Source organism: Rutidosis leptorrhynchoides, chromosome 7 (genome assembly GCF_046630445.1).
Source record: "Rutidosis leptorrhynchoides isolate AG116_Rl617_1_P2 chromosome 7, CSIRO_AGI_Rlap_v1, whole genome shotgun sequence".
Taxonomy (NCBI): domain Eukaryota; kingdom Viridiplantae; phylum Streptophyta; class Magnoliopsida; order Asterales; family Asteraceae; genus Rutidosis; species Rutidosis leptorrhynchoides.
This window is the reverse complement of record NC_092339.1, coordinates 160,255,854-160,327,942: the sequence shown is the minus strand read 5'-3', so window position 1 is coordinate 160,327,942 and position 72,089 is coordinate 160,255,854. Positions and strand designations below refer to the sequence as shown.

Genomic DNA, 72,089 nt, shown 5'->3' with positions numbered 1-72,089 from the left:
CAATCAAAACAGTCTTATTATAACCTTGATAGATACGTTGCCCTTTCGCCAATGTTACCGGGGAATCGTTTATATTCACCACATTAGCAATAAACTTACCAACAACTTCACTGATCTTTGACTTTCAAAAAAAAAAATCATTATAATTATCGAAACCCTATCATATACTCATTCGTACCTTATAACAAGAATTGTCATACCAATTATTGAGAATCAGCAATCAGTATTTTGAAACCTCGCAGCATGTCTACATCAACAATTACATATACACACACAACGTCTACCTCCAAGACTTACATTCTTTGAATGAGAAATTTCTGAAAAACACCCTAAACTGCGAACCAGTTCTCGAAATTTTGAAAAATGCTGATGAAGCAGCAAAAACTGTAAACGACCTTAACAGTAAAAAGTTGGATGATAAAGGATAGTATATTGGCAAAGCTCAGAAAAAGAGAAGCTTTGGAACTGGAAAACGGATTGAGCAAAGTATGAAGGAGGCTGTGGACAAATCACAAAGGCTGAACCTGCCTTTAAAGAATCCAAATGATTCAGTACTTGCTGAAGTCATTAACGAATACCTTGCTCCTGACTCTAAACCCCTGCGGATAATATCCTTCATCATCCTCTGATATTAGACATTCTAAGATATCATCGTATATTTCATTATAAATATCATCCATACTTCTGAAGATATTTTTATAATTATTCTTATCTGAAATCATTTACCTCTTCGCGCTATCTGTATTCTATCATAAAAGAAGCTATTTTAGTTTCTAAATTCTGAAACATTCGAGTTTAAAATAGGAATATTCTTGAAGAAGTGTTGGGAGCTGAAGCATGAGTTAGTATAATATAATGACACTTGATCAACGTGATTATATTACAGTAATTCATGTTGAGTTTCTAAATGGAACATGATGATTCACATATCATAACGTCATCATGTGCTATGTTACACGACTCTTGTATTCTCTTTGATCTCTAAATATCAAGAAAATATTTCTTGATGATTCGGCCTTTTCCGAGGTATTCTGTTAATTTGACAAGTCAAGATCGTGTCATTACAATTTCCTTCCTAGAACATTAACAATGTTCATTCCGAAATTTATATCTGCAAATTCTGGACCATTACAAGCGGTGCTTAATCGCAAGAAGAAGAAACGAAAGGACAAAGCTCCGAACTAGAAATGGGAGTATAAATTATAGCAAATAAAAGAGAGCATTAACTGTGGATGACAATGATTATAGAAGAAGCAAGGACTTTGAAATATAAGGGAAGATATAAAACCCAACAACAACCCAGAAATCACAAACCGTATATATCAATGCATATAGCAATATAAAGACACGGGAGAACTAAAAACACTATAAAACCAATAGTATAGTAGAAGTAAATAGATTCTTCCGAAGGCAGATGAAAAAGAAGAGCGACGGATATGAAAGTGAGGAGTATATCAAGAATCAGCACTGGATGAAGCATATTGACAAATACTTTAAAATATGAGTTGAGAAGGTGTGAGTTGTAAGAAAACAAATGAGGTGTATTTATAGTGAAATATCTGACAGAGAAATCAAAATGGATTATCACATTAATTCGAAGAGGATCATAATTTCCTTAATCGCCGAATAATCAAATCCAATATAGATTACAAAGATTTTCTTTTCGGAGATCAATCGTGATGACGTCAAAAGATACGACGAATCACTATTATCTTATTTCATTCATTTACGATAACTTCACTCACACGCTTCGAGTAATCGAATTATTTTATCCATTCTTCTTGAACATGATAAAAATCTATAATCGTTATAATAACATTCTCATTGTTAGTCATGACGACCTCTATCAAATTTCGGGGACGAAATTTCTTTAACGGGTAGGTACTGTGACGACCCAGAAATTTCCGACCAAATTTAAACTTTAATCTTTATATTATTCCGACACGATAAGCAAAGTTTGTTAAGTTAAATCTCAAGAATTTTAAACTGTGTTCATACATTCATTATAACCTCGACCAAATTCCGACGATTCACGAACCGTTATATATAAATAGATATGTATATGTATATATATATTATAACTTGAGAATATTAATAAAGTATTAAACGTATAATACTTTACACGAACGTATTTGTTTCAATATGATTTTCGACGAAATAAAAAAAAATATATTAAATGATTGAATTATCAGAAACATTGAATTATGATTACAAGTCTCTGTTGAGAGGTCCACTATGATTTGAGAAAATCTATTCCTCTTAACGATATTCAGAATAATTTGTAAAGCTATTTATAAATAAAAACAAAAAGTGTCATTTACGAAAGTTAGACAAAAGTTAGTGGAGAATTGGTTTCCATAATATTCTATTAATCTATTTTCAAACGTACAAAGACGTTTTCAGTTTAAAAAGAACTTTATTATTAAAACATATATAACTTTTATAAATATCTAGAATCACTTTTGACAACTCATTACTTAACCAGTATAATAAATATAACGATATTTATATTTTATTTCATTAAATATATATAACGATTTAAATTAATAATATATATATTTATACGCGTATTATACATACATAGTTTTTATACTTTTACTATACTTTAACTTTACCTTTACTTTACTTTAACTTTAATAATTTACTTTAATAATTCATACTTTAATAATTCACTTTAATAATTCACTTTAATAATTCATACTTTAATAATTCACTTTAATAATTCATACTTTAATAATTCACTTTAATAATTCATACTTTAATAATTCACTTTAATAATTCAAAAATCTATTATAAATAGAATTCAATAGGTTTCATTATTTCATAGAAACTTGAAAATATATTTCTCTAAACTCTCTCAATCGATTTATATATATATATATATATATATATATATATATATATATATATATATATATATATATATATATATATATATATATATATTTGCTCTGTATTATTTCAAGATATTATTAGTATACATAAAATACTACGACAGAGTGCTGTCCGAGTGATTTCAAAATAGTTTTTTTGAATGAGTCGAAGCTAAGGAAATTATGGGTTATAGCTATGGAGGTGATGGGTATGGTTTATGGGTATGCTCGTGAGGTCAATCTAGTGTTTATCATCTCCGTTGCGTCTACGTACTTTCCTGCAATATTGAATCTCAATATTGATACGTTCGTGAATCCGAGGCCAACCTTGCACTTGTTAAATGACGTTATATGTATTTTTACTACGAAATACAGTATTGTGAGTTTCATTTGCTCCCTTTTATATATATTTTTGGGACTGAGAATACATGCGCTGTTTTTATAAATGTTTTACGAAATAGGCACAAGTACTAAAACTAATTCTACGTGGGTTTAAACCAGAAATATACCCTTAGCTTGGTAACATTAAACTACTTGTCTATGTACGGTAGGCGCGAATCCTAAATATAGATCTATTGGGCCTGACAAACCCCATCCTGACTATGGGATGCTTTAGTACTTCGAGGTTATTTTAAACACACCTGATCTGGTGTACTTCAGAGGGTAAAACATGAACGTTAAGGCTTGTTACCGGGTGCCTACAACTTATAGAATACTTTTATACACTTGCGAGTGTACATATATTTATAAACGGAAATCTTGTGGTCTATTAATATATTGAAATGATTGTTGTGAAAAACCTATGAACTCACCAATCTTTTGGTTGACACTTTAAAGCATGTTTATTCTCAGGAATTAAAGAAATCTTCCGCTGTGCATTAGCTCATTTTAAGGATATTACTTAGAGTCATTCATGGCATATTTTGAAAGACGTTGCATTCGAGTCATTGAGTTCATCAAGATTATTATTAAGCCAAATATAGTTGGATGTATTATGAAATGGTGTGCATGCCATCAACTTTCGTTGTAAATAAAGTTTGTCTTTTAAAAATGAATGCAATGTTTGTAAAATGTATCATATAGAGGTCAAATACCTCGCGATGTAATCAACTATTGTGAATCGTTTATAATGTATATGAACGGGTCCTTTCAGAAGTAAGAAAAGAAACAGAAAAAAATAAGGCAGTAGCAACCATCGTGTGGTGTTTAAACAGAAACATGAAATCGTAACAGGTGATGGTTTCTAATGATGGTGTGAGGGATATGATTGTTAATAGAATGGCAGTAGAGGGCGGTGGTAATAGTTACAGGTTTTCATGGGTTTATTACAATGATTGACGGTGGTGTTTGTCGAGCATGTATTTCACGATTTTGTTGATGATGATGATGGGTGCTTGTTTTAATCAAAAGAAAACAGAAATAAATACAAGCAGGTGGTGTTGGGATTGACTTTAAAGTCGATGATGATGGTGGTAGTTGTTATGGTTTGAAGTGGGTTATTTTATAACGGCTAAGGTGGAACTCAAACGAGGAGATGATGTGGTGGTTCTGGTGGCCGTTTTGTAGCAATAGACACCAGCAGATGGTGTTGGGTTAAATCAAAAAAAATGGTGGAGTGATGGATTGAGATGGTTTTCAAATATTGTTGGTTGTGGTGTTCTTTGTTCATACAGGAAAACAGGAATGAGGGAATGTACTGCAGTAGTTTTAATTAAATGATGATGGTGATTAAAGGTGATAGTTCATGGTGGTGTCACGGTGGTTGTAGCCGGTTATGGAGTGGTGACCTCCGGTGATGGCTTGTTGAAGATGAAGAAGAAGTAGGGAGATGAGTTAATATATGTATATCTAATAAATATAAATATATATGCAGTTCAGTATATAAATTAAATGACAATCAATCAATAATAGTGACCTATCAATTCTATATGCAAAATCACGGATATTTTCCAACAAAGGCGTAATATAATATTATTAATAATTAATAATAATAATAATAATTATAATATAATAATAATCAAAGAAATATAAACGTGTGAATTCTTAGCCGTCGTCTACTATTCCTTTCACGGACTGGATTTCATGTTTAATTAGTGGCAGATAAAAGTCTTCAGAAAAGTTTCATATTTTTAAATTAACTATATTTATTTATTTTGGTCATTATGGTATAAAATTCGATCATTAATTTATTTATTAAAAATTACATCAACTGTCCCCCTCATTTCTGGGTAAAATATAAAAAGTGTTAAAACTTAACAAATAGTTCCTATATACACTTTTTAATAAGCCTAAAATTTATAGAACTCATTTTCGTATCACCATTTATTTTAAAATTACATATGTTCCTTTATAACTTACTTAATATCGATTGACTGACAAACGAGTGCTATTATCGTTTACTAAATAAATTTGAAATCATGTAAATATACATTCAATATACCTTACATATATATATACATTTATTTACAAACAATTGTTCGTGAATCGTCGGGAATGGTCAAAAGTCAAATGTATGACAATAGTTCAAACTTTTTGGGACTCAACATAACAGGATTTGCTTATCGTATCGAAATCAAATAGAGATTAAGTTTAAATTTGGTCAGAAATTTCCGGGTCGTCACAGTACCTACCCGTTAAAGAAATTTCGTCCCGAAATTTGAGTGTGGTGGTCATGGTTAACAAATAGGAATGTTTTCATGACGAATATGAGTTGAGAAAATAGAGTTTTATTACCATAGAGTAATATGGATAAAACAATTCGATTTCGCGAAGAGTATAAGTGAAGCTATCACAAAAGAGTGAAATGAGTAAATGCAGATTCGTCTTAACCGGTGACGTAATCATGGTTGATTTTTGAAATTCAAGGAAATTAAAGAAGATCTTCAAAATCTAAATAAGATTTACTTCTTCGGTGATTAAGGAAATCATGATCTTCTTTGCTTAAATGCGTAATCTGTCTCGATTGCTATGTCTGTTATTTCGCTATAAATCAACCTCTTCCGTTTCATTATTTTCATCACTCCTACATCTTCTTCCCCATTTCTTACTTTCAAAAGATTTGTGAAAATGCTTCATCCAGTTCTGATCCTTGATCTCATTCTGACCATCAGCACAATCATCCTTCTATTCCAACTCCCACCGTAGGAATCTGTTTACTTCTACTTCGCTCTTGGGGTAGTGGTTTTCATAATTCTTCCTTTCATTTGTCTTTTCATAATTATTGACATCTACAGTTAATGATTCCTTCTATTTGCTGTGATTTATACTCCTATATTTCGAAGCTTTGTGCTATTGTTTTCTCTTCTCGACTTTGTGTGTGGCAAGTAATGGTCCAGAATTCGTAGGTATGAAGTTTTGAAATGAACATGACTAACGTTCTAAGAGCGAGTTTGTCTTGACTTTGTTAAATTACAAGAATTTTAAGAGGAAAGATAGCACTATCAAGAAAATATGCTCTTGATATGTTTATAGATTATATAGAATGTAAGAGTCGTGTAACATGGCACATGATGACGTTATGGTCTGTGAATCATCACGTTTCATTAGAAACTCAGCATGACTTACCGAAATATAATCACGTTGATCAAGTGTCATTATATTATACTAAGTCATGCTTCAGTTTCTTTACATTTCTCAAGAGTTCATTCATAAATTAAACTTAGATTTTACAGAAGTTTCCAATATAATGGAACACAGGAAGCACGAAGAGGTATATAATTTCGGACGAGAATATTTATGAAAATATCCTTAGAAATATCGAAGATATTTATGATGATATTTTGGAATTTCTAAGTTCGAAGGTTGATGAAGAAAAATTTTCCGCAAGATTTTAACACGACTTCGGAGCAAGATATTCTCTAATGATTTCAACGGATCCAGAATTACCTGGATTCTTTGAATATAGGGTATGGTCCTTGTATTTGTCCTAGGTCTCCTTCGGGGTTTGCTCAATCTATTTTTCAGTATCAAATTTTTTATCGAGCGTTCCTAACACTCCCTTCTTTATCATCAAACTTTTGGCAGTTTAGACCATCTACAATTTTTCTGTTTTCTCTACATTTAATGCTACAATATTTAAATCATTGGTTATCAATTAGGGGTGGTTTCAAGAGAATTGCGTTTTTAGATGATTAAACGCTGATGGTTGATGTGTGCGATCGAGACCTTTATTTATGAACGGATTTGAGTTGTTTTGTTACACGAATTGATTTATTGTATATGTGGTATTTTATAGATTTTAGGTTGATTTCACACATATATATAGGCAACTAGTCCTATCCGTGTAGTTTAGTTTGTTGGTAAATCCGATTCGTTCCACAGGGAGATGGAGTGTTTAATGGTTTTTTTTTATAGTCTTTGATGTCAAACTTAATTAAGTGAGGTTTTGGATTAGGCATTTATAGTAACAGTAAAAGAAAATAACTTAAACTAAATTACTAAATGAAATTACAAGATTACAAAAATTAACTTAAAAAGGGAATCTAATTGAAATTATACTTATTATGACGCGACAATTATATTACTAGATGGTAATTAGTAAAATAGTAATTTTTAATAAAACTATATGTTTAGAATTTTGTTTTAAGTAATTATTATATAAACTTATTTAAATTAACTAAATGACATTTTTAATAAAACTAATACAAATTAAAAGGAAACTAATTAATTAACTAATTATAAACTAGTTATAATTTATAAACTTATAATAATTAATACTAATTTTAAGAGTAAAACATTTATTAAGGTATTTTATAATAAGTAAAACTAATTAACTTAATTAAAATAACTAATAACCTAAATATATATAATTAAATAATTAAAACCCTAAATTTAACCCTAGCTGTACTGTAGTCGCGTCAGAACCTTACACGATTCGTGTGATGATACACGATTCGTGTAAGGCTAAAAATATGTGACAAATAACTGTTACGAAAAATAGATGTTTTTATGTATTTTTTTATATTTTAAATACTGTAATTCGTAAATAATTTTAATAATACTTTTATAAGGAATATAGATAAGATAAATGGGAGTGTTTACTTAATTGTGTCACCCCTAGGTCCATGGATTGTTTTAAGTTTTACGCCCTATTAAAATGTTCTAGTATCAAACTTTACATTTTTCTCTCGAATAAATATAAGGTTACAACTTAACTAAATAAAATCTAATTTTCATTGGATTCTTTTTAGAAAGCTACTATTCCCTAAGTATTTAAATTGAGACCTAGCCTAGTTTTGACCTTCGCTAATACCCAAATTATAACGGTTTCCCTTTTTATAATTTCACCTTCATATAATTTATTGATATCACCCAAACCACCGAAGTTTATTTCTAAATTGGTGTCAATAACTTATCCATAAATTCGTCTAGATCATTTTTAATGTTGAAGCTCAATTTATGTAAATAAAAACAACTTTCGTTATTTAAATTTAATAAATTAAGTGGCAAGGGTTAAATACCTAATTACATAAAAATGGTTCTTTTAACTAGGCTCAATATTAAAAATACTAAAGTTACATTTTAACTTTACTAATGGTAACAATCCATTTCACTAGGGGCTCTACATTTAAGCAAACACTAGGGAAATTTAGCTATCCATTACACTAAGGTAGACATAAAAATATAGATATGCAAACATAATAACAACGCTAATTTTAACAGAGTAAACTTACTAAAATATCTTCACTTGCATTAACTTCAAATGGTAGAAAAATTACAATAATAACACCCCTTTATCACGAACAATACACCCTTAATATTACAACTATTTTTAACCTTGAACTAATAGAGTAATAAAAATTACAGAATAATAACTTGCGTATAATAATTGTATCAAAATATGTGTGTAATATGTTCTCTGTGTCTCTGTCCTCTGCATGCTACTTCGTATTTAACATGTAGGATTAGTAGTAGGTAAGTGATAAAGAATGAATGGAGTCCTTGGTGTACCACAACTGATCAAAAGAATTGATTTTAAATATATAAAGTAGCCGCCCCATTTGCAAGTTGAAACTGAATCTCGGCTAAACATTACACGATTCGTGTAGTTGTACACGTTTCGTGTAAGTACAATTCTTTGAGGTTGTAGATTTTTGAGTTACGGACGTCTGGACACCTGATTCGCCTTTTTTCGAGTCCGTATGATTTAGTTATGATTTTTCTCGTGCAGGCGCGCTGATTTCGTGATTTCGATCATTTTGACTTGTAGTCTTGAGGCGCGATGTTGTAGTCTTTTGTTGCTCATTAGAAATCTTCATTTTATCTTCATTTTGATCTTTATATCATTGAAAATCCATAATAACATTTCATTCGACGCTTTGGACATTTTTACCAATTACAAACCGAAAACTACTCGAATACACATAAAAATCATAACATTTTGGATTGATATTGCGACGAAGTATATGTATATTTATAGCAATATCAAATTACCCCACACTTGAACGTTGCTTGTCCTCAAGCAATTACATCTTTTAACAGAGTTAGAACATTATATATCTTTCTTATCGAACATTTAGATCACACAACACACACTTCACGAAATGAAACACACGCTATATGAAATATATTACACAACACAGTATTTATTGGATCACACGCACACCACACGAAATGAAATTCTGACAACAGAAACAAACATAAAACTCGTGATTAGGGTTTAAAAATTTGGATCCTTAGGGAAAATTGGACCTTGTGAAAACGTTTTATGATTTTATAAAATGTCATGCTAGTTTTTACACTAGACACGTTTTCCGGTTTTAACCTCAAATTCCGGTTGAGGGTAACTGAAAACCGAAGTCTCAGTCGGCGATTAACAAGCTATTCGCCCCCATGATTGTAGTATCATGGAACTTGAAGCCAAATGTCCAAAAATAGTTTTACACAAATATAATTCATAAAATAGCATAAGTTTTAGAACAAAATTATATCGTGTCCAAATATCATCGGTGAACCATGAGTTTGCACACCTCAATTTGTTATGGCATATGTATGTTGACCGCGGTCAAACATAGATGCAGTTGATCTTTACGGAGATCATCCATCTGGGGATTAGATTCATTAGTCTTAAAAGCTAATTTGCATTGTGCCCCCCCATTGTACGAGACAGATCCATCTCATGGTTAGGATAAGTCTGACCACCAAAAACCCTGTTTGATGCTGAGGTTAGGTGGATTTCCAGCCGATTTTAGGGATGACTTTTCAAGATTTTTCGTCAACCTACAGCTGTTCTGGACTACATCTTCTAACATAAGTTAGCAAGTGTGTCAATTCGGAAGACTTTACTTCCTTACGAGATGGACTTGATTCATCCTCTATTACTCGTGTTTAATGGAATATTCAGGTTTATACGTTCCTTAGCAATGATATCTGCAATAAACTTCAAAGAAACATGTGATAAATGGTTCTCAATATAAGGATTTATAAATTCTTGTTATAAATGGTTTTTCTTTTATAAGTTTTAAACAAATAAACTTATATATTTTTAATGTATGGAGACAACAATTTCAGTTTTTACACCTGATCTTTAATTGCTCGTAGTTACCTTAAAAATTGATTAGATACATTTGTTTAAAAAATTTCAAATTTTTCATAAAAACCAATAACTTATAAGTTCTCGAGAATTTATATATCTCCACCCCACACTTAAGATTATGTAATGCCCTCATTACATAAAATCAGATAATAATGTATAAATTTGAGAGGACAAAAAATGTAGAGTAATTGGAACTTCCTTTGTTAACCGATTTGGATTTTCAAATTGTTTTACCTATGATCATATCCAATGTTTCTATCACAATGTAATTTGATGTTTCGTTTCGTCTAATTGCATTTTCGTCTGTACCTGTCAAAACCATGTTAAAAACACACAAAATATTGGGTTTTAATTCAATCGTACAACACATTTTTACCCCACACTATATTTTCTTGCTAATATATAAAAAAAATAAAAACATAATAAGTTTCAATACACACCAAAAAATTATGTTATTACAAACTAAATTTTTTTTTTTACTTTTTTCATTTTATATTTTTTTATATAACTTATAATCAATTAAATTTAAAATATCTTTTATAAATTTATATTTGTAACGGAAATTCGGTTGTTATACCTGATCTTAATCCGTTTATAAATTTTTAAATTCAATTTATAAAATTCAATTCATTAAAAGTTAAAGTTTTAATATTTTTCGAAAACAAATTTAAAATAAAATAAGAACACTCTATTTTTGTGTTAAAAAGATTAACATTTTTAAATTTTAAAACAAGTATATGAGAAATACAAATAAAAAGGAATTTAAAATAAAAACGAGACACACGAATGGGACTATTTACAATTTGTGAAGTTTATTAGCGAGTCGTTCACGCGACTCCACCCTAATTTTAACTAACGTCGGGGTGATAAACATCACCCTTCTTTACTCCAATAGAACCATTACTGCAACCATTCTTACCACTAATTTTTGATAATAACCAAGAGTCCGAAAATCTTGACTCTTCAACCAGTTTTTTCAACTTATATTTCTCAAGTTTTGATAGGTTTGAAATCAATCTCTCTCTCAAATGTTTATCTTTTTTCGACATAGCATTTCTAATCCTACCATATAACTTCTTCATGGTTTTCTCAACAACACTATCATTGGGCGGTTTACTATCTAGTTTCTCCTCATCACCCTCCCCACACTTAGCTTGTTGACTAATGGGTTTGACATTGTCAACAATATTCACTGAAACTATCGGTGTGGGTGGTGGGTTCATACTAAACTCAGTTTGATAGGTTGCACTCTTGCCTCTATCCTTCAAAACTAGTTTTCCTGTTTTCCAATCTGTTAAAGCACATGCAGTTGCTAAGAATGGTCTACCTAAAATAATAGGTACAAACTTATCTTCTTTCATGTCTACAACTACAAAGTCAGCTAGAAACTCAAGTTCACCTGTTTTTACTACTAAGTTTTCAGCAATCCCTATAGGTTTATTAACCGACTGATCAATGAATCTAATGCCTGAATTGGTGGGTTTAAGTTCACCTAAGTTCAAATGCGAGTAAATGGAATAAGGCATGAGATTTATACTTGCACCTGAGTCAGCTAATGATCTAAGAATTTCAGATTCATTAAGCTTACAAGGTACTATGAACGGTCCAGGATCACCTAACTTAGGTGGCAATTCATTCTTTTTCACAATAGCAGCACATTCTGCTTTAAGAAACGCAGATGATGCCTGCTCACACACTCCTTCTTTTGCCTTCAAATCATTCAAGAATTTCCCATAGTTTGGCATACCTGCAATAACATCAACCAAAGGTACATTTACACAAATATTATCCGTATTTAAAGGCTTACAATGAGTCTCCTTTGGTTTTTCGGATAAAAGTGCATGCGGGTATGGAATGGGTTCTTTATAGTCTTCCACTTTAGGTGCTTGCTTCACCGTATCTTTCACTTCTTCCTTGATCACCTTCAAATCATCATCAACCCTAAATTCAGAAGGCTTGGTGGTTTCTATTTTCTGCACTTCTGCATGATTTCCCGACATCAGCCTCATCAAATAATCAGCATACTCGGGAGTTATGTCACCAACTCTGATCTCTTCATTTTCACATGTTATAATTTTCATACTTTCAACTCGGGTACCATCAATCTCTTGATAAGGAGTGTAATCCGCCATATTTGATAAATCAGAAAATATAAACTCATCACACTCTTCATCATCATCTTCACACCCAAGAGTAAAAATAGGACTATGCTCCGGTGTCTTGAAACTTGCTTCATCCTCACAGAAACTATAAATAGCATTCACTTGTGAATATGCTGGAGCTTGAGGATCCTTCTTCTTTAGTATAACCGGAGGATTACTTGCACTTGGTGGTCTCTCTGCTAGTAACTGTGAGATTCTTCCAACATCTCTTTCTAAAATCTGAATCGTGGCTTGTTGATTTCGGATTTGCTGAGTTTGAAGTTCCGCATTTTGCTCGTGATTAACCATAAAATCTCTTAAGAGATCTTCTAAACCAGATTTCCTCTCGGGTTGAGGTTGCATAATTGCTAATGGTTGTGGTTGCATGAGTGCTAGTGGTTGTGGTTGATTGTGTTGGAAATTATTTTGATAATTTCGTTGAGGTTGATTTCGGTTATTATAACCTGGCGGCGGATTTCTTTGATTTTGATTTGGGAAATTCCGGTTGTTTTGGTAACCTGGATTTCCTCCTTGATAGTTATTGTTATTTTGATAGTTATTATTTGATCCTGAAGGTCCTCCTACTTGATAGCTATTAATAGGAGGATATTTTCGATTGTTTGCTTCTATAGCTGGAAAATCGCTAAAGTTCATTTCACCTTTTCGTAAGTAACCTAAGAAATTTGCTTGCTCTTCCATTGTACTTTGATCACAATCTCTAGTAAGATGGGGACCTTGGCATAGTTCACATCCTACTCTAATAGAATGCATTTCCTTGGTTACTTTCTCGATTTGCCTTGCTTGATTTGCTATTTGAACTTTTAAAGAAGCAATTTCATCATTACTTTTAATACTAGCAACATTTGATGATCTAGAAAATTCTATTTCTTGATGCCAGTTATGAGAATGGGACGCTAAATCAGTAATGATTGTATGAGCGTCTTCAGGTGTTTTCTTCATAACTGAACCTCCGGCTGCAACATCTATATCTTTTCTAGTTGCAACATTGACTCCTTTATAAAATACACAGACTTTTTGGAATGTACTCAACCCATGTTGAGGACATATTCGAAGCATTTTATTGAATCGAGTCCAAGCTTCATAAAGAGTTTCATTAGGTTTTTGTTTAAAGTGATTTATATCACTTTGTAATTTTGCTGCTTTTGAAGCAGGAAAGAATTCTGACAAAAATTTGTCCATCATATCATTCCAGTCTTCAATATAGCCTTCAGGTAATGAGTCTAGCCAATCTCTAGCTTCATCTTTTAATGACCATGGAAATATTTTTAAACATGCGACATCATCGGTGACATCCTTAATTTTGAATAGTTTGCAAATGCTTACAAACTTACGAAGATGCTCGTTAGCATCCTCGTTTAGAGCTCCACCGAATTGGCATGTATTAGTTACCATGTGTAAAAATTGACCTTTTATTTCAAAGCCATCAGTCATCGGGGGTTGTATGATTGCGTGGCCTTGACCTTTTCTTGTGGCCTTCATTAATGCTTCCATTGTTAGGTTTGTTTCAGTCATTTTATCTTCTTCTTTAATAATTGGCTCTATGATTGGTTGAATAATTGGTTCAAAGTTGGATTCTAATGAAAGTGACTCTAAATTTTTAGCAAGAGTATCTACGTCTTGAGCTCTTAAGCGTTCGTGAAGTTTTCTTTCGGGTTCAGGATGTGAAGGTGTTAATTCAGCGTTGGATGAACGTAAGTTCATACATTAATTTCTTTTATGAAATCACAACACTGAAGGTTTATCTAGGGTTACCTATTTGTTTCTTTTTGTTGTTTTTGTCCTTTATTAATTCTTTAAGATTCCGGATTAAGTTTAATGAGTTTAGGATTGAACGGATCATACAATTTGGGAAATTGTACAAAGAACTAAAGGATTTATTCAAAAACTTTGAACTTTCTTGGAAATGAATTTCCTCGAGAGGATCGAATAACATAAAAACAATGATAAAAACCTTTAAACAAACAGATTATCCTTCTGATTTTTGCCCACGTTTCGAATAGCCAAAAGATGCAGCAGAGGGGCAGGATCCTTCAAAGACCAATAAAATTGGTGATCCAACAACCCGGTCCACGTACAAATCCAACTATTACTACGAACCAGAAAAATTATCTATTTATTTAACTGCCAACTCCCCGGCAGCGGCGCCAAAAAGTTGATGTGTGCGATCGAGACCTTTATTTATGAACGGATTTGAGTTGTTTTGTTACACGAATTGATTTATTGTATATGTGGTATTTTATAGATTTTAGGTTGATTTCACACATATATATAGGCAACTAGTCCTATCCGTGTAGTTTAGTTTGTTGGTAAATCCGATTCGTTTCACAGGGAGATGGAGTGTTTAATGGTTTTTTTTTATAGTCTTTGATGTCAAACTTAATTAAGTGAGGTTTTGGATTAGGCATTTATAGTAACAGTAAAAGAAAATAACTTAAACTAAATTACTAAATGAAATTACAAGATTACAAAAATTAACTTAAAAAGGGAATCTAATTGAAATTATACTAATTATGACGCGACAATTATATTACTAGATGGTAATTAGTAAAATAGTAATTTTTAATAAAACTATATGTTTAGAATTTTGTTTTAAGTAATTATTATATAAACTTATTTAAATTAACTAAATGACATTTTTAATAAAACTAATACAAATTAAAAGGAAACTAATTAATTAACTAATTATAAACTAGTTATAATTTATAAACTTATAATAATTAATACTAATTTTAAGAGTAAAACATTTATTAAGGTATTTTATAATAAGTAAAACTAATTAACTTAATTAAAATAACTAATAACCTAAATATATATAATTAAATAATTAAAACCCTAAATTTAACCCTAGCTGTACTGTAGCCGCGTCAGAACCTTACACGATTCGTGTGATGATACACGATTCGTGTAAGGCTAAAAATATGTGACAAATAACTGTTACGAAAAATAGATGTTTTTATGTATTTTTTTATATTTTAAATACTGTAATTCGTAAATAATTTTAATAATACTTTTATAAGGAATATAGATAAGATAAATGGGAGTGTTTACTTAATTGTGTCACCCCTAGGTCCATGGATTGTTTTAAGTTTTACGCCTTATTAAAATGTTCTAGTATCAAACTTTACATTTTTCTCTCGAATAAATATAAGGTTACAACTTAACTAAATAAAATCTAATTTTCATTGGATTCTTTTTAGAAAGCTACTATTCCCTAAGTATTTAAATTGAGACCTAGCCTAGTTTTGACCTTCGCCAATACCCAAATTATAACGGTTTTCCTTTTTATAATTTCACCTTCATATAATTTATTGATATCACCCAAACCACCGAAGTTTATTTCTAAATTGGTGTCAATAACTTATCCATAAATTCGTCTAGATCATTTTTAATGTTGAAGCTCAATTTATGTAAATAAAAACAACTTTCGTTATTTAAATTTAATAAATTAAGTGGCAAGGGTTAAATACCTAATTACATAAAAATGGTTCTTTTAACTAGGCTCAATATTAAAAATACTAAAGTTACATTTTAACTTTACTAATGGTAACAATCCATTTCACTAGGGGCTCTACATTTAAGCAAACACTAGGGAAATTTAGCTATCCATTACACTAAGGTAGACATAAAAATATAGATATGCAAACATAATAACAACGCTAATTTTAATAGATTAAACTTACTAAAATATCTTCACTTGCATTAACTTCAAATGGTAGAAAAATTACAATAATAACACCCCTTTATCACGAACAATACACCCTTAATATTACAACTATTTTTAACCTTGAACTAATAGAGTAATAAAAGTTACAGAATAATAACTTGCGTATAATAATTGTATCAAAATATGTGTGTAATATGTTCTCTGTGTCTCTGTCCTCTGCATGCTACTTCGTATTTAACATGTAGGATTAGTAGTAGGTAAGTGATAAAGAATGAATGGAGTCCTTGGTGTACCACAACTGATCAAAAGAATTGATTTTAAATATATAAAGTAGCCGCCCCATTTGCAAGTTGAAACTGAATCTCGGCTAAACATTACACGATTCGTGTAGTTGTACACGTTTCGTGTAAGTACAATTCTTTGAGGTTGTAGATTTTTGAGTTACGGACGTCTGGACACCTGATTCGCCTTTTTTCGAGTCCGTATGATTTAGTTATGATTTTTCTCGTGCAGGCGCGCTGATTTCGTGATTTCGATCATTTTGACTTGTAGTCTTGAGGCGCGATGTTGTAGTCTTTTGTTGCTCATTAGAAATCTTCATTTTATCTTCATTTTAATCTTTATATCATTGAAAATCCATAATAACATTTCATTCGACGCTTTGGACATTTTTACCAATTACAAACCCAAAACTACTCGAATACACATAAAAATCATAACATTTTGGATTGATATTGCGACGAAGTATATGTATATTTATAGCAATATCAATGGTAATATGGTAGAATATGAAAGGTTCCCCGGTAACAATAAAAGAGCACACATATTTATCAAGGTTATAATAAAGTTGTTTCGAACGAAAAAATTGTAGTTTACTTGTTGGAGCTGTGACAACATTGGCTAATTTGGAAAGAGATTGCAAAGTTATTTTCGGTAATAATAACGCTAAAGGAATTAGCACAGCTACGTGTTAAACATTTACTCAGTTTACGAGAGTTTTCAGGTGCATAACTATACGCATCGATCTTTCCTTTCGTAGATAAAGTGTGGTTGGTTCATCCTCTCGATTGAGATGTTTTCAAGAATCATGAAAGGTTTGAACGTAGATTGTAATCGTCAAGATACAAATGAGGTTTAAGATGAGATCAAGTGGCAAACTTGAATAATTGTCTAGTTTCATATTTTATAATCAATATTTTAATTCATTTCAATTGTCCAATATTGACAGTCCATAGTTAGCAGTCCACCATTTGTAGTTCAACAATTCATATATAGTTTAATATATAATATTCGAATTAATTAATACGTGTCGTGACCCGCTATATACATGTCTCAGACTTGATCACAACTCAATGTATATATATTATTTGAGAATCAACCTCAACCCTGTATAGCAAACTCTATCATTACAGCATATAGAGTGTCTATGGTGATTTCAAATAATATATATAGATGTGTCGATATGATATGTCAAAACCTTGTATACGTGTCCCGATATTTAAAGTGCGTAAAATAAATAACAGAAATTAAATGACGATAATTAAAATTGCGAGAATATAAATTACGATAATTAAATTGTGATAAATAAAATGTAATCAGTTAGCTAGGAACAGTTAGCTAGGAATAGTTAGCGTGGATTCTTAACAAAATTCCTCATAGTTAATTTGTTTGTTTCTACCAAATTTTATTTTTGTCCAATGTTTTCTTCATTATGCCACTTGTTGGATTCTGATAAGTCAAAATCCAAATATGAAATTGAATGAAAATGGTTATTCTGTGGTGAACGGATTCGTATCTCTGTAGATGTAAGTAGGATAGTAAATGAATGTTTAATCAGATTTGAAGAATGTACAGTGTAACTTATTAATGTGAAATCTAAATATTTCTCGGGTATTACCTACCGTTAAAATGTTTTCACCATTAACAGTTTGTACAAAAGAATTTTCAATTACAGTCTTTATGAAAATATATATACATATATATTTTCTTCAGATGTAATTATGGATTAATGAGTCAATTTGATATTAAACTCATTTGATTTTTCGGTTTGAGCTAGAATAAATAATCTCTAAAACTTTTAGAAACCACATATTCTTCGCAGAATATTTCTTTAATGAAGTTATGGATTAATACTTCATCGTTCATTGTTGTTGGTACTCCTTGGTATCTATGGTGCGTATGACGTTGATGTTCGTGTGATAGATTGTGAAGTTGAGGTTTGCGATGCGGTTGTTGTTGGTGGTGGTAATGGTACTGTTGGCGTTGGTGATGGTGGTACTGGTTATGCTGCTGGTGCTGCTGCTGGTGTTTGTAACCTTTGCACCATATTCTCCAAAGCCACTACCCGAGCGCGAAGCTCGTTGACTTCTTCTATTACACCAGGGTGATTGTCGGTTCGGATGAGCGGATAAATATGATCTAGAATTTGGTATAGTATATAATCATGATGAGACACTCTAGAAATGAGAGAGAAAATGGTGTTTCAGATAGGTTCCCCGATAAGTGCTTCAGGTTCTTCGCCAAGAGGGCAATGTGGTGGATGAAAAGGATCACCTTCTTCTTGTCTCCAATGATTGAGGAGGCTACGAACCCAGCCCCAATTCATCTAGAATAGATGATGGCTAATCGGTTGATCCATTCCGGTTACACTGCTTTCGGAGCTCGAGTGAAAATCCATATCGGAATAGTTATCGGAATCCGACGAACTTGAACTGGTTGCGGAATTCATCTTGCACGGTTAGGTAAAGGATTTTATGAAATGATTTTCGGATATCAGATGATATTCTAATTACATAAAATATCTATGTATAGTACAGAAGATCCCGTAGATTACGGAGGAAATTAAGGAAACATGTCAGAGAAAGTCTACAGTAATAGATACACTAAGATATGGATTAGCAGACACGCTAAGATATGAATTTTGTCTATACACTATTCATGCAATCAATGCAATAAGAAGTGTCTAGACTAAGAATGATAAGTACGTAATTTCCTAAGGATGATAAGTAGATGATTTTTGATACGAAATGATAAGCAAAACTTTTGACATGCAGACACGGTCGAAGTCCAGACCCACTAATGCATCTAAACAACTATCAGTTAGGCACACTAATGCAAGACCTGGTTCGCTAAGACTACCGCTCTGATACCACATGAGACGACCTGTCCTAATCCATCTGGACGAATACATTACATTTGGTTACATCGCGAGGTACTTGACCTCTATATGATACATTTTACAAACATTGCATTCGTTTTTAAAAGACAAACATTCATTTCATCGACAGTTGACGGCATGCATACCATTTCTGAATATATTCGATCTATAATTGACTTAATAATAATCTTGTTGATCTCAATGACTCAAATGCAACGTCTTTTGAAATATGTCATGAATGACTCCAAGTAATATCTCTAATATGAGCAAATGTACAGCGGAAGATTTCTTTAATACCTGAGAATAAACATGCTTTCAAGTGTCAACCAAAAAGTTGGTGAGTTCATTAGTTTATCATAATCGATCATTTTCATCATTTTAATAGACCACAAGAATTTCATTTCCATTTCTCATAAATATACGTCCCATGCATAAAGACAAAAATCATTCATATGGATTGAACACCTGCTAACCGACATTAACAAGATGCATATAAGAATATCCCCTATCATTTCGGGACATCCATCGGACATGATAAAACAACATCGAAATACTAAAGCATCCGCAACCATGGATGGGGTTCGTTAGGCCCAATAGATCTATCTTTAGGATTCACGTCAATTAGTAGATCGGTTTACTAATTCTTAGGTTACCAAGCAAAAAGGGGCATATTCGGCTTCGATCATTCAACCATATAATGTAGTTTCAATTACTTGTGTCTATTTCATAAAACATTTATAAAAATTGCGCATGTATTCTCAGCCCAAAAATATAAAAGGTATAAAGGCAAATGAAACTCACAATACTGTATTTTGTAGTAAAAATACATATGACGGCAATTGAACAACTGAACAATGCAGGGTTGGCCTGGGATTCACGAACCTATATCAAGTATATATATTAACACATATATCTGTAATCGAATAACTTTATATATTATATCTTAAATTATATATCTTATATATATTTAATTTGTATATATATTTAAATTAATTAATATTTATATAGTGTTATATATATATATATATATATATATATATATATATATATATATATATATACACACACATATATATATATATATATATATATATATATATATATATATATATATATATATATATATATATATATATGTGTGTGTGTGTGTGTGTGTGTGTGTGTGTGTGATTAGTGTTATACTAAAAATCAATAATTTGTTATATGTAAATATTTATATAAATAATGTTCCCATGTTTAATATATAATTATAAGTATATTTTTATATACATAATATTTATTTGTTATGAAGATAATAATAATGATAGTGATAATAATATTAATAATTTTTAAAAATAATAATAGGTATTTGTCATAAACTTAATCATACTTTTTCTTAATAATCATAATCATATCATTAACTTATTTTAAATCATAAGCTTAATCCTAATTTTTATTTTTAAACCTAACCTTAACATTTTAATAACATTAATCATAATAATAATAATAATAATAATAATAATAATAATAATAATAATAATAATAATAATAATAATAATAATAATAATAATAATAATAATAATAATAATAATAATGAGTAATAAGTAAACTACCTCAAAGAAGTAGTCCTAAAAAAAATGCCCAAGTCCGGGTTTGAACCCGCGACATCTCTTTCAACACATAACACCCTTAACCATTCTGCCATTCATGTCTTTCTTTATAACCTTATATACCGTATTATTCTATTTCCATTTTTCCTTCTTCTTCTTCTTCTTCTTCTTCTTAAATTGATCAAAACCCAATCATCACTATCACTTAATTAACTTTCTAACCATCATTCTTAAATCCGTAATAAACACCATTAACTTTCTAACTGGATCTTGGCCACAACAACATAACAAGATATACGGCCCAACAAGAAACATTGCAGCCCAATCCACATCCCATTAAATTGTTTAAGTACAAGACCCAAAATTAATACTAGTAATTGGCCCACTACATAAACCCTTTTACGGCCCAACTGCAGTTTACAAGCCCAAATTGCAAACCCATATATTTGATCAATTGTTTTTAATAATTCCAATACTGTGTTAAATGGGTATTACGTAGTAGTTTGGCAAGAAACATAAACAATTTAAAAGCATCTTCTTCGATCATCGTTAGGGCAAGAAACTGGAACAAAGTACAAGCATAACAGTCGCTGTAGTAGTAAAACAAATACTATCATTATCGTTTCAACTACATCATCATCTTCAATCGTTACCCAGCTACTATTATCATGAAGTCATCATCAATCCAACTTCACTGTTATCAACTATGTATCACGTATCATTTATTGCTCATCACCATCATCTTTCATCTTAAAATCATAATCATTATCATCGTTCGTTTCTAATATCATCAACATATTCGCTTAACCCCCATCTTATTATTATCATGATTTGCAGTCCATTATAAACCCAATAACTACTTTCAAATTCGCAGCCCAAGTAATAAAATAACAGCCCAAGTTGTTGTGGTGAATGTCGAAAAAAAAATATAAATAGCAACGAGATAGAACTTGTTCGGTGATTGTGGGGTTGTTTTGTTTATGGATTGTCGGCCATCAAATAGACACATAATAGCTGTAAAAAAATGGGTTTGGAGATGTTTATTTGAAATAGAAACAGAAAATAATAAAAAGCAGCCGCAGTGATCAAAAGGGGTTCGGTTTCACCTTCAGGTTCATCGTATAACATTAATATGATCACCATCGTTTTGTCTATCATCTTTATGTTATCAATTACCGTCATTATTATTCTTTACCACTGTTTGTGGTAATAGAAGTAAGAAAAGAAACAGAAAAAAAAATAAGGCAGTAGCAACCATTGTGTGGTGTTTAAACAGAAACATGAAATCATAACAGGTGATGGTTTCTAATGATGGTGTGAGGGTTAAGATTGTTAACAAAATGGCAGTAGAGGGCGGTGGTAATAGTTACAGGTTTTCATGGGTTTATTATAATGATTGACGGTGGTGTTTGTCGAGCATGTATACCACGATTTTGATGATGATGATGATGATGATGGGTGCTTGTTTTAATCGAAAGAAAACAGAAATAAATACAAGCAGGTGGTGTTGGGATCGACTTTAAAGTCGATGATGATGGTGGTAGTTGTTATGGTTTGAAGTGGGTTGTTTTATGAGCTAAGGTGGAACTCAAACGAGGAGTTGATGTGGTGGTTCTGGTGGCCGTTTTGTAGCAATAGACACCAGCAGATGGTGTTGGGTTAAATCAAAAAAATGGTGGAGTGATGGATTGAGATGGTTTTCAAATATTGTTGGTTGTGGTGTTCTTTGTTCATACAGGAAAACAGGAACGAGGGAATGTACTGCAGTAGTTTTAATTAAATGATGATGGTGATTAAAGGTGATAGTTCATGGTGGTGTCACGGTGGTTGTAGCCGGTTATGGAGTGGTGACCTCCGGTGATGGCTTGTTGAAGATGAAGAAGAAGTAGGGAGATGAGTTAATATATGTATATCTAATAAATATAAATATATATGCAGTTCAGTATATAAATCAAATGACAATCAATCAATAATAGTGACCTATCAATTCAATATGCAAAATCACGGATATTTTCCAACAAAGGCGTAATATAATATTATTAATAATTAATAATAATAATAATAATAAATAATATAAAAATAATCAAAGAAATATATATGTGTGAATTCTTAGCCGTCGTCTACTATTCCTTTCACGGACTGGATTTCGTGTTTAATTAGTGACGGATAAAAGTCTTCAGAAAAATTCCATATTTTTAAATTAACTATATTTATTTATTTTGGTCATTATGGTATAAAATTAGATCATTAATTTATTAATTAAAAATTACATCAACTGTCCCTCTCATTTCTGGGTAAAATATAAAAAGTGTTAAAACTTAACAAATGGTTCCTAAATACACTTTTTAATAAGCCTAAAATTTATAGAACTCATTTTCGTATCACCGTTTATTTTAAAATTACATATGTTCCTTTATAACTTACTTAATATCGATTGACTGACAAACGAGTGCTATTATCGTTTACTAAATAAATTCGAAATCATGTAAATATACATTCAATATACCTTACATATATATATATATATATATATATATATATACACATTTATTTACAAACAATTGTTTGTGAATCGTCAGGAATGGTCAAAAGTCAAATGTATGACAATAGTTCAAACTTTTTGGGACTCAACATAACAGGCTTTGCTTATCGTATCGAAATCAAATAGAGATTAAGTTTAAATTTGGTCGAAAATTTTCGGGTCGTCACAATTTTTAAGTATAAATATAATTCAAAATAAAAAAGAAAAATTTTAAGACATTTTTGATGATGTCATTATTTTATATTAAATTTAATTAAAAAAATAATATGAAATCTTTTATAAAAGGAAATACTAATCTTTAACATAACACCAACGCATTTATAAATTTTAAAGTATATTGTACAACTTCTATATAATAGTTGTATTTTAATTTTCTATACAAATTTCAAAAAGCATTTATTATTAATAATAATTATGTATGCGAAAATACAGGTCTCTTAGTCGAACGGGTCATTAAAATAAATAACTTTATCATTTACATTCAATTAATACCTAAAACATGTCATTAAATTGTTTCGTTTAAACAACCCGTGATTTCACGGGTTATTTCACTAGTTTAAAAATATAAAAGTAACTGAATTCACAACTTTTTATAAAAACTACTTGTAAAATGTTAATATGTCATTAAAACGGCCTTTGAATTTATGCAACTATTTCACAATTCACAAGAACAGGTTAACATAATTTTCAAAATCTAATATATAAAGACACGAGTATATGTAAATATATATAAATATCAATTACGGAGTATATATATATATATTTTTTCTTTCTTTTATCTTTAGTCAACGGTCTTCCATGTCAGTTGACTTATAGCTGATCAACAATTGACACCTGTCCCAATTCAACCCAATAAATTGGACCTTTGGTTGCCTAACACTTTATCAAATTCCATACAAAATTTCCACCTTCAAATCTACTTCATCTTGACTCTTTTGTGAAAACACTTCACCTGCACATACCATAACTTGCTCCTCTAATAAATCACACCTTTAAATCTAACAAAAAATCCAAGTAACCATTTCATTACATAATCATGAAGATATCAAAATCATCTTTCTTCAAAAAACAATTCAATTCTAGACTCATAAACATCTTTTTAATTTCATCATCTCTTTGTTTAATTATTTATCTTTTATTTTCTTCGTTTTCTCTTACAGCGAATACCAAAATTTTGTTACTAGGAGCTGATCTTTTTTCTGCTCCTACTTCTATTGATCACATCGTGTTTGGAATCGCGTCTAACGCTAAATCTTGGCCCGAAAGGAAAGAATATGTTAAGATGTGGTGGAAACCTGACAAAATGAGAGGTGCTGTTTTTCTTGATGTTCCGTTAGATGATAAAACTGTTCCGTCTGACGTGTCACTTCTGCCACCTGTTTATATATCGGATGATACTTCACGGTTTCGTTACACGTGGCGTGGTGGTCTTCGGTCAGCCATCCGTGTTGCTCGAGTCGTGTCAGAAACGGTTGCATTAAATCATTCGAACGTCAGGTAAAGTAAAAAAAATATAAACTTAAAATAAATGTTCACATTACTATTTTTTTTCTTATTTTATTATAGTATTTATTATTATTATTTATTATAATTAAATAGTTTGAAGTTTGAAGTTTGATTACTCCGTATAATAATAACAATGAAAAAATCACCACAAGGCTCGGGAGAAGAGCGATTGTGAAGATGTGTGAAGAAAACTTAGTTGCCCGCATATTAAAAAGACGTAAATACCCTTAGTCAATAAAATATTGATATGAATAGTAATCCATTGGTTTCAATTGATATTTGATATATATAGAATAAGTGCACTTTCAAAAGGTAAAAGGGTAAAACTGATATTTATTTATTAAAATTTGCATTGGTCTTAAATACATTATGTGTTTATTAATTGTTGATAGTAATAGTGAAACGGATTTTAATCTTAATAACACATTACTACTCAGATGGTTTGTGTTTGGGGACGATGATACCGTGTTCTTTACTGAGAATCTTGTGAAGACGTTATCGAAATATGATCATAATTTGATGTATTTCATCGGGTCGAACTCTGAGAGCTTTGTACAGAACAGATTCTTCTCATTTGGAATGGCTTTTGGTGGAGCTGGATTCGCAATCAGTTATCCATTAGCAAAATCATTAGCGAAAGTATTGGATTCGTGTTTAGAACGATACCATCATTTGTATGGAAGTGATGGAAGGATTTCGTCGTGTTTGGCTGAACTTGGAGTTGGAATTACCAAAGAATCTGGTTTTCATCAGGTAATCTTTTCATTACAAAATATTAACATGTATTTGTTGTTTTTTATGTCAACTTTCATTCATCATATAATTTCATATCTACCTCTTCTAAATCATCAAAAGATCATGTTTAGTGATCGAGTCAAATAAGTATAATTACATACTACTCGTAATATTTATTTTTCTGCTAAATTTAGGGGGTGTTTGTCTCATTCTGTCTGTTTTTATAGAGTTTATTACAAAATCAATAATATTTATTAACATTAAATAGGTTTAGAAATTTTACATGTACTTTAAATTATTCTACCTTGTCCAATATAAAAGTTGGGAAATGATAACTACTCCGTATAACCCTTAAGGTAATGGTTAACCCTTTCAAATTTAAAAATATCTTCAATATGAAGTTTAATATTTTCATAATAACTTAGCCCTCTAAATTTAAGTATATAAAATATAAAATATGTTATGATATGAAAAATTCATATATTACAATTAATGCTTCACCATTGTCAGAGCTATGGTTAATATTGCCTATGAAAATTTAAGTTACAAGGCAAACATTGTAAACTTCTCTGTTGTGATTTTATAATTATTATTAGAGCATGTTAATTAGCATTCCCTTTTCCTTCTATTTGTCCTTATTTTTGGGACATAATCTTCCATTTCACACACATTGCATTAATTAACATCAACATACATTCTTTTGTGATGTTTAATAATTTCCAGATGTGATTAAGCTTATAATAACCTTCTTTATGATGTTTATATCATGATAACATGATTAGATGGATATGACCGGTGATCCGTTTGGAGTATTAGCGGCACATCCGATGGCACCATTAGTAACACTTCACCATGCCGATCTCTTAGATCCACACACATTGCATTAATTAACATCAACATACATTCTTTTGTGATGTTTAATAATTTCCAGATGTGATTAAGCTTATAATAACCTTCTTTATGATGGTTATATCATGATAACATGATTAGATGGATATGACCGGTGATCCGTTTGGAGTATTAGCGGCACATCCGATGGCACCATTAGTAACACTTCACCATGCCGATCTCTTAGATCCACACACATTGCATTAATTAACATCAACATACATTCTTTTGTGATGTTTAATAATTTCCAGATGTGATTAAGCTTATAATAACCTTCTTTATGATGTTTATATCATGATAACATGATTAGATGGATATGACCGGTGATCCGTTTGGAGTATTAGCGGCACATCCGATGGCACCATTAGTAACACTTCACCATGCCGATCTCTTAGATCCAATTTTCCCAAATATGAAAAATAGAAACGCTATGCGCCATTTGTACAAAGCGGCCGAATTAGATCCACATAGGATCTTACAACAAACAGTTTGTTACGACCGTTGGTATTCTTGGACAATATCAATCTCATGGGGCTACGCAGTTGAAGTGTTTGGAAGTCATGTTATGTTGCCAGACGTACTTCGTGTGCCAGCAACATTTAGGCCATGGAAAAAAGGTAATGTATTACACTCATTATTTAGTTTCGACATGAGGGAGCAAAATAAGGATCCTTGTAAAAGACCAGTCGTGTTTCATATGAACACGACGTTTCTTGAAGGAGAAAATACTGTAAGTGTATACAAAATAAGCGCGGCGGAGAACTGTTCAACAAGTCCAGGGTCACCTAGGAGAATTGAAATGATCAAAGTGCATGCTCCAAAGTTACAACTCGACATTAAACAGGTAACATGATTTTACTTTCTACAACTATGGCATTCTGTTTATTCTCTCTCTTTTGTTATGTGTACATCATAGTATTTAGTACTGCGTATTACATTGTACAAGGTATATTATCTATTATTCACACATATGATTAAAAACTTGAAGATTGTGATATTTAAGTATTTTTAATGAGTAAATAGTCTAAAAAGTTAATATAAAACACAAAATTCATCAATAAAAGGAACACTTGATTGTTGCTTATAAAGGTTTCAGCCTATTACTAAGAGCCCAATGGTTCAAACCTGAGATCTTTGCAACTCATGTTCAAATCTTGTGGTGGTTAATGAAGAGTTTGGAATTTGACAAGAATTAATCCGGTTAAGCTGCATACACCAAAGTAAAAATTTTAGACCTCCCGGTTAACCTGAATAGAAAATCCCCATTACTTATGAATGATTCTGAAAATCCCCATTACTTATGAATGATACTGATTTAAATTTAGTGTATAATAGTGTGTCCTATGAGATACACGCATAAAAACATCGTTTTTGTACAAAAGAAAGGATCGAAAAGCATAAAAGATAGCGTTTGACACCTGTTTCCCGAGAATTTCGGAAATTTGACGCTTATAAATAGACCCCATGGGTCACCACATTTCACATCTGAACTTCAGTCAGAGAGAAGTATACTTTCTCTCTCACACAGTTCTTTCTCTCTTTAAAACCTTAATCGCTTAGCAACAAAACGCTACACGGACCAATTCCAGATTGGTCCAAAGACTGACACGGATTTCTCATCCGTGTTCCGGGTCTGCAGGGATTATTTCCCGAGGGCAAACATCAGTCGGCAGCATAGCGCTCAACGTTAGGCTGTTATTGTATTGTACTAGTACCTTTCATCCGCTATATAGAAAATAGTACTAACATATGGCGCCATCTGTTTCAAAGAATCACTCAACTCTCAAGAGCAGGAAATATAACTATCATAGAATAATATCTGTTGAGGCAAATATGATACATAAGTGGCAAGCCGGACAACGGAGAAAAGCAGAAACTTTAGTAAGATTGGAAGCAAGAATCACTCAACTCCTGTGGTGATTGAAGCTCGTATAGCAAATTGTATTATTAGAGGAATATATACTGATTCTGGAGTAGGAGCGCAGATATCATGTATGAACATTGTTTCATACAATTACCAGAAAGAGTAAAAGAGACGATGAAAGACACGCTTGTTCCTTTAGCAAGTTTTGCCAACGATCCATCATGATCAGAAGGAAGTATACTTTTAGAAGTGGTGTTAGGGAAATCACCATTCAAAAGAACAGCTCATATCGAGTTTCTTGTAGTAAAAGCGAATTCACAATATAATGTCATTTTGGGACGTTTAGTTATGATGACCTTTAGAGCTATGATATCAACAGTACATGGAATGACGAAGTTTCCTACGCCAGCTGGAGTCGCAACACTATACGCAGAACGGAGAAGAGCAATTGAATGTGTGCAAATAAATCGAACCACTATTAAACCAATCATTCACGAGGATGGGTCAATTTCACCAAACCCAGCATTCCCAGACCAGAAAATTATCATTGGGAACACATTAACAAAGAAAACAAAAGAGAAACTTTACAACATTCTAGCATCCAATTTAGATGTATTTGCATGGCAAGTTTCTGACATGACTGGAGTACCACAGCACATTGCTGAGCATAAGCTTAATGTGAATCCTAATATTTCACCAGTTTGTCAAAAGAAAAGAGGTATGACCCCTGAACGGACCAAATTTTTTAGAGAAGAAGTTAGAAATTTGGTGGATGTTGGGATATTAAGAGAAGTCAAGTATCAAACCTGGGTAGCAAATCCAGTAATGGTAAAGAAACCAGATAACACATGGAGGAAGATTGTGGATTTTACAGACATAAATAAAGCTTGCCTGAAAGATAATTACCCTTTGCTAGAAATAGCCTGGAAGGTGAAGTCTTCAAGTAGATATCAGTTTAAGTCTTTTTTGGATGCCTACAAGGGGTACCACCAGATTCCCATGGCAGTACGGGATCAGGATAAAACAGCTTTTCACACGGCGGATGGAATATTTTGTTATGTGAAAATGCCTTTTGGATTAAAGAATGCAGGAGCAACTTACCAACGTGTAATTGATATGGCATTTAGAGATCAAATAGGCAGGAATGTGGAGGCCTATGTTGATGATATTGTTATCAAAAGCAACACGGAGGAAACCATGTTTAGGGATATTCTTGAGACTTTTGAGTCATTACACAAGATTAATATGAAGTTACCAAAAAAGTGTACTTTTGGTGTAGAAGAAGGTAAATTTTTGGGTCATGTTGTTAGAAGAGAGGAATCAAAGCAAATCCAAAGAAAATTCAAGCAATTGAAGATATGACTTCTCCAAAAATAAAAAATAAAGTGCAAAGTTTGAATGGAAGGTTGACAACATTAACAAGGTTTTTATCCAGAGCAGCAAAACGTTCATTACCATTTATGAAGGTTTAAAAGGTTATTTAAACAAAAAGTATTTTGCATGGACGGCGGAAGCCGAAGCAGCTTTTTAGGATGTTAAACAACTTTTAAAGGAGTTACCAACATTAACTACACCAATAGCAGGAGAAATGTTAATCCTATATTTGGCAGTATCAACAGACGCCATTAGTTCAATTTTAATTGCAGAACGGAATGGGGTGCAAATGCCAATATATTTCGTCAGCAAGTTGTTACAACAAATCGAAATCAATTATCCACCTATAGAAAAATTGGTATATGTTCTAGTGTACACAGCTAGACAGTTGAGATGATATTTTCAAGGACATCCAATTCTTGTTTTAACAGACCAACCAATTAAGTAAATCTTGAAACATCCAGAATCATCAGGACGTTTAGCAAAATGGGCAGTTAAGTTGGGGGAATATGAAATAAATTTTTCACCAAGACATGCAGTTAAAGGGCAGATTTTGGCAGATTTTCTTTTAGAAACAATCGAAAAAGTAGATTATCCACGTGAAGCTAAAAACAATAATTGCATGTGGGAGTTACATACTGATGGAGCATCAAGTGAAGAAGGAGTAGGTGCAGGATTGGTGGTTACAAACCCGGAATGGAAGAACATACGTATGCACTTAAGTTTTGTTTTTATGCATCTAACAATGAAGGAGAGTATGAGGCGTTGCTCTCCGGCCTTCACATAGCGTCTGAGATGGGGATAAAGCATTTATGTGCTTATGTGAACTCTCATATTATTGCACAACAAGTTAACGGGGCGTTTGAGGCAAAAGATCTATCAATGAAACGATACTTACAATTGGTTAAAAAGGTTTCAAAGAATTTTGAAACTCTAGAAGTTGTGCAAATATCAAGAAATAAAAACAAAAAAGCATATGTGTTGAGCAAGTTAGCAACATTAACATTTGATCATTTACATAAGAAAGTTTTGGTGGAGGTTTTGAAGGATAAGTCAATTGATAAAAAAGGTGGTAATAGCAACATTTGAGGAAGGGGGACCGTGCTTGATGACTCCTTATGTTAAGTATTTGTAAGACGGAACACTGCCAAAAGACATCACGAAAACAAGACAGATAAAGGTAAGTGCTCTGCTCTACGTATTGGAGAACAACGTGCTCTACAGAAGATCTTTCAATGGTTCAAATTTGAGGTGTTTAGCACCACAAGAAGCTGTAGATGTGGTGAAAGAGATGCATGAAGGTTTGTGTGCACAACATTCTGGTTATAGAATCATTGTAGCACGGATCATGAGGCAAGAATATTATTGGCAAACAATTTACAGAGACACAGCAGAAACAATAAAATCATGTGATTCATGTCAGCGGCATGGGACCGTCCAACGTTTGCCGAAATATGATTTAATTTAGTTTCATCTGCATGGCCATTCTGTAAGTGGGCAATTGATATAGTGGGACCATTCCCAAGGAGTGTTGGAAATGCAAAATTTTTGGTGGTTGCAATTGATTTTTTCACTAAGTGGGTAGAGGCAAAAGTGTTAGCACGCATAAAGGGGGAAACATAAAAAAGTTTGTATGGAATTATATCGTATGCAGGTATGGTTTTCCAAACGAAATTGTAAGAGATAATGGTAAATAGTTCGCAGAGAATCCATTCAAAAGTTGGTGTGAAGAGTTAAGCATTAAACAAACATTCACGTCTGTTGCTCACCCACAAGCAAAACGGCCTAGTTGAAGTAACAAACAAGGAAATTGTAGCCGGCATAAAGGATAGACTGGGATTAAGTCAGACTAAATGGGTAGATGAAGTACCATATGTTTTGTGGGCTCACCGTACAACGCCAAAATGGAGCACGGGTGAGACGTCATTCAGCTTGGTGTATGGTACTGAAGCAGTAATACCAGCTAAAATCCGTGTACCAACACATAGGGTTTTGGCATTTAATGTTGAGAACAATTCATCCGTCTTGCGTGAAAATTTGAACTTGTTGGAAGAGAGGTGTATCATGGCCGTTATCCGTCAACCAGATGCTAAGCAGCGAATGACACAATATTACAATAAAAGGTTAAGGCATGTGCAGTTCAAAGAAGGAGATTTGGTGTTAAGGGACAATGAAGCAAGCAGACAAGCAAAACAGGGGAAGCTGGGACCACGATGGGAAGGGCCATACAAGATCATACGTGCACATCCTAACGGATCCTATACCCTTGCAGCGCCTTCCGACGAGGAAATGCAGCGAACTTGGAATGCAATGAGTTTAAAGATATTTTATGCGTAATATTGCATATTCAAGTAGCCTGATCAACTATTATGAATATGAGATGCAATCATAAATGAAAAAATTTCTTTAAGTAATAAGAATTGAAACAATTATTCTTGTAGCACAATATTCACATTTTTTTTATCCGACCAAGGATTTTTAATCAGATGTCACAAAGCTGTGTGTCATCCCTGCCCACAGAAGAGAAATTTGTTCTCGGTGGCAGAAGTTCAATCGTACACAAAGGGTTGAAATGGCAGCTGATCACGTAGAACTCCGCTGAACATCCAGGCAATAGATTGTATCTACGACCGTCATTACGTAAAAAACTAAAAATAATGCATGGCTAGCCAGTATATTTGATTCTTATAATCAAGCATATAAAGCTTTGGCATAACTAATACAAAGTATATATATATATATATATATATATATATATATATATATATATATATATATATATATATATATATACATACATATATATGTATATACATATATACATATACATATATACATATATATATATATATATATATATATATATATATATATATATATATATATATATATATATATATATATATATATATATATATATATATATATATATATATATATATGGCATTACATAATACAATTTCAAATTCAAAATATCTTCCACCGAAGCAGAAGGATCGTTACAAACAATTTCTAACTCAGGGAACGGAAATTTTCTATTTGATCACCTACAATTTTCACCCTATCAATAGCATCTGGCTTCAGTTGTGAAGTAATAGCATCCGGCAGTGGATCAGGAAAGTTAGGCACCTTTTTCTTCAACGTTTCAAGGAACCTTATTCGTTCGGTGTCTAGCGCAACGGTAATAAACTCATTGAATGGTTTGGTCAGTGCTTCAGAACTAAAGGCATTCTTCACAATCTGTGGGATACCTGCAGCAAGACAGCAAGATGCCTACTTTCATTCTGGTTTGCCTGTAACTGTTCTTTTAAAGCTGTCTCAGAATTGGTCAAGGTTTCAATCTTATGCAAATACCAATTTTCTTTCGTTGCTAGCTCGACAACACAAGCCTCTGCAGCACGCTTGGCGGCAATTGCAGCATCTAGTTCAAGTTTAGCAATTTTTGCCAATTCATAATCCTTTTCAATCCTATCTGACTTATCTCGATGCACTTGATCAGAACGCTCTAAGCGTTTCAAATTGTCAAATTCTGAGGCAATATTTCAAATAATGCCCTGTGCCCGAGATTTACGAGCATCACTCTGAGATAAACTCTCAAAAAAGTTGACAAGTGATGAAGACACCATTGCTTCAAGATATTTCATAAATTCCGCGTAGCTACCTGGAGGACCTGTAAGAAATGACGATAGGCTAGCTGTGTCTAAATTAGGAAGACTGATTTGTGAGCTACTCTCGCCTATTGTGTTACACTGGACGGGAGGCGGAAGAGCAAGCCTTTTCTGTGCTTCTCCTTCAGAAGACATAGCTGGATTAAAACAACATTTATTATTTATAAAGTTTTCCCAATCCATATATGATGAGTCAAAATTCAATAATGGGTATCTAAGTGGGTCAACAATATAATAGCCGCCATTGCTAGGCATGTGGAAAAAGCAAAAAAGGTTTTCTTCTGCTACGCATTCAAAAGAAAGGTTACTAGTTGTACGAAGTTTGCGTGAATTTGATCGAATCAAAGCCGACTCATCCACAGGCTCATTGTCATCCACCATTTTTTCAGATGAGAATTGCAGCTCCTCATACTTTATATGATGAAAAGCGGTGAGCGAAGTTATAACTGAAACAACAAAATTTCACATTTATTTTACAAGTAAATATAACGAAAGAAACATAATAATTATCAATTTTGTCAGACCTTTATTCTTTAACATCACAATTGCAACACCGCGTGCCACTTCATCCCACTCTGCATTAATCATGCATAAAGCTAGCATGTGCTCTGGATAATGCCGATTGGGAATCCTCTCTTTGATCATCGTATTTAACAGTCTTCGTTCATTTGCTGTCAGTCTAGGATAGGTAATTTTGGGCGGCTCGAGTGAGGTACGCCAATAACGAGCCTTTGTGGAAATGTCAGGAATTATATCACTGTTGAAGAAGAAAAATGTATTTTTCCAATCTTCCGAAACATCACTTGAGGTAAGAAAAAACCCGTCAAAATTTGAGATACAGAAGCATCCTTTATCATAGTATTTAAGAGTAGCAAGATGACAAAAGAAGCGAACAGATGGTGTAATATTACAAGCGTTACAGTACATCTCAAAAGCAGGATCTTTCGAATCGACATAGGTTCAAATTGGCCAACGCTAACACCGTAAAAACTACAAACATTCAAATAGAATGTCGTAAAATGAATACGAAGAAAGGAAAAGAACAGAGCACGACCATAAATGGCAACTTTGCCAGAAGGGGGATGTGATGCACGTTCATGAGCAAGTGGTATTACGTCGTCGGCTCTAAAGAATTTTGGAAATACAATTTTGACGCGATCTAAATATGCTGAAGTAATTCCGCTACGAATTATGTCTACATTTAAGGGAGCCATTGATTAGATGATGACAAAGGCGGATTTTTGCAGAAAGATTAAGGTAGATGAAGGTGTAATTAGGGTTGGAGTAAATGTGAAACAATAAAATTGAGGTTTAAATAAAGGGGAGAAAGCAAACAGTTGATGGAGATAGAATGGCCTATAATTCGCCACGAATCCAGAATACGTAAGCATATAAATAAACAAAAAATTCAAAATTTAAAGGGACACTTTTTGCAGACAAATCATCAAAAGGGAACTGTCCCTGTAGAAAAACTGACGGCTGTGGTAGATTTATGTTCCCGAGGAAAAAGGCACTCTTTATATTTTATAGTTTAATGACTTGATTTTTTTGCAAAAATAAAGTCATTAAACTGGGGGACTTAATGATGTATCCTAGGGGATACACGCATAAAAACATCGTTTTTGTAAAAAAGAAAGGATTAAAAAGCATAAAAGATAGCAGTTTATGTCATTATCCGTCCAGCTCAGCCAGACCGCCCAGCGTCATGCGTAAGCCCTGCAGGCAGCTTCCATGCTTAAGCCCTTTAATTAGGCGCGTGAGCGGCACGCAACCACGTCAGCTACGCCAAAGTCGATTCCGAATATTTTGCATAACTGAATTAATCAGCGTTTGACACGTGTTTCCCGAGAATTTCGGACATTTTACGCCTATAAATAGACCTCATGGGTCACCACATTTCACATCTGAACTTTAGTCAGAGAGAAGTACACTTTCTCACTCACACAGTTCTTTCTCACTCTAAAACCTTAACCGCTTAGCAACAAAACGCTACACGGACCAAAGACTGATTGAGGCCACCCCACGGATTTCTCATCCGTGTTCCGGGTCTGCAGGGATTATTTCCCGGGTGTAGGCTGTTATTGTACTGTACTGATACCTTTCATCCGCTATACGGAAAATAGTACCAACAGTGTATATAAAGAATTCATAATTTGAAAAGATTGCAGAGGTAAAAAAAAAAAAAAAAAAGCAACATGTCAAATTTTTTGTTGCAATATTTTCAAAATCTCTCTTTTATATGCGTCAAAATAAATTCAAAATTATGGGTGTGTAATGGGAAAAGTCATATTCCTTTTATTAAGAAATTTGAATTTGATCACTATTTGCCATTTTCCTAATATATATCAAAATCAAGTAGAACACTTATTTATTTATAAGTTTATGTATGCATAAAAATGATGTAAATATCACTTCTTTAAAAAGAAGTACAAGTACAAAACAATTGTAATGTGAAACGCTCTTATAGATATCCCCCTGTATATAATTGATTTGAGTTTTTCTGTGACATAGATGCACGCACCTAGACGACAATGTTGTGACGTATTACCATCATCAAGACACGAAAAGCTGGAATTTAGCATAAGGGAATGCCATGACGATGAGTTGATTCAGATGCCTCGATAGCGGGCTTCTTTAACAATGAGTTTGTTGTGTGACATTAATGTGTAGATAACACATGGACCGGTGAATATATAATGATCAAATCACACCACATATATTTCAAAGACACCATGCGAAGAATGGCTACTTTGGGAACTAAGCTTTCTAATGACGGGAAGATGACAATTAGGATAAATTCGATGGAGAAAGAGAGAGTAATTATTAATTGACCATATTTGTATGTGAACCAATAATTCAAATTGGAATATTTTAAACACCTCTAAAATAAATTGGACTGATTCATCCTCGTTTGGTGAAAAAGCATATTGTTATTGCTTGACATGATTTCAAACAATATATAAGAGCGTTAGGTTCACGGTTTTGTTTAAATCATATGATGTGGTGTACGATCAGGTTATAAAAATTATAAAAACTAGAAAATATCTTCTAAATACTAAATACTGACTAAAACAAAAGATATACAGTAATACAGACAAGTGAACTTGATAATTCAATACTAATGTATCGCGAAATCCTTAGAGTTTTGTTCCACGGGATGATATCTATATGGGTGATGATATGTACACAACCTAAAATTGTTATGTACATAACCATGATGTTTTACAGTATTGTACAGTACAATACTGTAAAATATGAAGGTTATGTACATAACAATTTTGAGTTGTGTACATATCACTTCTCTATCTCTATATATGTTCAAGTAAAACAGTAAATCAGGGAGTTTTTCGTTTAGACCGAAAAGTCAAATATAGTGATTTAGCAAAGATTACAATAAAACTAGTAAATCAAGGTGTTTTCCGTTTAGTGACCAAAAAATCAATAATAGTGATTTAAGAAAGATTACTAAAACAGTAAACAAAGAATAAAGTAACTGCAAACATCAGTCTAAGACGAATATTTTATTTCATGTGTTAGTAATAAGTCTACTAACGGATACTAAACGTAATTACAATTGAATCAGTATTTAAAAGTGTCAGTCAATCAAACATTATTTCCCGCACCAGATCGTCTATGCATTTTATTACTATTAATTGTCGACTAACTTATTAATCTAGAGCATGGCGTCCTACGATCACAGTCATTCGGTCACCAATAATTGCGCAAAATGGTCGTCACAACAATCCACCTCTACTTGTTTTTATAATCAACCAATTTCTACTAATTTGTCAGATAGTTTGCACAAGTTTATTGTCACTAGTTGTAAATCATTATATCTATTCTTTTTTTTGAAAGGCAAAACAACTTTTATTCAACACGAACGATCGTACAACGAAGGAGTTCTAAGACATTGTGTCTAGAACAAAAACATAAAATTAGAAGGGCACGAGACTATTAGTTGCAAGGCAAGCAACTCAAGACCTACACCCTAACTATATACATGATCACGAACTATTTAAATAACAACCCGGATTAAATAACCAAGTGAGCCAATCAAGCTTTTTCCCTTTTGCTCTATTAGAGATCCACCCAAATGACATAAATTGAATCTCATTTAACGCGACCGGGCCGTTCCAACATTTTTCTTGAAATATCTTGTTATTACTATTCTTCCAAATAAGATATGCACAAACCCATTTGGTGGCTTGCCACAACTTGCTTCCACGACTTGAAGAAGTAACCGTGTTATCTTCGTTGATAATTTCGGCAATGCTATAACTTGAAAAATTACCAAGACTCCACCATCTAAACAATCTTTCCCAAATGTCTAGGGCATATTTGCAAAAGATAATCGAATGGTCGACCGATTATAAGTCGTCATCGCATAAGGGGCAACGAGTGCTATCGAGATCGATACCCCTATTAAAAAGTTCAACCCGAACAGGTAACCTTTTTTTTACGCCCTCCACATGAAAATTTCAATCTTTTTGGGAACAAGGTTGTTTTGGACAGTTGGTTGGTTTGAAGATACATTAGCAAACAGTTTTTCCTCGATTGCGGTTGTTAATCCTTTGACTTCGAACTCGCCATTTGAATTTAAATTCCAACTCCACTTGTCTGATGTACTGCCATCGAAAGCAACAGAATTCAGCAGCTCCACGATCTGATCCATCTCTCCCCTTGTGCGGCCTGTTGGGCTACGAATCCAGTCCCACAAGAATTTCAGCCCAGGTTCGTCTTTTGAGACCCGTTCCTTGAATGTTGCATTTTTGTTTCGTTCTAGTCTGAAAAGCCTTGGAAATAGCTCGCAAAGTCTGCCCCTGTTAGTCCATTGTTCGTTCCAGAAATATGTTGATTCGCCATCCCCGATAGTCTTCACGAATGAGTTCTTGAATGGTACTTGAAGGTCTTCTAAATTTGTACCTGATGTTAAAGCAGAGGGGTACGTAATAGTTATATTTTTATTGCGAAATACTATTAAATACGATACAATTTTACACAAGTTATTTATTTATTTATAGAATGAGATATACCTAAACCTTGCTACAACACTTATAGGCAGTGTACCTAATCGTACAGTAGTGTAGTTTTTAGTAACTCCGGTTCGTCCACAGGGAACTAGCCAAGTTTAACGCTATATTTTTAAAACTATATTTGTATATAAATATATATAAATATATAAGTAGTATTATTATTATAAAAGGAGGTTTTTACCGTTTAATGACCGGTTTGTCGATTTTATGTCATAAGTCGCAGTTAAAACCTAATGTAAAATATTAAAAATAAATATAACTTAATTTAAAGCGTAAAGTAAATGACATAATTAAAAGTACGATAATTAAAAGTGCAATAAATAAAATGACAGTAAATAAAAATGCGATGAGATATAAAATAAAGGAATTATGCTTATTTAAACTTCCGTAATCATGACGTTTGACGTGTTGATTTTTAATTTATTACCATGGGTTAATTGTCCTTTGTCCTGGATTATTCGATATGTCCATCCGGTTTTTGTCCATAACAGTCCATCAGTCATAAATATAAAGTGCGAGTGTCCTCGTCAAAATATTCTTATATCCGAAGTCAAATATTCCAACTAATTGGGGATTCGAACTGTAACAAGGTCTTAATACTTTGTTTAATGAATACACTAGGTTATCGACTGCGTGTATCCCAAGGTTTTAATACTTTATTAACAATTACGCCAAGTGTCCTTATACATAATTCACCCTGTTTTAATGAGTCCATTGACTATTAATCCATTCTCGTGTCAGTTTAAATGAACGATTATTAGTATTTATAGATATCCCGCCCACCGTACCCGATTAAGCTTATGTGGTTATATATAGATACGTCAAATTGTAACCTTTATATTAAATTAACGAGGTATCGTTTAGTTAATATAAAGCCCATTAATAGTCCATAGTCTAATTTCCACAAGTGTCGTTCTTTTGTCCAAACCCCAATTTTGGTACAAAAGAACAATAACCCCGTCTTTAATATTTAGCCCAACATCATGATTACTTCAATTTAAATAAGCATAATAATAACTTAGCTACGAGATATTAATTTAAAAAGGTTGAACATAACTTACAATGATTAATAATAGCGTAGCGTTACACGGACAGAATTTCGACTTACAAACTTACAACAATCGCTACCATAACCTTATTATTATTAATCTTAAATTAAAATTAAAATTATTAATATATATATATATATCGTGAGATAGAGAATGGATAGAAAAAGGTGTGTTTTTGCTCGATCAGAACCCGACTTTTTATAGGCTAAATTCGAATTACTGTTCACCATGCGATCGCATGGGGATATAGCACAGAAGCCATGCGATCGCATGGAGGTACGTACCAGCTCACATAAGGTTGTTTTCTTGTTTTGCCGACAGTTTTAATATATAATATAAATATAATATATATATAATTTTAAGAATTAATTATATATTATATTATATTCATGTGCATAGTTGACTTGTAATTTTTAGTCCGTTGCGTCGCGTGTTGAGAGTTGACTCTGGTCCCGGTTCCGGATTTTCGAACGTCCTTTCGTACTATTTAATATATTGTACTTTGCGTTTTGCGTCTCGTACTCTTGTAATTTTGAGACGTTTCTCATCAATAAATTGAACCTCTTGGATTGTACTTTGTACTTTTGAGCTTTTTGGTCGTTTGCGTCTTCAAATCGTCGAATTTGTCTTTTGTCTTCACCTTTTATTATTTAAACGAATATCACTTGTAAATAGAACAATTGCAACTAAAAGCTTGTGTTCTTGAGGAATAATGCTATGAAATATATGTTCGTTTTTAGCATTATCAAATATTCCCACACTTGAGCGTTGCTTGTCCTCAAGCAATATAGTCTTGAAATAAAAAAAATTAGAATCATTTCTTTATTCTTCACACTTTGTACATCAGTGATTTCTATATGGCGGTATGAACAATGGTAGTAACATTGTGGTTTACAGTCCCACATGACTATGAAAATTTAGATTCTTTAAGGAAATTGAATCTTTATGAAAATATTTGATCTTTTTGAAAATTCAATCTAGCTTTTACCCTAGATAAGTTTTTCGGAATAACCCTTCACCGGTGTTTGCAAAATATTTTTGTGGGTTTTGTGGGTTTCAGATTTGAAAATTTTAGCTCAAAACTTATGGTTTTGTGTCACCCACTTGCTAACCTTGTATTGGGAAAGCAACACGTCCAGTTTACTTGTTCCGTATATTACCTTTCGGTAAACTACCGTCCGGTTGTAAAGGAAAGTGTTGAACAAGCAACTGTTAAGGCAATGTCCCATGACATGCTTTTGATTATGGTCTATAACGTGTCGGATGTAATTACTATCCTTGGTAGGAGCAATAGTAAAGATCGCCCTATAGTTTTTCGGTCTGGCACAAGGTCCTATATTTGACCATGCTATGCAACCACCGTTCTTACGGTTGACACCCGATTTGGTTCAGGTGACCTAATGAATTTCAGGTGAATTCATAGAATTTTACGTTCAATGGTAATGAACGCATTGAAAATAGGGTTTCAGAAAACAAGTGGTTTGTAATTTTGATCAAAATATTTTCTCGTTCAAGCTCGAATTTAGATATCATTGAATTCCATGAGTTTGAATTCTCAATCTTTAAGGTCAATCTCAAGGATTGAGTAATATCAGTCTTAAAAGCTGATTTTTTTGTATCTTTAAGGAGATTATCCTTTCTGGGGATCTGATTCATTAGTCTTATAAGCTAATTTGCATGGTGCCCCCATTGTACGAGACAGATCCTCTCATGGTTAGGATAAGTCTGACCACTTGGCGACCCTGTTTGATGCTGAGGTCCGTGGATTTCCAGCTGATTTTCGAGAAATCTTTTCAAGGTTTTTCGTAGACTCTACAACTAGTCTGGACGACAACTTCCTGACCTAAATCAAGAAGAGTGTGTCTTTTTCTCGGAAGACTTTACTTCTTTTTAGATTCCATTTATATTACAATAAACTGGGTAAAACTGATTAATATCGTCCAAAACAAAAGTATTTTCAATTATTTGTACAAAAATATGTGATATATGTTCTAAATAACTTGGTAAATTTTTTCCACACTGGGCTTTTATTTTCCTTTCTTTGCCTTTTTATTATCCTCTATTTCATTTTAAATGAATTCTAACATTTTGAGTTGTTTCTCAATTTATGTCCTTTACGAGGTAACAATAATTTCGGTGTTAACACCTAGTTTTATCGTTCATAAATATGTATAAACATGATTTTGAATTCATTTATTTGAAAAAAAATTTAAAAAAGTTTTTTTACTAGAAGTTGGTAGTCAGTATATAAGACTAGGGATGTTCTTTATTATCAGAGAGCACTAGATTCTAATACAACTACTGCGTTACTAGTATTTTTAATGGTAACCAAGTGTTTAAATTTAAAATTTTTAAAATCCGAAAGAATTTAACCCCTTCCCACACTTAAGATCTTGCAATGCCCTCATTTGCAAGAAATCAGTAGCAATTTAAATTATTGAGGGTGAGTAGCGTAGAAAAATGATTAAATTTTACCAAAGTTTCCAAACATATTGGCGTTTGTTTGTTTAATGATAAATGGTGCACATCATTTGTTCATTCCGTCTTGTTGTTACATCACATTTGTTTTTCGTTTTGTCGTCAAAATTAGTAGCTTTTGCTGAACTTAATGCCAGTCTTTGAAAGTTCGCTGTTTTACCCTGTTGTGTACAATTGACAATATACATACATACAGATAATAACATGCATGGTAATTTGAAATGGGACTTAACATGCCACTTTCAAATCAAATATGAAATATTATTACAACATAATAAAAATTTTAAAAATTACATAAAAGTATCACAATATTATATGTTTTAAACATAAGTAAATAAAAATAATAAAAGATAAAAATAACCAACGGGAACTGTATCAATCTGGATAGGGGTTCCAGTTCATGTCGTCAGTTGGATTCTACGGTTGGTTATAGGTGTACTGATACGCTTGGTTGGGGTCGTAGAGAGTAAATGGTGGTCGCATATCGGGATGGTGTGGCAGATAGTAAGCAGGTCGGATCGGGACGTAGTTATTTGGTACCTGAGGTGATAGCTGGCTCATGATCTGATGCTGATGATAGTGCCATCTATCACGCTGTCGTTGCTTGGAATGCTCGTACACATTCTCGGCATGCCACTGCTCGTACTGACTATGTCTAGCCTCGTTTGTCATTTCTACCTCATCTATACGCTGGTAAACGTCAGTAAAAGCCTCTCTAATGACATCCCTAATGTCATCCGCTTCCTCCATTTCCTCATCTGAACCTCTCTCTACCTGTGGATGAGGGCCCTGATATGGTACTGCCTGATTGCGTCTGCTCTTTAATACCTTTGCACCCTGATAGACCCGCAATCCTAAAGTCTCAACCTGTTCCCTACACACCATCAGTGGACCCCCTTGATCCCTATCTACACCCAAATACTCTCCAATGAGAGTAACAAAAATACCTCCTCCTATTATTCCCCCGTCCTGTATTCCTTCCACCATTTTGGACAGATAAAAACCAACACAGTAGGGGATATTAACAAAGCTTCTAGTGTTTCGAATACACTTAAGGTAAAATAAATCGTGTAAGGTTATTTTCTCCTTGTTTTTACCTCTTTGTGTAATTGAATTAGCTAAAAATCTATGTATAATACGAAGCTCGGCTTTGTTAATATCTAAATAGGAGTGTCTTCGTCCCCGCGTAAAAACATTATAATTTGACATACGTCTCCAGACGGCGTCAGCGTCAAAATTCCTATCTACCCTTTCACCATGATAAATCAAATTTGTACAATCAGGTAGTAGTAATTCACTAGGAGTGTAAACCTGTAAAGCCCTGGCCATGTCCAGCATGGACATCCTATACATCCTACGGCCAAGTAAAAATCTAAGAAAATTCCTATCGTCTAACCTAACTACATCCGTATCAAGTGATATAGTACTCATAAGCTCAACACAACACTCTTTATATACAGGCCTACGAGTGGTAAATAAACGTTCCCAATCGGGAAAAGAAGAGTTCCCATACCTTTGGATCAGATGCTGCCTAACTGAGTTAGCTAGTTGGACCCTTTCCAAAGGCTCCCAATCGATTACCCTCGGTGCTTCTACATTTTTTGGTACCAGTTTAAATTTGTTACTTTGGTATGTCGGGTAATCTCTCCAGCGACAATCAAATCTCAAATTAAGATGCAACATCTCTTCATGAATCGTTGGGTGTTCTATAATTGGATGAATCGGAAATTGTACATAGGCATTAACATATTCTTGTTGTGGATCATAATATGGTATGTGTTGATCATTATGATATTGTTGTTCTTGTTGTTGTTCCTGTTCAGGTTCTGGTTCATATTGTGGCTCATATTGCATTTCTGGCTGTGGTTCGTTTTCAAGTTGTCTGGATGATGATGATGCACCGCCAGATTCGGTATATTTCTGCAAAACACATTAAACACAAAATTTGTGCATCCAAATATGCATTAGTGTTAGCAAAATAACAACTTGAAACAATAACATGTTTAATCCATATTAAACTCATACTCATTTTCATATTTTTATCAATTCTACACTTTTTCAAATAAGCATATATGAAAATGTTTACAAAGTTCATAAACATTTAACTCAAATAACATGTCAAAATAATCATTACTAGCAATTGAACAAGTTTCAAATGGCATTTATATCAAATTAATCAAGTTCATGAATTTTAGACTTAAAAAGTCTACTTTAATTCTCAAAAATCATGTTTAGGATCAATATTTGGATCATTTAGCTACCTAAACATGTTACACTACTTAATTTAGCAATAATTCATGAAAAAAATTGGCCATAACCTGTTTATATCAAAAAGCACCAAATTGCTCAAGAACACAAACCCTAGATTTCTAAATTTTTTGAAGTTTTTGACTTCAAATCATGTTAAATATCATCAATCTAGGTTATACATGCATAATATACTAACAATTTAACTCTAATTACACTAGAAATCATCAAAATTAAATTAGATAAAAATTAGCTCAAGAACACTTAAATTCAAATTTAAAGAGTTTTAGGGGTGAAATCTTTACCTTCATGCTTCCCCATCTGAAGAAAGACATGATTATAGCGAGAAATTTGGTTGATTTTGGTTGAAAAATGGTGAATTTAGGGGTGTTTTTGGGAGGTTTTGCGTATGTTTGTGTGTGTTATTTGTGTGGGAGACAGAGACCAGCGATGAGTTTTATGATCATGTCCAGTTTTTTTACTCCATGCGATCGCGATCGCATGGGGTCCAGGCTTTTTTTTAATACAATCCTTTTACTTAATAAAACAAAATTTAATAAATTTAAAATTTTGTTTTCCTTGTTATTTAGGACGAGGTCATTTCGGATCGTTGTCCTAGTTCGTCCCTCGACAAAATTTTAAAATTTGTCATTTAAAAGCGTTTGTTTTAAAAGCAAAGATTTTTGGGTTTTTAAATGTTTTTGGCATACTTTAGATCAATAAGATTAATAATAATGATAACAAAATTTCTCGTCTCTCCCTTGGGTAAAGCAATTTCGGTTCAACGACCTAGTCTTCAACTTACGACGAATTTTAGATATCAAATTTTTAACTTAATGAAATAAAGTAAATTTTTATTTTTAAATTCACACCAAACTTAAATTTAAAATGCATAAAATTAAAAATTCATATTAATATTAATAATATTTTTATACATTAATTTTACAAACTTATAAAAAATATTAATTTTTTAAAATATTTAAAAACCTAAAAATATTGGTTTTAGAAATTTACAATAATAATTTAATATTAATCTAAAAACAAGGTAAAAATTAAAAATCTTTTTGGTCTTTTATTCCACTTTAATCAATCAAATATTATCAAAAATATACGCCCCTCTTTTGGGTAAAGTAATTTCGGCTATATTACCTAGTTTTACTCCTGACGAATTTCTGAAATATTTTGGATTGATTGATTAAAGATATTTATACCTTAAGAATAAACGGTAAATTTCGCAGTGATGTAATAAATTTTTGTATGATATCAATAATTTCAGTTTCGCATACCTAATTTTATTGAATATCAATTTAATACTTTATAGCGAATGATTCAGCGTTTATTATCAAAAGGTTAAAAACAATAAATAAAAACAAATAAAAACTGTACATACTTACATGTGAGAAAGAATTCTCAGAGACCTGCTTTAGCCGACTCATAGGAGAGTCGTGTGATTTGGTTTTCCATAGCTACATAAGCGTAACCTCGATTCTTCAATTACTTTTCTTCTAAACATATGAACGGTCCTTCTCTGCATAGAGTAACAAATTCGGTATTTGAATATGTTTGATTGTTCGAACATTTACCTTCGTGTGACCATTTTCCACATTTATGACATCTTTCAAGGTGTCGTGCTCTTCTTTTTGTTGCGAATTTTGATTTTCCTTTACCAAAATGTGTTTTATGATGATCTTTCCTGAGATTTTTCCTCACTTCGTCTATTTTGCCTCTTATGAATGATACCAGTTCACTCGGAAAGATGTTATTATTACGTTTAGTAATCATAGCGTGTAGTAGTAGACCATGGTTCAGATCAAAGGAATTCTTCATCTCGTAAAACCTAAAAAAATAAAAATTCAGAATGGAGGGAGAAGACTAGTTCTTTAGGGTCTGCTAGGGAAAGACCATTCAGATTCCATTCTCGAGAACTACACAAAAACAGAATATCTAACTCTAACAGATATACATATTACCATAAAAAAAATTCGAATCTTCCCACACTTAGTTAGCTCTGATGTCGAAATTGTGATTAACTTCATCTTCAACTTCCATTGGATTATCTATGTAATGTTTAACTCTGTGACCATTAACCTTAAATTCAATCCCATTTGAATTTATCAACTCTTTTGTTCCATATGGGAAAACTCTTTTGACTATGAGTGGTCCAGACCATCTTGATTTCAATTTTCCAGGAAATAGCTTGAATCGTGAATTGAAAAGAAGAACTCTGTCTCCTTCTTTAAATTCTTTTGAACTTCTGATTCTTTTATCATGCCATTTCTTCGTTCTTTCTTTATAGATTAACGAATTTTTGTATGCTTCATGTCTTAATTCTTCTAATTCGTTTAATTGACTTAACCGTAGATGTCCGGCTTCATGTAAATCAAGATTACATGCCTTCAAAGCCCAAAATGCTTTGTGCTCAATTTCTACTGGTAGGTGACATGCTTTTTCGTAAACGAGTTTAAAAGGTGTGGTTCCAATTGGAGTTTTGTAGGCTGTTCTAAAAGCCCAGAGTGCATCCTCCAATTTCATGGACCATTCCTTCGGATTTGATCCTACAGTTTTCTCTAGAATACGTTTTAATGGTCGGTTGGTATTTTCAACTTTTCCACTTGTTTGTGGATGATAAGCAGTTGAGATTTCATGAGTTACTCCATATTTTTTGAGAACTTTCTCAAGTTGATTATTACAAAAATGAGTACCCCGATCACTTATTAAAGCTTTCGGTGTTCCAAACCTAGCAAAAAGACGTTTTAAGAAGTTGACTACAACTCGTGCATCGTTAGTTGGGAGAGCTTGTGCTTCCACCCATTTAGATACATAATCAATGGCAACGAGAATGTAGAGATTATTATGAAATTTTGGAAATGGACCCATAAAGTCAATACCCCAAACGTCAAATACTTCACATACTTGAATGACATTTTGTGGTATTTCATCACGTTGACTTATTTTTCCGGCCCTTTGACAAGCATCACAGGATTTACAAAGAAGGTGTACGTCTTTGAAAATTGTAGGCCAATAGAATCCAGCGTCGTAGACTTTTCTTGCTGTAAGTTGAGGCCCATAATGCCCTCCTGTTGGTCCTGTGTGACAATGGTTTAAGATTTGACTAGCTTCATCCCCGAATACACATCGGCGTATTATTCCATCAGGATAACTTTTAAACAAATGTGGATCTTCCCAGAAATAGTGTTTTATATCACTAAAGAATTTCTTTCGTTTTAGGTACGACAACCCTTTTTCAAGAAATCCACATACTAAGTAGTTTGCATAATCTGCAAACTATGGAATTTCATTATAATCTATCTTCAATAGATATTCATCAGAAAAGTTGTCTTGTATGGCCGATTCATTTATAACTTCTAATTCGGGATTTTTAAGACGAGAAAGATGATCAGCTGCGAGATTTTCTGCTCCCTTTTTATCTCGGATCTCAATATCGAACTCTTGTAAGAGTAAGATCCAACGGATTAATCGTGGTTTGGCATCTTTATTTGAAAATAGGTATCTAAGAGCAGAATGGTCAGTATAGACCACCGTTTTAGCTAAAACAAGATATGAACGAAATTTGTCAAAAGCAAAGACAATAGCAAGGAGTTCTTTTTTAGTAGTTTTGTAGTTCGTTTGTGCTCCTTGTAGCGTCTTACTAGCGTAATAAATAGGTTGAAATCATTTTTCAATCCTTTGTCCTAAAACGGCTTCCATTGCAAAATCACTTGCATCGCACATGAGTTCAAATGGTAGATTCCAATTTGGAGTTATCATGATCGGCGCATTAGTGAGTTTTTCTTTAAGAATATTAAAAGATTTGATGCTGATGTTATGCGAGGGGTATATGAAATAGTATTAATTTTACAACGAAATACTATTAAATACGATACAATTTTACACAAGATATTTATTTATTTATAGAATGGATATACCTAAACCTTGCTACAATACTTATAGGCAGTGTACCTAATCGTACAGTAGTGTAGTTTTTAGTAAGTCCGGTTCGTTCCACAGGGAGACTTAAACTAGTTCAACACTATATTAGTTTTAACTTATAATTGCAAAAATACAAAAATATAAATATGTAATATTATTATTATAAAAGGGGGTTTTTACCGTTTAATGACCGATTTGTCGATTTTAAAACTTTTAGTCGCAGTGAAAACCTAATGTAAAATATTAAAAATAAATATAACTTAATTTAAAGCGTAAAGTAAATAACGATAATGAAATTGTGATAAATAAAAGTGCGATAAAATAAAATTGCGATAATTAAAGAGTACGATAATTAAAAACGCAATTAAATAAAATGACAATAAATAAAAGTGCGATAATTAAAAGTGCAATTATATATGAAATATATAAATTATGCTTATTTAAACTTCCATAATCATGATGTTCGATGTGTTAATTTTAGTTTTATTACCATGGGTTAATTGTCCTTTGTCCTAGATTATTCGATATGTCCATACGGATTTGTCCATAATAGTCCATCAGTCATAATCATAAAGTGCGAAAGTCTTCGTCAAATTATTCTTATTCTCGAAGTTAAATATTCCAACTAATTGGGGATTCGAATTGTAACAAGGTCGTAATACTTTGTTTAATGAATACACTAGGTTATCGACTGCGTGTAAACCAAGGTTTTACTACTTTGTTATCAATTACACCAATTACCCTTGAATGTAATCCACCCCTGTTTCAACAAGTCTATTAACTATTAATCCAGTTCCGTGTCCGGTAAAATGAACAATTATTGGTATTTATAGATATCCCGCCCACCGTGCCCAGTCAAGCGTATGTGGTTATATATAAATACGTCAAATTATAAGTCTATATATTAAATCATCGAGGTATCATTTAGTTAATATAAAGCCCATTAATAGCCTATAGTCTAATTTCCACAAGTGTCGTTCTTTTGTCCAAACCCCAATTATGGTCCAAAGTTCAATTACCCCGTCATTAATATTTAGTCTAACATCATGATTACTTCGGCATTAAATAAGCATAATAATAACTTAGCTACGAGACATTAAATTAAAAATAACATTAACCATAACTTACAGTGATTAAAAATAGCGTAGCGTTACACGGACAGAATTTCGACTTACACCCTTACAACATTCGCTAACATACCCTTATTATTAGAATTTAAAATTAAAATTATAATATATATATATATATATAATATATATATATATATATATATATATATATATATATATATATATATATATATATACGTGAGTGAGATAGAGAGGATGGATATATGGTTCACCAAACTGCGAAATTTATAGGGCCTGAGTTGAAAAAGTGTGCCATGCGATCGCATGGCTTTTGTGCCTCCAGGCCATGCGATCGCATGGAGGTAGGTACCAGCTCACATAAGTTTGTTTTCTTGTTTTGCCGACGGTTTATAATAATAATATAATATAAAAATAATTTATAAAATTATTTAAATATTATATTATATTCGTGTGCATAGTTGACTTGTAATTTTTAGTCCGTTGCGTCGAGCGTTGAGAGTTGACTTTGGTCCCGGTTCCGGATTTTCGAACGTCCTTGCGTACAATTTAATATCTTGTACTTTGCGTTTCGCGTCTTGTACTCTTGTAATTTTGAGACGTTTCTCACTAATAATTTGAACCACTTTGATTGTACTTTGTACTTTTGAGCTTTTTGGTCGTTTGCGTCTTCAATTCGTCGAATCTGTCTTTTGTCTTCACCTTTTATTATTTAAACGAATATCTCTTGTAAATAGAACAATTGCAACTAAAATCTTGTCTTTCTTGAGGGATAAGGCTATGAAATATATGTTTGTTTTTAGCATTATCAAATATTCCCACACTTGAGCGTTGCTTGTCCTCAAGCAATATAGTCTTGAAATAAAAATACAAGAATCACTTCTTTATTCTTCACACTTTGTACATCAGTGATTTCTATACGGCGGTATGAACAATGGTAGTAACGATGTGGTTTACAGTCCCACATGACTATAAAATTTAGATCCCTTAAGGAAATTGGATCTTTATGAAAACATTTGATCTTTTGAAAATACGATCTAGCTTTTACCCTAGATAAGTTTTCCGGAATAACCCTTCACCGGTGTTTGCAAATTGTTTTTGTGGGTTTGGTGGGTTTCAGATTTGAAAATTTTAGCTCAAAACTTGCAGTTTTGTGTCACCCACTTGCTAACCTTGTATTGGGAAAGCAACACATCCAGTATACTTGCTCCGTATATTACCTTTCGGTAAACTACTGTCCGGTTGTTAAGGAAAGCGTTGAACAAGCAACTGTTAAGGCAATGTCCCCTGACATGCTTTTAATTATGGTCTATAACGTGTCGGATGCAATTACTATCCTTGGTATGAGCAATAGTAAAGCTCACCCTATAATTTTTCGATCTGGCACAAGGTCCTGTCTTTGACCATGCTATGCAACCACCGTCTTACGGTTGACACCCGATTTGGTTCAGGTGACCTAATGAATTTCAGGTGAATTCCTAGGATTTTACGTTCAATGGTAATGAACACATTGAAAATAGGGTTTCAGAAAACAAATCGGTTTGTAATTTTGATCAAAATATTTTCTCGTTCAAGCTCGAGTTTAGATATCATTGAATTCCATGAGTGTGTAATTCTCAATCTTTAAAGTCAATCTCAAGGATTGAGTAATATCAGGCTTAAAGGCTGATTTTTGATCTTTTAAGGGGATTATCCTTTCTGGGGATCTGATTCATTAGTCTTATCTAGCTAATTTGCACGGTGTCCTCCCCATTTTTCGAGACAGATCCTCTCATGGTTAGGATAAGTCTGACCACTTGGCGACCCTGTTTGATGCTGAGGTCCGTAGATTTCCTGCTGATTTTAGAGATGACTTTTCTAGATTTTTCGTCAACCTACAACTGGTCTGGACGACAACTTCTTGACCTAAATCAAGAAGAGCGTGTCTTTTTCGGAAGACTTTACTTTCTTTTAATGATGGAATTGATTCATCGTGTAGATCCATCTTTCTTTCAAATATATCACAGTAAATCGGGTAAAACTGATTAGTTTAGTCTAAAGCAAAAGCATCTTCAGTTATTTGTACAAAAATATGTGATATATGTTTTAAATAACTTGGTAAATTTTCCCACACTTGGCTTTTATTTTCTTTTATTTGCCTTTTTATTGTCCTCTATTCTATTTTAAATGAATTCTAACATTTTAGGCTGTTTCTCAATTTATGTCCTTTCCGAGGTAACAATAATTTCGGTGTTAACACCTAGTTTTATCGTTCATAAATATGTATAAACATGATTTTGAGTTCATTTAATTGAAAATTTTGAAAATTTTTACTAGAATTGGGTAGTCAGTATATAAGACTAGGGCTGTTCTTTATTATCAGAGAGCACTAGATTCTAATACAACTACTGCGTTACTAGTATTTTTAATGGTAACCAAGTGTATAAGGTAAAAATTTTAAAAATCCGAAAGAATTTAACCCCTTCCCACACTTAAGATCTTGCAATGCCCTCATTTGCAAGAAATCAGTAACAATTTAAATTATTGAGGGTGATTAGCGTAGAAAAATGATTAAATTTTACCAAAGTTTCCAAACATATTCGCGTTTGTTTGCTGAATGATAAATGGTGCACATCATTTGTTCATTCCGTCTTGTTGTTACATCACATTTGTTTTTTTGTTTTGTCGTCAAAATTAGTAGCTTTTGCTGAACTTAATGCCAGTCTTTGAAAATGCGCTGTTTTACCCTGTTGTGTACAATTGACAATATACATACATACAATACAAATATAAATATGCATGGTAATTTGAAATGGGACTTAAAATCCCACTTTCAAATCAAATATGAAATATTAGTACCAAATAATAAAAATATTAAACAATACATTAATGTATCACAATATCATATGTTTAAATATAAATAAATAAAAATAATAAAAAGATAAAAATCAAAGAGATCACCAACATGAACTATATCAATCTGGATAGGGGTTTCAGTTCATGTCGTCGTCCGGGTTCCATGCTTGGTGATAGGTGTACTGGTAGGCCTGGTTAGGATCGTAGAGAGTATATGGTGGTCTCATCTCGGGCTGGTGTGGAGGATAGTAAGCAGGTCGGGTCGGAACGTAGTGATTCTGAGGTGACAGCCGGCTCATAATCTGACACTGATGATAGTCCCATCTATCATGCTGTCGTTGCCTGGAATGCTCGTAATCATTCCGGGCTTGCCACTGCTCCATCCGACGAAATCTCTCCGCGTTTGTCATGTCTGCCTCATCTACACGCTGGTAGACATCAGTCATAGCCTCCCGAATGACATCCCTAATGTCATCCGCTTCATCCATTTCCTCGTCTGAACCTCTCTCTACTTGAGGATGACTACCTTCATAGGGTACTGCCTGATTGCGTCTACTCTTTAATACCTTAGCACCCTGATAGACCTTTAATCCTAAAGGCTTAACCTGTTCCCTACATTCCAAAAGTGGACCCCCTTGGTCCCTATCTACACCTAAGTACTCTCCAATGAGAGTAACAAAAATACCTCCTCCTATTATCCCCCCTTCCTGTATTCCTTCCACCATCTTAGACAAATAAAAACCAACACAGTAGGGGATATTAACCAAGCTTCTTGGGTCTCAAATATACTTAAGGTAAAATAAATCATGTAAGGTCATTTTCTCCTTGTTGTGACCTCTCTGTGTAATCGAGTTAGCCAGAAATCTATGAATTATACGAAGCTCGACTTTGTTAATATGTAAGTAGGAGTGTTTTCCTCCTAGCGTAACAACATTATAGTTTGACATACGCCTTCAGACGGCGTTCGCGTCAAAATTCCTATCTACCCTTTCACTACGATAAATCAAATTCATACAATCGGGTAGTAGCAATTCACTAGGAGTGTAAATCTGTAATGCCCTGGCCATGTCCAGCATGGACATCCTGTACATCCTACGGCCAAGTATAAATCTAAGAAAACTTCTATCATCTAATCTATCTACATCTACATTTAACGCTATAGTACTCATCAGTTCAACACACCATTCCTTATATACAGGCCTATGAATGGTGAAAAAACGTTCCCAATCGGGAAAAGAAGAACTGTCATACCTTTGGATCAGATGGAGTCTAAATCGGTTAGCTAGTTGGACCCTTTCCAAAGGATCCCAATCGATTAATCTTGGCACCTCTACATTTTTCGGTAGCAGTTTGAATTTGTTACTTTGATATGATGGGTAATCTCTCCAGCTTCTATCGAATCTCAGATTAGGATGCAACGTGTGTTCAGGAATTGTTGGGTATTCTATTGGTGGATGCATCGAAAATACTGTGAAGGCATCAACAAATTGTAGCGGATCATAATAAGGTACGTGTTGATCAGGCTGTTGTTGTGGTTCCTGTTGTTGTTCTGGTTCAGGCTCGTATTGCATTTCTGGTTCAGGTTCTGGTTGTGTTTGTCTAGATGATGATGAAGCACCATCAGTATCTGTAAATCTCTGCAAAACACATTAAACACAAAATTTGTGCATACAAATATGCATTAGTGTTAGCAAAATAACAAATTGAAACAATTACAATAACATGTTAAATCAAAATTAAACTTATACACATTTTCGCAATTTTAACAATTCTACACTTTTTCAAATAAGCATATATGAAAATGTTTACAAAGTTCATAAGCATTTAACTCAAATAACATGTCAAAATAGTCATTACTAGCAATTAAACAAGTCTCAAATGGCAATTATATCAAATTAATCAAGTTCATGAATTTTATACCTAAAAAGTCCACTTTAATCTTCAAAAATCATGTTTAGGATCAATGTTTGGATCATTTAGCTACCTAAACATGTTACACTACTTAATTTAGCAATAATTCATGACAAAAATCGGCCATAACCTGTTTATATCAAAAAGTCCCAAATTGCTCAAGAACACAAACCCTAGATTTCTAAAAATTTTGAAGTTTTTGGCTTCAAATTATGTTAAATAACATCAATCTAGGTTATATATGCATAAAATACTAACAATTTAACTCTAATTACACTAGAAACTAACAAAATCAAATTAGAAAAAATATAGCTCAAGAACACTAAAAATCAAATTTAAAGAGGTTTAAGGATGTAATTGTTACCTTTTTTGATAAACTTCTGAATAATTTCATGTTTAGAGCGGATTGTAGCAAGAAATTTTTTTGAATTTTGGTGAAAAAATGATGAAATTTGAGAGGGTTTATGTATATGTTCGTGTGTTTTGTGTGTGTGTTGGAGTGGAGACAGAAGTCGACTGACCTTTTGATCCTGGCCTGATTTTCAGCTCCATGCGATCGCATGGATTGGAAGGCCAAATCTCATGCGATCGCATGGGGTTCGGTTACAGTGTATTTTGGCTTTTATATATATATATATATATATATATATATATATAACCTTACACTTTTTAAAACATATAATTAAATTAAATTTTAAAAAATTGTTTCTTTTTAGGATGAGGGCGTTTCGGAACGATGTCCTAGTCCGTCCCTCGACAAAATTTTAAAATTTGTCAATTTTAAGCGCAGTTTTAAAAGCAAAAGTTTTTAGGTTTTTTTAATGTTTTTGGCATACTTTAATTCAATAAGATTAAAAATAATGATAATAAAAGTTCTCGTCCCTCCCTTGGGTAGAGCAATTTCGGTTCAACGACCTAGTTTTCAACTCACGACGAATTTTAAAAATCATATTTTTAACTTAGCGAAATAAAGTAAATTTTTGTTTTTAAATTCACACCAAACTTAAATTATATTTTTGTTTTTATACATACAAACTTATATTAAAAATATTAATTTTTCAAATATTTACAAATTTAAATATATTGATTTTTAAAAAGTTTATAATATTAATTTAATATTTATATATTAATTTTAAAAACAAAGTAAAAATTAAAAATTAAAAATCTTTTTGGTCTTTTATCCCACTTTAATCAATCAAATATTATCAAAAATATACGCCCCTCTTTTCGGTAAAGTAATTTCGGTTATATTACCTAGTTTTACTCCTGACGAATTTCTGAAATATTTTGGGTTGATTGATTAAAGATATTTATACCTTAAGAATAAACGGTAAATTTCGCAGTGATGTAATAAATTTTTGTATGTTATCAATAATTTCGGTCGCAAAACCTAATTTTATTGAATACCAATTTAATACTTTATAGCGAACAATTTAGCGTTTATTATCAAAAGGTTAAAAGTAATAATATAAAAATAAAAACTGTACATACTTACCTGTGAAATAGAATTCTTAGTGACCTGCTTTAGCCCACTCATAAGATAGTCGGACTAATTGGGTTTCCATAGCTACATAGGCGTAACCTCGAGCATTCAACGTTTTTTCTTCGAAACATATGAACGGTCCATCTCTGCATAAAGTAACAAATTCGGTATTGGAATATGTCTGATTCGTCGAACATTTTCCTTCGTGTGACCATTTTCCGCATTTGTGACATCTTTCAAGGTGTCGTGCTCTTCTTTTCGCTGCGGATTTTGATATTCCTTTACCAAAATGTAACTTATTATTTTCGTTCCTGGATTCTATTCTTACTTCGTCCAATTTACCTCTGATTAATGATACCAATTCACTTGGAAGGGTGTCATTATTACGTTTAGTGATTAAAGCGTGTAGCATTAGACCATGGTTTAGTTCACAGGAAGTCTTCATCTCGTAAAACCTAAAAAAAATAAAAATTTAGAATGGGGGGAGAAGACTATTTCTTTAGGGTCTGCTAGGAAAAGACCATTCGAATTCCATTCTCGAGAACTACACGAAAACAGAACATCTAACTCTAACAGAAATACATATTACCCTAAAAAGATTCTCCCCACACTTAGTTAGCTGTGGTGTTGAAATTGTGATTAAATTCATTGTTAACTTCCATCGGATCATGTACGTAATGTTTAACTCTGTGACCATTAACTTTAAATTCAATCCCATTTGAATTTATTAACTCTATTGTTCCGTATGGAAAAACTCTTTTAACTATAAATGGTCCAGACCATCTTGATTTCAATTTTCCAGGAAATAGCTTGAATCGTGAATTGAAAAGAAGAACTCGGTCTCCTTCCTTAAATTCGTTTGATCTTCTGATTCTTTTATCATGCCATTTCTTCGTTCTTTCCTTATAGATTAACGAATTTTCGTATGCTTCATGTCTCAATTCTTCTAATTCGTTTAGTTGACTTAATCGTAGACGTCCGGCTTCATGTAAATCAAGATTACATGTCTTCAAAGCCCAAAATGCTTTGTGTTCAATTTCTACTGGAAGACGACATGCTTTTTCGTAAATGAGTCTAAAAGGTGTGGTTCAAATTGGAGTTTTGTAGGCTGTTCTAAAAGCCCAGAGTGCATCCTCCAATTTAATGGACTATTCCTTTGGATTTGATCCTACGGTTTTCTCTAGAATACGTTTTAAAGCTCGGTTGGTATTTTCAACTTGTCCACTTGTCTGTGGATGATAAGCAGTGGAGATTTTATGAGTTACTCCATATCATTTAAAAACTTTCTCAAGTTGATTGTTACAAAAATGAGTACCCCGATCACTTATTAAAGTTTTCGGTGTTCCGAACCTAGCAAAAAGATGTTTTAAAAAGTTGACTACAACTCGTGCATCATTAGTCGAGAGAGCTTGTGCTTCCGCCCATTTAGATACATAATCAATGGCAACGAGAATGTAGAGATTATTATGAGATTTTGGAAATGGACCCATAAAGTCAATACCCCAAATGTCAAATACTTCACATACTTGAATGACATTTTGTGGCATTTCATCACGTTGACTTATTTTTCCGGCCCTTTGACAAGCATCACAGGATTTGCAAAGAAGGTGTGCGTTTTTGAAAATTGTAGGCCAATAGAATCCAGCATCGTAAACTTTTCTTGCTGTAAGTTGAGGCCCATAATGCCCTCCTGTTGGTCCTGTGTGACAATGGTTTAAGATTTGACTAGCTTCATCTCCGAATACATATCGGCGTATTATTCCATCGGGACAACTTTTAAACAAATGTGGATCTTCCCAGAAATAGTGTTTTATATCACTAAAGAATTTCTTTCGTTTTTAGTACGACAACCCTTTTTCAAGGAATCCACATACTAAGTAGTTTGCATAGTCTGCAAACCCGGGAATTTCATTATAATCTATCTTCAATAGATATTCATCAGGAAAGTTGTCTTGTATGGCCGATTTATTTAGAACTTCTAATTCAGGATTTTCAACACGAGAAAGATGATCAGCGGCGAGATTTTCTGTTCCCTTTTTATCTCGGATTTCAATATCGAACTCTTGTAAGAGTAAGATCCAACGGATTAATCGTGACTTGGCATCTTGTTTCGAAAATAGGTATCTAAGAGCAGAATGGTCAGTATAGACCATCGTTTTAGCTAGAACGAGATATGAACGAAATTTGTCAAAAGCAAAGACAATAGCAAGGAGTTCTTTTTCAGTAGTCGTGTAATTCGTTTGTGCTCCTTGAAACGTCTTACTAGCATAATATATAGGTTGAAATCGTTTTTCAATCCTTTGTCCTAAAACGGCTCCCATTGTAAAATCACTTGCATCGCACATTAGTTCAAATGGTAGATTCCAATTTCGAGTTATCATGATCAGCGTATTAGTGAGTTTTACTTTAAGAATATTAAAAGATTTGATGCATTCATCTGAAAAGATGAATGGAGCATCCTTTTCTAGGAGTTTATTCATAGGAGTGGCAATTTTAGAAAAATCTTTTATGAAACGTCGGTAAAAACCGGCATGCCCTAGAAAACTCCTAACTCCTCTAACATTGGTGGGATGTGAAAGTTTAGCAATTACATCTACTTTAGCTCTATCCACTTCAATTCCTTCCTTTGAGATTTTATGTCTAAGAACGATGCCTTCTTTAACCATGAAATGGCATTTTTCCCAACTAAGTACTAGATTTGATTGTTCGCATCTAATAAGCATTCGTTCAAGATTAACTAGACATGATTCAAATGTATCACCGAAGACTGAAAAGTCATCCATGAAAACTTCTATGCATTCTTCTATCATGTCGTGAAAAATCGCCATCATGCACCTTTGAAAGGTTGCAGGGGCATTGCAAAGTCCAAATGACATGCGTTTGTAAGCAAAAGTACCATAAGGGCACGTGAACGTGGTTTTCTCTTGATCCTCAGGTGCGATTGGAATTTGAAAATATCCGGAGAAACCGTCAAGAAAACAATAGTAACTGTTTCCCTCTAATCTTTCCAACATTTGATCAATGAAAGGTAAGGGAAAGTGATCTTTTCTAGTGGTGTCATTTAATTTTCTATAATCAATACAAATACGCCATCCTGTTACAGTCCTAGTAGGAATAAGCTCATTTTTCTCATTTGTGATGACAGTCATGCCACCCTTCTTAAGTACTCATTGAACTGGGCTTTCCCATGGACTATCAGAAATTGGATAAATTAAACCTGCATCTAGCAGTTTAATAATTTCTTTCTTAACAACATCTTGCATATTAGGATTTAGTCTTCGTTGGCGTTGCACATACGTTTTATGACCTTCTTCCATAAGGATTTTATGTGTGCAATACGAAGGACTTATTCCTTTAATATCATGAATTTTCCATGCAATAGCTGGTTTATGAGCTTTTAGCACAAAAATGAGTTGAGATTTTTCATTTTCAGTAAGAGAAGACGATATTATTATAGGTAATTCAGTTTCACCATGTAAATAAGCGTATTCCAAATGGTTTGGAAGTGGCTTTAACTCTAATGTCGGTGGTTCTTCTATCGATGATTTATATCGATATCTGTCTTCCTCTTTTAGCATTTGAATTTCTTCTGTTGTTGGTTCATACCCATTAGCCATAAGTGTAGCTGACATTTCAGTTTCATCAATTGGTTCAGTTCCTTCTCCTAAAGAACATTCTCCTGTACCTTGTAATTCTGGAAATTCTTCTAACAATTCTGCATGTGAATCTATAGTTTGAATATAATAACATGTATCATCTGCAGATTGCGGTTGTTGCATGGCTCTATCAACAGAAAAGGTAACACTCTTTCTTCTATACTTAGGGTCAGTTTCTTACCAAACACGTCTATTATTGCTTTAGCCGTGTTTAAGAATGGTCTTCCTAATATGAGAGGTACTCGAGAATCTTCTTCCATATCTAGAATAACAAAATCTACTGGAAATACTAAAGTACCAACTTTAACTAGCATGTTCTCCATTATCCCTCTAGGATATTTTACTGATCGATCGGCTAGTTGTATACTTATTCGTGTTGGTTTCAATTCTCCAAGGTCTAGTTTAGTATATAATGAATACGACATTAAATTTATACTAGCACCTAAATCTACCAATGCTTCTATTGAACTAAGACTATCCAGAAAACATGGAATTGTGAAACTTCCTGGATCAGATAATTTTTCTGGTATCTTATTTAACAGCACTGCAGAACAATTAGCATTCATAGTAACAGCCGAGAGTTCTTCCATTTTCTTTCTATTTGTGATTAGATCTTTCAGAAATTTAGCATATCTAGGCATTCCTGAAATCACATCAATGAAAGGAAGATTGACATTTATCTGTTTAAACATATCCAAGAATTTGGATTGCTCGGCTTCAAGTCTTTCTTTTCTCATTTTACTTGGGTAAGGAAGTGGTGGTTGGTATGGTTTAACATAAGGTTTAGCCTTAACTGTGTTATCTTCATTAACCTTTTCAACTATCGGTTCTGTTTCCTTATCTTGTTCAGATTGTGGTTCTTGTGGAGTAGGAATAGCTTCATCAGCAATTACAGGCATTTCAGGTGGTTTAAGTGTAATACCGCTTCTTGTGGTAATGGCTTTAGCTGTTTCATTCCGGGGGTTAGCATTTGTATCACTAGGTAGACTTCCCAGTTTTCTTTCACCTATTAACCTTGCTAGGTTACTTACTTCTTGTTCCAAATTTTGAATAGAAGCTTGTTGATTTCTAAATGCTTGAGCATTTTGTTCATTGGTTTGTTTCTGAGATGTGAAAAACTGTGTTTGAGATTCAACTGGCTTCGACATCATATCTTCTAAATTTGGCTTTTTATCATCGGTTTGTGGTGGTTTATTTTGAAAAATAGGTCTTTGCTGATTGTAAGTATTATTGGATACTTGTTGATTACTAGGACCTTGTTGATTGTTGTATGGAACATTTCGGTTATAATTCTGGTTTTGATTGTAGATTGGTCTTGGCGGTTGATAATTATTCTGATAATTATTTCCAGGCCTTTGGTTTAGATATGAAACATTCTCTCTTTGTTCCATTGTTAGTTCAATACTGAGACAATCTTTTGTTAAATGTGGTCCTCCACACTGCTCACAACTAATTCGTATTGAGTGGATATCTTTAGTCATCTTTTCCATTCGTCTCTCGACAGCATCTATCTTTGCAAAAATGGAATCAAAGTCATGGCTAGAATCGGCTCTAGCTGCTTTAGATGATCTAACGATATCTTTCTCTTGGTGCCACTCATGTGAGTGGGAAGCAGTGTTATCAATAATTTTGTAAGCATCAGTTGCTGTTTTCTTCATAATGGAACCACCAGCTGCTATATCTATGTCTTTTCTTGTAGTGATGTCGCATCCTTGGTAGAATATTTGTACTATTTGACAGGTGTCTAAACCATGTTGCGGACATCCTCTTAATAACTTTCCAAATCTTGTCCACGCCTCATATAGATTTTCATTTGGCTTTTGTGTGAACGTGACTATTTCTCCTTGAAGTCTTACGGCTTTAGATACCGTAAAGAATTGTTTAAGAAATTTTTCAACTAAAACATCCCATGTATCAATTGCCCCTTCAGGTAACGATTTCAACCAATCTTTGGCTTCTCCCTTTAAAGTCCAGGGAAATAACATGAGATATATCTGTTCATCTTCCACTTCTCGGATTTTAAATAGTGTACAGATCCTATTAAAGGTACGAAGATGTTCATTTGGATCTTCCTTCGGCGCACCACTAAATTGGCATTGATTAGTTACCATGTGTAGGATTTGTCCTTTAATTTCATAATCTGGCGCATTAATGTCAGGTTGAGTAATTGCATGACCTTGGGCAGTGCGTTTAGCTCTTATTCGGTCTTCCATACTTAGAGGTTCCAGATTCTCCATTATTGAATTTGTTGAATCTGAATCACTATAGGATTCTGATTTAATGGTAGGCTCCTCTACAATCTCTGTTTGAATGATTGGTGGTTCTGGAGGAAAGATTAGTGGTTCAGGGTCTCTGAATTGTCCCTGAATATCCTCCGGGTTCTCAATTGTGAGGTCGGGTTCAAAAAATGGATTATTGGAAATTTGAATTGGAGTACTTGGTCGACTGGATGACGATTCTAAAGAAAAATCAACGGCGACAATATTTGCTAGATGTCTTGATCGAGTTACAGGTGGTGAACGTACAAAAGGTGGTGAACGTTTTGCTCGGTGCATTCACTGAATATCCTATTAGTTATAAAAGATAAAAATTATATAAGTTATCAAATTAATAGACTTTTCTGCTTTTTCCCACGTTTCGAATAGCCAATAGATGCAGCAGGGAACCAGAATCCTTTAAATCGGAAGCTCACAACTCAGCCACTAACAAATCCAACTATTACTACGAAGCATAAATTTGGATGTCTATCAATTTAACCGCTTAAAATAATTTTTCGTTGAAATTTAAAGAAATTTTAGAGAAGAAGTAGAGAAAATTCTAAGTCCTAAAACTAGATTGGTGAGAAATAAGAAAGAAAAAGAGCGCTTCGAAAAATGTCAAAAAATAAAAATAAGAAAGTAGCGCGTCGAAACTTAAAAAGGAACTAAAAACTAAGAATTAAAAGTTACGTCTAAAAATATTAAAGCTTAAAAGAAATACTATATTCCAAATGGCAATAACTTAAAAAGTTACTAAAATATTAAAAACGGCGTCGCAAAATTCTAAAGTACCTAAATCTTTGTCTAAATAAAAAAGCACTTAAGAGATTTTACGGCAAAGCCTAAAAATCTAGAAATAAAAATAACTATGGCAAAAACTATGACTTAAAACTAAATACGAGCGAAAAATATAAATATTACGCTAAAACAAATAAAAAGATACAAAATATAAAAATAAACTTAAAGTTGTAAAAAGTACAATTTTTATAAAAATATTATTTTTATATTATTTATTTTATAAAAGTATTAATTTTATAATTTATTAAAACTAATTTGAACTAAAAAATACAAATTAAATAAAAACTAAAACTAATTAATTAAATAAACAAAACCTAATTAGGGTTATAATAATAATAATTAAAATATACTAAACCCTAAACAGTCGGCTGAGGTTACCAGGCCTGTCAAGTCAAGCCATGCGATCGCATGGCTTGATAGTTAAAATCTCATGCGATCGCATGAGGTAGGGTTTCGGGCCAAAAGTTGGGCTGCTACAGTACCGGGCCTCGAGTGTTTTTTTGTTTTTTTTGTTTTAATTTAATACAAAATATTTAAATAAAATTTATATTTTTACAAACTAAAAATAAAAATAAAGAAACTTTATAAAACTTAAATATTTAACAAACTCTTAAAAATATATAAATTTTGTTTTTTTTATATTTTTGAATATATTATTACGTATTTTTACAAAAGCGTATTTTTATAAAAGTAAACTAAAAATTAATAAAAATCTTTTTTTTTAGATAGCGTTTCGCTTCCGGCGTTTAAGCAAGAAGTTCCCCGGCAGCGACGCCAAAAATACTTGATGTTATGCGAGGGGTATATGAAATAGTATTAATTTTACAACGAAATACTATTAAATACGATACAATTTTATACAAGATATTTATTTATTTATAGAATGGATATACCTAAACCTTGCTACAACACTTATAGGCAGTGTACCTAATCGTACAGTAGTGTAGTTTTTAGTAAGTCCGGTTCGTTCCACAGGGAGACTTAAACTAGTTCAACACTATATTAGTTTTAACTTATAATTGCAAAAATACAAAAATATAAATATGTAATATTATTATTATAAAAGGGGGGTTTTTACCGTTTAATGACCGGTTTGTCGATTTTAAAACTTTTAGTCGCAGTTAAAACCTAATGTAAAATATTAAAAATAAATATAACTTAATTTAAAGCGTAAAGTAAATAACGATAATGAAATTTCAATAAATAAAAGTGCGATAAAATAAAATTGCGATAATTAAAGAGTACGATAATTAAAAATGCAATTAAATAAAATGACAATAAATAAAAGTGCGATAATTAAAAGTGCAATTAAATATGAAATATATAAATTATGCTTATTTAAACTTCCGTAATCATGATGTTCGACGTGTTAATTTTAGTTTTATTACCATGGGTTAATTGTCCTTTGTCCTGGATTATTCGATATGTCCATACGGATTTGTCCATAATAGTCCATCAGTCATAATCATAAAGTGCGAAAGTCTTCGTCAAATTATTCTTATTCTCGAAGTCAAATATTCCAACTAATTGGGGATTCGAATTGTAACAAGGTCTTAATACTTTGTTTAATGAATACACCAGGTTATCGACTGCGTGTAAACCAAGGTTTTACTACTTTGTTAACAATTACACCAATTACCCTTGAATGTAATCCACCCCTGTTTCAACAAGTCTATTAACTATTAATCCAGTTCCGTGTTCGGTAAAATGAACAATTATTGGTATTTATAGATATCCCGCCCACCGTGCCCAGTCAAGCGTATGTGGTTATATATAAATACGTCAAATTATAAGTCTATATATTAAATCAACGAGGTATCATTTAGTTAATATAAAGCCCATTAATAGCCCATAGTCTAATTTCCACAAGTGTCGTTCTTTTGTCCAAACCCCAATTATGGTCCAAAGTTCAATTACCCCGTCATTAATATTTAGTCTAACATCACGATTACTTGGGCATTAAATAAGCATAATAATAACTTAGCTACGAGACATTAAATTAAAAATAACATTAACCATAACTTGCAGTGATTAAAAATAGCGTAGCGTTACACGGACAGAATTTCAACTTACACCCTTACAACATTCGCTAACATACCCTTATTATTAGAATTTAAAATTAAAATTAATATTATAATATATATATATATATATATATATATATATATATATATATATATATATATATATATATATATATATATATATATATATATATATATATATATATATACGTGAGTGAGATAGAGAGGATGGATATATGGTTCACCAAACTGCGAAATTTATAGGGCCTGAGTTGAAAAAGTGTGCCATGCGATCGCATGGCTTTTGTGCCTCCAGGCCATGCGATCGCATGGAGGTAGGTACCAGCTCACATAAGTTTGTTTTCTTGTTTTGCTGATGGTTTATAATAATAATATAATATATAAATAATTTATAGAATTATTTAAATATTATATTATATTCGTGTGCATAGTTGACTTGTAATTTTTTGTCCGTTGCGTCGAGCGTTGAGAGTTGACTTTGGTCCCAGTTCCGGATTTTCGAACGTCCTTGCGTACAATTTAATATCTTGTACTTTTCATTTCGCGTCTTGTACTCTTGTAATTTTGAGACGTTTCTCACTAATAATTTGAACCACTTTGATTGTACTTTGTACTTTTGAGCTTTTTGGTCGTTTGCGTCTTCAATTCGTCGAATCTGTCTTTTGTCTTCACCTTTTATTATTTAAACGAATATCACTTGTAAATAGAACAATTGCAACTAAAATCTTGTCTTTCTTGAGGGATAAGGCTATGAAATATATGTTCGTTTTTAGCATTATCAGATGCATTCATCTGAAAAGATGAATGGAGCATCCTTTTCTAGGAGTTTATTCATAGGAGTGTCAATTTTAGAAAAATCTTTTATGAAACGTCGGTAAAAACCGGCATGCCCTAGAAAACTCCTAACTCCTCTAACATTGGTGGGATGTGGAAGTTTAGAAATTACATCTACTTTACCTCTATCCACTTCAATTCCTTCCTTTGAAATTTTATGACCAAAAACGATGCCTTCTTTAACCATGAAATGGCATTTCTCCCAATTAAATACTAGATTTGATTGTTCGCATCTAATAAGCATTCGTTCAAGATTAACTAGACATGTTTCAAAAGTATCACCGAAGACTGAAAAGTCATCCATGAAAACTTCCATGCATTCTTCTATCATGTCGTGAAAAATTGCCATCATGCACCTTTGAAAGGTTGCAGGGGCGTTGTAAAGTTCAAATGGCATGCGTTTGTAAGCAAAAGTACCATAAGGGCACATGAACGTGGTTTTCTCTTGGTCCTCGGGTGCTATTGGAATTTGAAAATATCCGGAAAAACCGTCAAGAAAACAATAGTAACTATTTCCGGCTAATCTTTCCAACATTTGATCAATGAAAGGTAAGGGAAAGTGATCTTTTCTGGTGGCGTCATTTAATTTTCTATAATCAATACAAACACGCCATCCTATTACAGTCCTAGTAGGAATAAGCTCATTTTTTTCATTTGTGATGACAGTCATGCCAACCTTCTTAGGTACGCATTGAACTGGGCTTACCCATGGACTATCAGAAATTGGATAAATTAAATCTGCATCAAGCAGTTTAATAATTTATTTCTTAACAACATCTTGCATATTAGGATTTAGTCTTCTTTGGGGTTGCACATGCGTTTTATGACCTTCTTCCATAAGGATTTTATGTGTGCAATACGAAGGACTTATGCCTTTAATGTCATGAATCTTCCATGCAATAGCTGGTTTATGAGCTTTTAGCACAGAAATGAGTTGAGATTTTTCATTTTCCGTAAGAGAAGACGATATTATTACAGGTAATTCAGATTCACCATGTAAATAAGCATATTCCAAATGGTTTGGAAGTGGTTTTAACTCTAATGTCGGTGGTTCTTCTATCGATGATTTATATCGATATCTGTCTTCTTCTTTTAACATTTGAATTTCTTTTGTTGTTGGTTCATATTCATTAGCCATAAGTGCGGCTAACATTTTAGCTTCATCAATTGGTTCAGTTCCTTCTCCTAAAGAACATTCTCCTGTTCCTTGTAATTCTTGAAATTCTTCTAACAATTCTGCATGTGAATCTATGATTTGAATGTAATAACATGTATCATCTACAGATTGCAGTTGTTGCATGGCTCTATCCACAGAAAAGGTAACACTCTCGTCCTCTATACTTATGGTCAGTTTCTTACCAAACACGTCTATTATTGCTTTAGCCGTGTTTAAGAATGGTCTTCCTAATATGAGAGGAACTCGAGAATCTTCTTCCATGTCCATAATAACAAAGTCTATTGGAAATACTAAAGTACTAACTTTAACTAGCATGTTCTCCATTATCCCTCTAGAATATTTTACTAATCAATCTGCTAGTTGTATGCTTATTCGTGTTGGTTTCAATTCTCCAAGGTCTAGTTTAGCGTATAGTGAATATGGCATTAAATTTATACTAGCACCTAAGTCTGCCAATGCTTCTATTGAACTAAGACTACCCAGAAAACATGGAATTGTGAAACTTCCTGGATCAGAGAGTTTTTCTGGTATCTTATTCAACAACACTGCAGAACAATTAGCATTCATAGTAACAGCTGAGAGTTCTTCCATTTTCTTTCTATTTGTGATTAGATCTTTCAAGAATTTGGCATATCTAGGCATTCATGAAATCACATCAATGAAAGGAAGATTGACATTTATCTGTTTAAACATATCCAAGAATTTGGATTGCTCGGCTTCAAGTCTTTCTTTTCTCATTTTACTCGGATAAGGAAGCGGTGGTTGATATGGTTTAACATAAGGTTTAGCCTTAACTGTGTTATCTTTATTAACTTTTTCAACTACCGGTTCTGTTTTCTTATCTTGCTCAGGTTGTGGTGCCTGTGTAGTGGGAATAGAGTCATCAGAAATTATAGGTATTTCATGTGGTTTAAGTGTAATACCACTTCTTGTGGTAATGGCTTTAGCTGTTTCATTTCGGGGGTTAGTATTTGTATCGCTAGGTAAAGTTCCCGGTTTTTTTTCACCTATCAACCTTGCTAGGTTGCTTACTTCTTGTTCCAGATTTTGAATAGAAGCTTGTTGATTTCTAAATGCTTGAGCATTTTGTTCATTGGTTTGTTTCTGAGATGTGAAAAATTGAGTTTGAGATTCAACTAGCTTCGACATCATGTATTCTAAGTTTGTCTTTTTATCATCGGTTTGTGGTGGTTTATTTGGAAAAATAGGTCTTTGCTGATTGTAAGTATTGTTAGATACTTGTTGATTGATAGGACCTTGTTGATTGTTGTATGGAACATTTCGGTTATAATTCTGGTTTTGATTGTAGATTGGTCTTGGTGGTTGATAATTATTCTGATAATTATTCCAGGCCTTTGGTTCATGTATGAAACATTCTCCCTTTGTTCCATTGTTTGTTCAATACTGAGACAATCTTTTGTCCAATGTGGTCCTCCACACTGCTCACAACTAATTCGTATTGTGTGAATATCCTTAGTCATCTTTTCCATTTGTCTCTCGACAGCATCTATCTTCACAAACATGGAATCGAAGTCATTGCTAGAATCAGCTCTAGCCGCTTTAGATGATCTAACGATATCTTTTTCTTGATGCCACTCATGTGAGTAGGAAGCAGTGTTATCAATAATTTTGTAAGCTTCAGTTGCGGTTTTCTTCATAATGGAACCACCATCTGCTATATCGATGTCTTTTCGTGTAGTGATGTCGCATCCTTGGTAGAATATTTGTACTATTTGATAAGTGTCTAAACCATGTTGCGGACATCCTCTCAATAACTTTCCAAATCTTGTCCACGCCTCATATAGAGTTTCATTTGGCTTCTGCGTGAACCTAACAATTTCTCCTTGAAGTCTCACGGCTTTAGATGCCGGAAAGAATTGTTTAAGAAAATTTTCAACTAAGACATCCCATGTATCAATCGCCCCTTCAGGTAACGATTCTAACCAATCTTTGGCTTCTCCCTTTAAAGTCCAGGGAAATAACATGAGATAGATCTGTTCATCCTCAACTTCTCTGATTTTAAATAGAGTACAGATCCTATTAAAGGTTCGAAGATGTTCATTTGGATCTTCCTTCGACGCACCACTAAATTGGCATTGATTAGTTACCATGTGTAGGATTTGTCCTTTGATTTCATAATCTGGCGCATTAATGTATGGTTGAGTAATTGCATGACCTTGGCCAGTGCGTTTAGCTCTCATTCGGTCTTCCATACTTAGAGGTTCCAGATTTTCCATGATTGAATTTGTTGAATCTGAATCACTAGAGGATTCTGACTTAATGGTTTCTTCCTCGACCATCTCTGGATGAGTGATTTGTGGTTCAGGAGGAATGATTAATGGTTCAGGATCTCTGAATTGTCCCTGAATATCCTCCGGATTCTCAATTGTGAGGTCGGGTTCAAAAATGGATTATCGGAAATTTGAATTGGAGTACTTGGTCGACTGGATGACGATTCTAAAGAAAAATCAACGGCGACAATATTGGCTAGATGTCTTGATCGAGTTACAGGTGGTGAACGTATGAAAGGTGGTGAACGTTTTGCTCGGTGCATTCACTGAATATCCTATTAGTTATAAAAATAAAAATTATATAAGTTATCAAATTAATAGACTTTTCTGATTTTGCCCACGTTTTGAATAGCCAATAGATGCAGCAAGTAGCCAGGACCCTTTAAATCGGAAGCCCACAACTCGCCACTAACAAATCCAACTATTACTACGAACCAGAAAATTTTGGATGTCTATCAATTTAACCGCTTAAAATAATTTTTTGTTTTGAAATTTTAGAGAAGAAATAGAAAATTCTATGTCCTAAAAACTAGAGCATCGAGAAATAAGAAAGAAAAAGAGTGCATCGTAAAACGTTGAAAAATAAAAGGTCGAAAAATAATCGTCGAAAAATAAGAAAAGTAGCAAAATAATAAAATAAAATGCAGCGTCGAAACTTAAAAGGTCTAAAAACTAAAAATTAAAACTTACGTCTAAAAGTATTAAAGCTTAAAGGAATTCTATATCCAAAACGGTAATAACTAAAAGTCACTAAAATCTATAAAATATTAAGGCGATGAGCGACGTCGTAAAATTCTAAAGCGCCTAAGTCTTAATCTAAAGAAAAAGCACTTAAAGGATTTTACGGCAAAGCCTAAAAATTTAGAAATAAATAAAAAAAAATAACTACAGCCAAAAGTATATCTTAAAACTAGTTACGAACGATAAAAATACAAATATTACAAATAAAAAGATATAAAATATAAAAATAAAACTTAAAGTTATAAAAATACATTTTTTATAAAAATATTATTTTTATATTATTATTTTATAAAAGTATTAATTTATTATATTAATAAAACTAATTATAACTTAAAAATACAAAATAAATAAAACTAAAACTAATTAATATAATAATTAACCCTAATTGGGGTTTAATAATAATAATAATAATTAATAATACCCGTAATTAATGCTGTACGATGTTCAAACCTGGCGTGTCAGGTTACCTCATGCGATCTCATGAGGTTTCTTTGTTAATTCCATGCGGTCGCATGGTTCGTGGATCCAGGCCAGATATTTGGGCTTCTACAGTGTCGGCCCGATTATTTTTAAATTTTTTTTTCTGTTTTATATTTCTGTTTTTAACTTATAAAATATTTAAAAAAACTTATATTTTAAAAAAAATACCTATTAGTTTTTGTAACTAAAAAAATACAAACTTTTTAATTTTAAAACGTATAAATATAGTAATATATATATTTATTATGTTTTTATATTTTGTATATTTAACAAAATATTTTTATAAAATAAGAAATATTATATTTTTACAAAAATATATTAAAAACTAATTTTTTATAGCGTTTCGCTTTCGGCGTTGTTGAATTCCCCGACAACGCGCTAAAAATACTTGATGTTAAAGCAGAGGGGTACGTAATAGTTATATTTTTATTGCGAAATACTATTAAATACGATACAATTTTACACAAGTTATTTATTTATTTATAGAATGGGATATACCTAAACCTTGCTACAACACTTATAGGCAGTGTACCTAATCGTATAGTAGTGTAGTTTTTAGTAAGTCCGGTTCGTCCACGTGGAACTAGCCAAGTTTAACGCTTTATTTTTAAAACTATATTTGTATATAAATATATATAAACATATAAGTAGTATTATTATTATAAAAGGAGGTTTTTACCGTTTAATGACCGGTTTGTCGATTTTATGTCTTAAGTCGCAGTTAAAATCTAATGTAAAATATTAAAAATAAATATAACTTAATTTAAAGCGTAAAGTAAATGACAATAATTAAAGTGCGATAAATTAAAAGTACGATAATTAAAAGTGCAATAAATAAAATGACAGTAAATAAAAATGCGATGAGATATAAAATAAAGGAATTATGCTTATTTAAACTTCCGTAATCATGATGTTTGACGTGTTCATTTTAATTTATTACCATGGGTTAATTGTCCTTTGTCCTGGATTATTCGATATGTCCATCTGGTTTTTGTCCATAACAGTCCATCAGTCATAAATATAAAGTTCGAGTGTCCTCGTCAAATTATTCTTATATCCGAAGTCAAATATTCCAATTAATTGGGTATTCGAACTGTAACAAGGTCTTAATACTTTGTTTAACGAATACACCAGGTTATCGACTGCGTGTATCCCAAGGTTTTAATACTTTATTAACAATTACGCCAAGTGTCCTTGTACATAATTCACCCCTGTTTTAATGAGTCCATTGGCTATTAATCCATTCCCGTGTCCGGTTAAATGAATGATTATTAGTATTTATAGATATCTCGCCCACCGTACCCGATTAAGCTTATGTGGTTATATATAGATACGTCAAATTGTAACCTTTATATTAAATTAACGAGGTATCGTTTAGTTAATATAAAGCCCATTAATAGTCCATAGTCTAATTTCCACAAGTGTCGTTCTTTTGTCCAAACCCCAATTTTGGTACAAAAGAACAATAACCCGTCTTTAATATTTAGCCCAACATCATGATTACTTCAATTTAAATAAGCATAATAATAACTTAGCTACGAGACATTAATGTAAAAAAGTTGAACATAACTTACAATGATTAATAATAGCGTAGAGTTACACGGACAGAATTTCGACTTACAAACTTACAACAATCGCTACCATAACCTTATACATTTCATGACGCTACCATAACCTAGGAAAGACAATTTGTGATCCATTTTCTCCATTTATCCCCGAACCCCATACATTTCATGACGTCTAGTAGAAATCTCCAATTGATGCTATCAAACGCCTTCTCGAAGTCTACTTTGAACACGACACCTTTCTTTCGGTTAACTTTTAAGAAACAATAGTTTCATTTGCAACTAAGGGTGCGTTTGATAAATCTGAATGATTTAGCGTGAATGGCTCAGAATCTGAATGGTTCAGAGTCTCTGAATAAAGTTTGCTTTGAATGAAAATAAGTTGTTTGATAATCGTTTTAAATAAACAATATGAACTGAGTAATATTACCTTATTAATGTGTTACATAAATAAATAATATAATATACTTGTTGGTTACACGTTCTGGATGTGATTTGAAAAGAATATTACCGAAACATTAGGCTCTTAATGGTTAAGAGAGTGTTTCAACTCAGAATGGTTCAGCACTGAATTTTGAACAATTCAGCATCATATGTCATTCAGAGGTCAGAAACAAACACGCTGAATGCTGAA

The 72,089-nt window shown here is 32.7% G+C and overlaps 1 protein-coding gene and 1 non-coding gene across 2 annotated transcripts; both read left to right on the top strand.

The window, feature by feature from the left end:
* Positions 1-13,596: 13,596 nt before the first annotated feature.
* LOC139860694 (small nucleolar RNA R71) lies at positions 13,597-13,702 on the top strand. The gene has a single exon (XR_011763322.1). It is a non-coding gene; the product is annotated as a small nucleolar RNA R71 (small nucleolar RNA).
* Positions 13,703-24,557: 10,855 nt separating this feature from the next.
* On the top strand, positions 24,558-36,432 carry LOC139859734 (uncharacterized). The gene is made up of 4 exons (XM_071848509.1): positions 24,558-25,018; positions 25,465-25,780; positions 26,961-27,494; positions 36,068-36,432. Exons 1-4 carry the CDS (start codon positions 24,558-24,560, stop codon positions 36,179-36,181), a joined length of 1,425 nt encoding a protein of 474 aa, XP_071704610.1. The 3' UTR covers positions 36,182-36,432.
* Positions 36,433-72,089: the final 35,657 nt, after the last annotated feature.

What these genes read in the sequence shown, in the direction of transcription:
- LOC139859734 (XM_071848509.1), top strand. Translation starts at nt 24,558, where the DNA reads ATGAAGATATCAAAATCATCTTTCTTCAAAAAACAATTCAATTCTAGA. An exon ending in TTAAATCATTCGAACGTCAG is followed by an intron (nt 25,019 to 25,464) that starts GTAAAGTAAAAA and finishes ATTACTACTCAG; the next exon opens with ATGGTTTGTGTTTGGGGACG. An exon ending in TACAACTCGACATTAAACAG is followed by an intron (nt 27,495 to 36,067) that starts GTAACATGATTT and finishes TCTGTGACATAG; the next exon opens with ATGCACGCACCTAGACGACA.